Consider the following 61599-nt stretch of genomic DNA (forward strand, 5'->3'; position numbering starts at 1 on the left):
GAGGCGGATGTTTCTGATTAAACAGCTTCTGGATTCCTGCCTTCACGACTTTTTGCCTTTCTTAAGAAAAAAATACACTTAGAAATACGTTAGGAAATGAATAAATGCATACAGAAGAAGACAAGTAAACGAAATAGATATAAAAATATCTTAATTGACATAGTCCCCCTCCCCTTCGCCCCATAAATCTACTTTTTTCCTATTTGCTATATTTTCCACGTACAGCTGAGCATACCTACACATTGTATGCCTATAAATCACATTTGCTTAACTTCTAGTGTCTAATGTATTTGTTTAAGTAATTTGTTGCATTATTTTTATGTTTTTGCTCAATTTTCACATCTCTGAATTGTCTAAATGTTCATTACCATATTTAAACTTGCAGCCCCCCCCCCCCCTGCCTCATACAGCTGCACAGAAATCCTTTTTATTTATTATTCTTTTTTTATCTGACATTTTGATTATTTATACAGAGAAAAAAACTAACACAACGGATACAGCACAAATACAGTTAACAGTAACAAATCAATAGGCATGTACATGCTTTATAGCAAATACTTTTCCGAGGCAAACTGGTTATGTATATATGTATGCAGATACACATATACCCACAAAAATAGGTACATACTCAAAGTCAACAGTCATTCCAGTTCACATTATTGACCTTTTAATTTTAAGATGGTATAAAACTGTTCCCCATTTTTTTTTTTTAAAAAAGCCTGTGATTTCCCACTAAGGCAATATCTTAATATTTCTACAACTGCAACCCCAGAAATTCAACCAACCCACCTTAAGTATGGAAATCCTCATTTTATCATGAATAAAGGAACACAACTCGATTGCATTCATACAACTTCTTGTTTGGTTGAAATTGGGGCCCGGCGATATTTGTTTAAAAAAAACAATCTCCCATCTTGACCAATACCAAATCCGATTAACTGATTTTTTTTTTCTTCACCATTTCTGTTCATAAAAACAATTTACTGAAATATTTGTAAAAGCTTTGTTTTATTTCAATCGTCTCACCGGGGAGTTGACCTGCATTCAAAGTGCAACTAAATACCAGCTGTGAAACAGGCCTGTAAAACAAAATGGCAGGCCCTGCCAACGCAAACAAGGAAAATATAACAAAACGTTTGCTGCTAGTGGTTTTACACAATTAGCTAGTTTCGAGTATGCATCTAAGAACAGGCTTCACTTCACTTGCGTAACTTGAAACTAACTTAAAAAAAAGGGCCTTATCTTAGGGTGAAAAAGTTGTCTGTTTAGAGTATTTTGACAATACATTTCCTCAAACATATTGAACATTGCATACTCATCCAAAAAAGTAATCCTCATCAATTTCTAATTAAAATAAATTGCTAAAAATCAATTTATCTCCCACCCCTCATTGAAACAAAAAAAGTGATTTCTGCAAATACGAAATTGCTATTACATAGCTTAATTGTGTTGGACTCCTTGGCCCTGTTATTAGAAATGTTGCAATACAAGCATAGCTCTACTGATTAAACACAAGCTACGTTGACATGGACAAAAGTAATCGGAATAAAGGTCCGATCCGAATAAAACAGCGTCATGTAAACAAGCCGCTTGGAATATGATGATCCGATTGAGCTCAATAGGAATAAAATTGGAATCCCAATGAAAGGGGTGGTTTATGCCGACTTGGAAATCCGATAAACGTGCAAATAAACGCTTGTCAGGCTCAAGTTATTCCGAATGTGGCAAACTGACCCGAGTGCGCATGTGCGGCCGACGTAAACGTGACGAATTTCTGCGTCGGTTAGTGGCAGAAATATGTCAGGAAGCAAAACTGTCGTGGCTCCCGATAACAACCTTTCTGTTCGGAAAAATAAAAGAGCTCAAACCAAAAAAAATAAAAAAACAAAGCAACTGGACATATTTTCAACTACGGAAAACAAGTCCAGTTGCTTTGTTTTTTTTACTTTTTTTGGAATGACCATGACCTGGATGACTGAGAATCTTTACCAGCAAAAGAGCTCAAAATTGTTGCTTACTCAGTAACAATTTAACCGTAATTAGAACATCTTGCAAGTCCAGCCTGGGCACTCGGAGGACAAACAAACTTGTGTAATACTGCTATGTTTTACGATTTTTTGCTGTTTAGAAAAGACTGAAGTACTTTTCTTCTTTTTTTTTTAGGAGAATTTGATAACTGCGCATGTCAGAGTGGTTCTATTCTGAATAAACCCAGGTGCATATACACGCAAGTTATGATCGGATTGATTGTGTGCCCATATAAACGGCGCAATCCGCTTATTTAATCCGATTACATTTTAACCCGATCGTGAAATTTTGTGCATGTAAACATAGCTAGTGATACTGCCACCTGTTATTAAACCTTTATAAGGAGTGTTGGTGTTACTTGAGGGGATAAAAAGTACATTACTAAGTAAAGGAAACAGAAACACTAAACAAATTAAGAAATGAAAATCAAAAAGAAAAACATAGTAAAGTAGAAAAAGCAGCGAAGACAAAGCAAGATCTATTCAGAAAAATAGATTTACTGAGTTGTTGATCGCCTGTTTTTGTGTGTTTTGGCTCTTAGTCCACAAACTTTAAGTTTTCTGTACATCGCTGTATTATTTCTTATCGGTGCATAAAAAAAATGTTGTTTTTTTTTGTTTGTTTGTTTGTGGCGTGCAGCCGAGCCAGACTGTGCTCCGAATTTCCTGTGTGCATTAGTGGTTTCGAAGTGAGTCGTTTCGCTGCTCAAGAGGAAAGAAAGTGAGATTGTGTCAGATAGATAGAGCAGACAGCTCATATGCTCGCTCCAAATGTTAGATGTTGTTGACGATTTCCTCACTGTGATCCCAAGGTTTTGTCTGGAGTCGTACAAAGGCAGTGTGTTTTTATTTAAGTGTAAGGCGAAATGCATGGTGGCGTGACGTGACGTGGGAGAGCTGCAGCGCTCATCAAACTTGTGCGAAAGGTGAAAAATCTGTTCACATTTCAGGATGTCTACGATGAGTCAGAAACTCATCCCAACCGATGAGTCAGATGCAGAGAAATGTGACATTTAAACATTGCCTGGTAGTTACTTGGCAAACAACTTGTTTGTACTTATCCATTTTGCACCAGTCCTCTTTTTTGACGAACATGCATTTATTCACACTTACAAGAAAAATATTTCTATTTACTTTTTTTTGCGTATTGTACTTAAAATTGAGAGTAAAGTCGTGCGAAGCTACTCGGCACTTAAAAGGGATTCTGCTTTATCTGAAACGCCAGCATTGTACCTTGCTCTTATTCTGTGTGATTAAAATCTTACATAATGATATTTGAAAGCTGGCATTCTGCTTTTACCACAGTTAATTGTCCGCCAGAGCCATTATCGGTTATTTAGGACACCGGTTACAGGATAACACGTTATCCTTTTATAGTTGGAAGGCAGAGGGAGCAAACTAGCCGTAACGGAGTGGGAAGGAGGAGGAGGAGGAGGGGGGGAATATGGGGAAGTGTAGCTCCATTTCCCATAAGTCAAGTGAGCCAGCTCCTCCCCTGTTTGGCTGGCGGCCAGCATCAAACAAAGTAGAGAGCCGAGCAGCAGAGGCTGAGCTTTTGCGGCGTTGCTGAAAACCATGAAGGATAAGGAAGGCAGACGGCGAACACGGTGAATGTCTTTGAGGCGATTGAGAGCGGACGCCGGGGGAGAGGTAGCAGTTAGGACCAGAATCTGTCGGTACGTGTTTACAGCGCTCCGCCTCATGCATACAGAGGTGTTTTTATTGCTTCTTCTTTTTTCTTTTTTTTTTCTTTTTTGGATTTCCTTTCTGTGTAACCGGGGCGTGGCGGTGCAGAGATGTTATACGGAAGTAACATTTTAACCGCATTGTTCTCAGAGAAGTTGCCGTGCATGAAGTCGGCGGTGAAGGTAATATGCAAAGTCTAGTCACGCTTATTTAAAACTTCGGACACCGGTTTGGTTGTAGGTGCGTTTTGGTAGTTTAATGTGATAAAATAGAGTAGAGCTATGTGGGTGTTTCAAATTGTTCGAATCAAGATTTGAGTGTTAATCTTGGCGATCAGGGAATGCAGTGATGCAACAAGCTGCAACTGCCTCTCCTCATTTTCAACTCAGGTGAACTTTTGGTTCAAATCTATTTGTTGTACAAGTCCAGCTCGCCTCTCTTATGCAGGTCTCTGTTGGTAATTCAGTCCGTGTCTTACCTAATATAATTAATTTGACTGAAAAGAATAGTACTTGGTTTTAATTAGACCGCTGCAACCCTCACAACAAGGCCAGGGTTTAATTTCCTGTATCGCTGCAGACGTTCAGAGTTTAGCTTTAACTCGATATTCAAGTCTTTCTATTTGTTGTCGGGCGCTTGAATTGCATAACCTAATATGTTGACGTTAAATTGGGCTATAAAAAGCAAAGAAAGTGTTTGCCCAGTTGATGACGTGAAACACTTGCTGCAGTTTTCTGTTTAATCGGAGCTCCTCATTCACAATTTGCTAAATTTGTTAAATGCCCTTTAAAAACAAGAACACTTGTTGAATGGTTGAATTTAAAATGTATGTATTTGGTCATTCCTTTTTTTTTTTTGTATAAAACTATAAAAATAGTCTCTAAAAAAATGTGCTAACCCACTTCAAAGAAATTGGTATTCATTTAGGTATCACACTTTGCTGGAAGAGGCAACCATGTGAATGTATAGAAATGCTGCAAATCCATTATGACACAGAGTTCAGAAGTCACCTGTTATATGAAATACCATTGCCTGTTAAATTTCCAATAATCAAGGCATTGAGTTGGTCAAAATAGAAACTAGCTCTTTCTTGAAGGATTCCCTTCTTGAAATATACAAGACTTATTAAAAGGGGCTCTGTAAAATAATGAAAGTGCATCATGTTAACTTTAAATAGATTTTTGTTCACCTTAATTCATCTTGTGTGAAGATCTGGGCGATATAGCTTAAAAATATAAATCTCCAGTTTTATTATACCAAATCCAATTAACAGATTTTTGTTTCACAAAAACAGATTAAAGAAATTATTTTACAAACGTGCTTTTATGTCAAGCACTTCATCTGGACGTTAACCTCAATTCAAAGTGCAACTAAACACACGCCTGTAAAACAAGATGGCCGACCTGCCATTGTAAACAATGCAAATATAGCAAAACGTTATCTGGGCTAAGCGTATCGGCCGATACCGATCCGATACTACTGTTGAATGGATAAACTGTAAATCTTGCATTTGAGTGAAGTTATCAGGCTTAAAAAATAAACATTGTTAAAAAAAAAAGTTCTGCATGTTCTTTTAGCATGTTGCTTTTGGAGGTGCTTATTTAAGTTTGTGGTGTTGAATTTACCAGCCTTATCACCCCCTCGCCACTTATGCATTGCAGATGCTGCATGTTGCAGTCGGACTTGTTGGCGTATCAAGTTTGAAATGTTTCCGAATGGCAGACTTGGCTCGGTGTGGCACCGGCTCCATGGTGCGCTGTGTTTGCTCATCGCTAGCTGCTGTGTGTGCTCTGCGTTACCGCTGTTGCAAACATAGAATTGAAATGACTAGATCGTCGTAACTGTATCGCTGTATGGTATTAATAAAAAATGAAATGACTAGATATGGAATGCTGAATCGGCATCAATCATCCGATATCCGATCCAGCTAATTGGTCAATATCGGAGCCGATATACGATCCGGGTATCGTATCGGTGCATCTCTAGCTAGTGAGCTAAGAACAGGCTTCACTTCGCTTCTGTAACTTTAAACTAACTAAAAAAAATAAGTAAATTAAAGTGTCATGTATTATGGTAAAAAGTTTCCTCTTTACAACATTTTGAGATAGAACATATAGTTAACATTGCATGCTATTCTCTTCATGGAAGCCCAATGAGTGCATTAGCAAAATAAAATCCATATTTTTCCAACAATTAAATTGTAAATTAGAATTATTCAATGTATCGCCCAGTCCTGCTTGTGTGCAAGGTCGGTGTCTTCTACTTGTTATTGCCGTTGTCACATTTCCCCATTGTGGGACAGTAAAGGCACTTCTGTGTAACTGACCTTTTGGCTTTCACTTATCGGTACAACTTAAAAAGCGTTTGACTTGAGGTTCTCTCTTTTCCAGATCGATAAGATAAAATGGCGGTGAGGCAGAGGCTTTTCAATTCAACCGCTCCGTTCTCCGGTTCTCCCAAAACCGAGCTGAAGGGGTCCTATCCGCCCAGCTCCAGCAAGGAGCAGGAGACGGAGGAGGAGGAAGATGAAGGGAAGGACAGCAAACTGGGCAACGTCCAGGAAGCAGAGTGGATTCAGACGCCACTGATAAATAAACTCCTGACACGTGGAACTGCAGAGCAAGTTGGAGAAATGCCAATAAAGACTTCTACCATCATTGCTCAGGCTGAATGTAAATATATTTTCATAATTTTGAGGATACAATGTTTCTACCGAGTGTGCCTGGACACTAACATCAACATTTTTATTAGGTGAAACTCAGGACTCCCAGGAATTCAGTCCCTCCTGCTCTGAAAGATTCGTCGCCTTCCCAAATTGTTTTACCAGGTACGTCCGTGTGTGTCTCAGAGCTCGTTACGGTTTTCCTCACTCATCTATGTGATAAAATGAATGAAAATAACCCGAATTTGTGCTGCTTAGCATTTCCTCAGACCACAACCATGTGGCGTGCCCAATTCCAGCCTCTTCTCAAGAGGCTCATCCAACGCTGGATAGGAAGAGCCAAAGAAAGCAAAAGAGCAAAGGAAAGAGAAAAAAGCAGGGGAAGGGAAAGGAGAAGCAGCGGCGGAGACATCGGATTCCCTCCGGTGTCCCTGAACAAGAGAGTGGCCTGATCCAGGTGAGAACAGTTTCTTTTTTCTATTTCTACTCAAACACTTATTGGCATAGCGGCAACTTGATGGTAACTGAATTTAGCTCATATTAGAGTAAGACACTGCTATGTAATCAGCAGTCTCTGATTACCTTAACCATGAATTATGTCATATTTAGGGTAAGCACTGATTGGATTAAGTGTAACCTAGCACTGATTGCATTACGTGGACGTGGAAAGATCTTGATTGCTTGGTTTCTGCCCAGCATCTGCCAGCATTTTGCTGCTTCAGACTTCCTGCCTTCACTAGGAACATTCCTGTTAAATCATCTATTAAATCCCAGCTTATCCATTAGAACATTTACTTGTTTTTAAACACTGGGTTGATTCTATGCTGTGATATTTATATTGGAAGGGATTTTAAAGGATGTGCAATGCCACATTTTCTGGAAGTCTGATGCTCAGCCTCTCAACATCCCCTTGGCTAAAGATGCGGAAGTGAAACGCTGAACGTCGTGTCCGTTGAATTTTCAGCTTCTAAGCATGAAAACGTTAAAATTTGACTTTTTTTTTTTTTTTTGCTTATCTGCTGTAGGAGGAGTTCTCCATTGGAGGAATTAGCAGCTTCAGCTCATCCCGCTGTAGCAGCGTTGAAAGCTTGGTGGAGCAGGAGTCTGGCAACCCTCTCTACAACAGACAGCTCTACCCGACCGGCTCAAGCTGCTCTCCCCTGAACTGGCCTGACCCCGTCTATCCCCGGCTCCCCAAGTTCCAGTCGTACGAGCAGGACATCAGCTCGGACTCCTTCAGCAGTGAGGGAGACTGCTCCCTCGCCCTCGCAGGCCTCAGAGGCGTTGTGAGCGAGGCAGATCCTTGCTACGCGGGGCCATTTTTCAAAGAAGTGGAGAGTGAGGCTAGGGAGGAGGAAGAGGAGCTTTTTGCAGCTGATTCTGAGTGCAATGAAGGGATTATCTTCTACCATGATGTATGTCATTATCTTTCTCTTCATTTTTTTTCCAAAAGTTGTTTACATGAAATTAAAATTGTCCTTTTCCTAAAAGAAATTCCACCTCGTGGAGTATGAATACAAGGAGGGAAGCGAGTATACTCTCTCACGTTTTATCAAAGAAGGCTCCTACGGCGAGGTCCACAGTGCTCAGGATGTCAACACCGGATTCAGATTTGCAGCCAAAAAGGTAAACTTGCTTATATTGCCAACCTTTTTCGTTTCCCTTTCCAGTGTCTGATTTAAAAGGGTAACATGTAGAATTTGTTCTGTATCTCCGTTTTTTTTTTTTTTTTCTTTTAAACACAGATTGCTCTGAAGAGATTCAGCAGTGAGGAGGTGGGTGCGTGGAGTGCCCTCAGATCTCCTCGTATCACTGAGCTCTTTGGAGTGATCAGAGATGGACCAAATGTTGTCCTTTTAATGGAAGAAAAATCGGGTAACCAAAGCCTCGCTTTTTCCTGTTTAACAAAAATCACATTTCGTTGAGAGTATCACAGCTACGTGCAGCTGGTGCTCAGATGTACTGAAACGAGGATAGAATTTGTATAAGTGGATAATTCTGCAATGCAAGAAATTACTATTAATATTCCTTTAATTTCTGCAGTTCAGACTACTACATTTTTACAATAATACATGGACCTTTTCAAACTTTATCATAAAGCTTTTCACAAGACTGTGGCTGTTTCTGTTGTGTCCAGGCTCCCTGGGTCAGCTGATTATGGCGCGTGGCCGACTGCCAGAGGACTTAAGTCTTCACTACCACTCCCAGGTTTTAACTGCCCTGGAATACCTAGCACAGAAGAAAGTGGCACATTTAGACATTAAAGGTGTGTATTTTTAAAAAGCCTGAGCTGAGTTATCCTAAAGCTACAAATGTGATCGACGCGAGGGAGAAAACCGATTGATCTCTTGACATAAACAGAAAAAAGGAAATTCGATTAATCTTTAAGTTTTAATAGACTAATGTGACGACAAAAGGTAAAGGTATTTGCTTTCTTCCACTTAAAGCGTGACAAACAGGCATATTTTTGTTATTGTTGTTAACTTTATGACTGAATCATCACTTTTAAATATCAGGAAGAAACTCCAAAGATTGGTATAACTCTACAAACCCCTTAAATATATGAACTCTCTCACTTCTCATAGTATCGACTGGAAAATATGCAGAGAAAGTAAGAAAAGTTTTTACTTAGTATTCCTCTGAATAATTTGTGTCTTTGTTTAGTTGTTGTGTGGAATAGAAGTGTCATAGCTACAGATTTGATCTTAAAGCACCTGTGTGCTGCTGACGGGCTGGGAATTTCCCACAGCGTGAGTCACGGCCACTCTTCGGCAAGGCGCATGTGCACTCGATCAGGACGGCAAGAAAGCAAAGGGGGGGGTGGGTTATGGGGGATGGGTAGAGGAGCAGGAAGCACTCAGCCAGACGAGTAGAGCGAAGAAAAGAAAACGAGTACAGAAAGCGAGACAAATGCAGAAGAAAGGGTTCAAGTAGAAAAAGAGGGGGAAGGACAAAAGGAGGAAACAGAAAACCGAAAGAGAAGTCTAAAGGAGGAAGTGCAACAGATGAAACAAAGCAGAACAGCAGACAAGCACGATGCTTTGTTTTAAAAGCTGAGGCGCCACCTGGTGGTCAGGACACTACAATAAAAACAAGAGTAACAGCAGTCTCACCCCTCCGTTCAGAGCTGATCATAGGCTGTCTAAGGTCGCTCCGGCGGCCTTATTTCTGATTATTTCAGCTAAAACGAGGCATGCGCGAGGCCGCTGAGCTGCGCAAAGGTTAATGGCTCTGCTTGCTTCTCACAGCTGACAACGTGTTGCTGTCAGAAGACGGGAGAGACACCTTCCTGTGCGACTTTGGACACGCAGAGAAACTCGACAAGCAGGGCCAGAGCCTCAGCGGTTCCCGAGGTAAACATTGTGCAGCTTTAGCCAGTCAGCTGTCTGGTGTGGAATGTATCCAGTCCTGCCTGAATGTACCGTTTTCCCGTCTTCTGAACAGACCTGAAGGGCACGGAGACCCACATGGCCCCTGAGATTGTGAAAGGAGAGCCCCGTGGAGCCAAAGCAGATGTGTGGAGCAGCTGCTGCATGTTGCTCCACATGCTGAATGGCTGTCAGCCGTGGACCAGATACTACACCTGTAGACTCTACCTGAAGGTGCTTCTCACGCTCACCCAGTTGATCTGCTCCTCTGGTCGTTCGTATCAAACCTTAACTAAAGTGTCTTTTGTGTACATAGATCGCAAACGAGCCTCCGCCAGTCGGAGAGATCCCACCTGACTGCAGCCCTCTCACGGCTGAAGTTTTAAAAGCTGGACTCCAGAAGGATCCAGTCAAGAGGCCATCGGCATCTCAGCTCAAGGAAAAAACTGACAGAGCTCTAAAAGAAGGTAAAGATAAGCTTTGGTGTACTTTCTTTCGTTTTGGCTGTTTTCACGCTATTTAGGACACATGCAAGAGTGAAGCTTTGCTCCTGGGGGTCAAACACTCTACTGGTAGAGATCCAATAACCTTACGGTCTATCAGGTCCCTGTGATTGCAAAGAAAGTAAATTAGATCTTAAATCATAGATTTTACAAAGCTGTACAGGATTTCCGCTACAAAATAATTGTTTTCAAATGCATGGTAAAGCATATGAGTCCCAAGTCCATGAACCATGACAAATGACATGTCTACGGACTCAGGGGGACACCCCGAGCACGGGGAACCAACTTCCTAGTCAAAGTTATAACAATTTTTAATTTTCTTTTGTCACGCGTTGGGTGTCTGAGGATCTGGCTTGAAGAGAGGAGTACAATGAACCAAGTTCGAAAGAGCTGTGACCTTCCTACGAGGACTTATGACCATTTTTGGGTCAAATTTAGACAATTTTTGCTTAACTCAAGAACTGTAAGTCCCAGAGAGATGGGGACACTTCAGGCAAGTTAGGAGACCCCCAAAAGGGGGAGGCGGAGCTTACTTCCATCCCTCTATCTCCCTTACTTTTTTGTCAAAATTCATGTTTTGTTGTCAAGACTAGGGCTGAACGATTTTGGAAAATAATCTAATTGCGATTTCTTTTCTTAATATTGCGATTTAATGCAAGTTTTCCCCCTAGTTTAATTTATCATGTCTTTTTAAACATATACAAACAACAAATCAATTTGTTTCCTCGCTGTGCAGATTAGTTGCTAAAAGACCCACAGCATCTAAACTCAGAGCAGAAATGATTGCGTTCTACCTACGATATAATTCAACCAAAATTGCAATTTTGACTTTTCTCCGCATTAACCACAAGCAACAAAAATGCCCTCTAAATAAAGATGTTTGTAAACCAAAACTATTTAAAATAAGAACTTTTAATGTTTCTATTAATCAGAATATTGTTCAAGAGAAGAGCTTTTAGTTGATTTGGACATCAATACTTGTTGAACATAAAGTGCAACCAACAAGCAAGTCTATGTATTAAACTGATTGACCTGTACTTAATGCTATGCATGATTATATAAACTCTAAAACAAGTAATAAAATTAGATTATCTCACTGCTGCAACTGTCTTCCCTTCCATGTGGAGGCAAACCCACTTTACCAACACCTAATGGACGTGTCTAATTCCCTAATTCTTACAGAGCCAAAAATTGCAGACTCTGCGATTTGGAAATTGCGTTTTTTTAAATCGCGATTATATTGAAAATGCGATTAATTGTTCAGCCTAGTCAAGACGTGGTTTTTATCCTATAACCCTAACTGAGTTGTCAGTAAGAACAGTTACCATATTTTGTGTATAGCCTATATTTATGAACTTCTACTAACCTTAATTTGAGTTGGAAATTAATTTAAATATAATTTACGTTAAAATATACTTTATTTTTTAAAAACCAACAGCTCCCGCTTCTTCCTGCCTGGCTGCAAAGTTGGCTCTTGAATACTTTGTTCCACGGCTCTCAGGAGGGAAGGAAAACTAGCGACGACAGTCCTATGTTTTCCTATTTAGCGTCCTTGTAGCTACATTTAGCGACCGACCCCTCTAGAAATTTTCTTTCAAAAAGCAACAAGCGACTTTTAGTGACGTTTTTCTTTTAATGGTGACTTTACCGATAGCACCAGTCGTTCTGGAGTCACTGTAGTGAGACCTGCCATGAGAGTTCCCACTTCCCTCAGCGCTGTCTCACAGGCACACCACAGCGGCTCCTGCCTCGTCAATTAAATGTAGTTTCTGTTTTTGAAACTGTTGCACTAAAATTATTCCCTGAATTTGGTTCACACTCAGCTTCAGTCACTTATTCACCTTGTTCACTTTGTGTGTCTCTGTCTTGTTTTCTAAGTAGTGTTATGTAGTGTGGATTCAGGCAGTGTATTAAAATTCATTAATTATTTTGTAAAGGCAATTTTTTTAGTTCCAAACACACTTAATAACTATGTTATTAACTTTTTTGTCATGGCAAAAGCTCACCCACAGTCTTGGTAACAAATGTAAGAACAAATACATTTGTTACCCACACACACAAACACACCACCACAGTTTATAAAAATCCTAAAGGAAACCTTGCTGTACTACTCAAGTCTTCAGGAGCTGCTTATCCCTCGACTTCTAGATTTATCCCTCATCCAACACACCTATATTAATTTAATGGCTGATAACTATGCCTCTGCAGAGCTGAAAGACACGGGTGAGGCATTTGAGTCCTTTGATTCAGGTTTGTTAAAGAAGGGATGTGTCCAAAAGTTGCAGGACAGAGAATCTTTCAGGACTGGAATTGGGCACCCATTGAATAAAAGCTTTCATCAACCCTGATTCGTCTGTACATATATTGCCGTTCTTAATCATCTCAAAAATGTAGTCCAGTGGGTTTGTAATTTAGCAGAAGAAAACCAGGACACTGGGTTGGTTTATTGTACTTTTCCAGCAAGTTTGAAAGGTGTTAGGACCGTATCTGATCTGTGAGATGGTGAATGAAGAGTGTAACTCAAGTGTATATGTTGTTTTTTTTTTTTACTGCAGTTGGAGGATTAAGCAGCTCAGTCCAGGGACCCTACACAGAGCCCCTCTATGTTCCAAACAAACCGCCTGATGACCTGCACCCCATCAACAGCAGTAGTGATTTTGAGGAACACATGAAGTCTGCTGACAAAGTCATAACAGGCCTAAGAACAAAAGACAAAATGGTTCAGAACGACGTGGAGACCAGCCCCAGTGACCCAAAACGAGAGTCATGCAACACTTCACAGATGTTCATCCCCGAGCCAAACATCAAGAGAAACAAGGTCTCCACTGTGCCTGAGCTTGAGCTCCGCAAACTGGAGCGAGGTGAATTGTTTAATATCCAGTGATGTGGTCATCGTCGTATGTTTGATTTGATGCTAAAACTCGGCTCACGCTCTTCTGTTGCTTGTTTTCAGACTTCTACCTGAGCAGTCTGTCCCAGCTTCCTTCTGCTGAGATGCAGGAGCAGCTCCTGTCTTGTATTAATAGTGACCATCATTCCAACTGGGAACTACGCGATAAAAAGGTACCTCAAATAGTTCAAAAAGTTAACATTTGAGTTGTCAGTAAATGACTTACCATGTGGGCTGAGACTAAGATATAATGACTTGTGTGCACTTTTAAAATCCCTTAATAGTCATGAAAAAGCTCTGATTTAATATATAGCGATGCCTGATAGAATAGGTGTAATAAAGCCATTAAAGACACAGAAAAGAAAAAAACTATTTTGTAGAACTGTTTTATAATTTACCACAAATCTGTTTAACTGGCTGAATTTTATTCCTCAAAGGACTCTGGACGCTGGTCCCTCAGCCCTGGGGATGATTACAGCTCCGGTTTCTGCTCCTATAACAGTCAACCAGATGTGCAGGTCTTCAGTTTAGATCTGCTTGGTCAGACACCGCCCTGCTGCTTTGAAGGTGAGATAAAACCCAGAAACATCTGTCCTTCCTCCAAACCGTCCAATATAGTCCAAAACCCACACACGCCGGTGTCTTTGCTTTCTGTACAGGGGTGGACGTCTGCATCAGAGACTTCAGCAGGAAAAGAATTCAGATCAGAGAGAAACGGCGGGTGAAGGTCGGCCACATCGCCACTGGCATCAGTGATCAGGTTGGCGTCGGCAGCTTTCACACACCTTCACGCGTCAAAGCGATTTATCACAGGACGGCGTGTTAAAGGGTGGTTTCTGTTCTAGATTTCAGAGCGGGTGTTCACCCTGGAGACGCAGCACGGCCAGCAGATCGGTCACGATGAGGAGGTGCTGGAATCTGGTCTGGAGCTCCGCTGTGTTCCTGCCCCAGACTTCAGCTCAGCGTGGAGGTGGAGGGTCAGGGATGGAGCGTTGGAGACGAGCAAGACTCCTCATCCTCACCCGCCGCTGGCTAAAGAGCCACAGATTTACTCCGTTCTGAACTGATTCAAAAGCCAGTGCTGTTTTAAACTGTGCTTTAAAAGTAGTAACAGCTTCAACAAAAATATCTTATAATGGTTAATTTTGTAGCGTTTTTGTCTTGTGATGTTTACATTTGACTTTTTGTTACTTACCTTTTTGAGGCAATAAATTTGCTGAATTATGCTGAATTTGTGAACAGCTGTTTTCATCTGTTAAAGCCATGTTGTGACTCAATGCTGTATTTAGTCCATTCAGTTTTATTATGTTTACAATGAATAATGTGTTTTGTAGAGAGCCACGTGAAAGTTTGGGCAAACAAATTACTGTGAAACAGTTAACATGACTCTTTTATATTTCTGGTTTTACAAACAAATTGGTACTGTCAGGGTTGTTTTGCCTTTTTAATTGTGAATTACTGCTCTCAGATGCAAAGGGACATGTCAAACTTGGAATATTGTGAAAAGGTTCCAATTTTTTTTGTCACTCATTTCATAAAGTGGAACTTCGTACGGATTCAAGTATTGGAAGTATTTCATGCCTTTATTTCCTGTTCCAAAATTCAGTGTTTCAGGAAATGTGAATATTACATAAATCAATAAAATGTTTTAAACACAAATATCAGGCGTCTAAAAACTGCTCATTTTTCGGCAGTCAGTATTTTCCATGGATTACTGAATCAATGTGGTGTGGCATGAGGCGATCAGCCTCTGGTTCTGAGGGATTCAGGAAGCTCAGGTTGCATTGACCTTCGGGTCATCTGTGTTGGTTCTGGTGTGCCACCTTGACAATGATCCATTGATTTCTCTATGGCGTTCAGGTTAGGTGAGTTTGCTGGCCAATCAAGCAGTAACACCGTGGTCTTTGAACCAGATTTTGGTACCTTTGGCAGTGTGGCCAGATTCCAGGTCCTACTAGAAAATTAAATCAGAATCTTCAAGTGGCTTGTCAGTACCAGGAGGTATTGAAGTGCTATAAAATATCCTGGTAGATTGCTGCATTGACTGTGGACTGACAGCAGATGACATGGTAACCCAAATCATCATTGACAGCGGAAACGTCTCACTGAACCTCAACCGACATGTTTTTTTTCCCCCTCTGGAAGCTTATTTTTCAAATGATGCCAAGTAGTGGTGGGTCGATGAGGCGTCATGAAGCGTTTCGACACGTTTCCAAACTGTATTGTATCGATACTGTGTCACTGAATACCTGCTGGACCTTAAAAATCCCTACAGGCAACCTAGTCGACTGGCTTAACTGACACTGATTTGATGACCTAATATACACAATAATACAATTTAAGTCATTGTATGTTGCATGTATTATTTTATAATTTCATTATTTTAATTTTTATCAAATTTCATAAAATTTATAATATCTTAGATTTTTTTGATACAAGCAATAAGTAATGTGAACCTGTATCATAACGAAATAACCTCTAAGTAAACATGTTGTGAATGAGGATGCTTGAGGACTGGCATTTTTTTTTTTTTTTTTTTTTACAAATTTTTATTAAAAAAATAAGTTATTTCAACATTTTGATATTGAGTCTGTTACACTTTTTAGATATAACTTCTCCAGCTGTAGAAAACACCCGCTCACACGGCACTGATGATGCTATATATATATATATATATATATATATATATATATATATATATATATATATATATATATGTGTGTGTGTGTGTGTGTACATATCAGAATTAATTGGGAAAATCTAAAAATTGCTCTAAAACCGTTTGAACCTTTAAAGATCCGGTATAGACACGGATCAACAATAGACTTTTTGGGGGAGTATTAAAGAGATAAAATTACTAATGTGAGAAAGAAAAGTCATAGGAGAATAAAATAAATAAATAAATAAAAGACAAAAGTGGTAATATTATGGGAAAAACGTCATATTATGACAGTTATGGGGGGGGGGGGGGACATTTCCAGAATAGTCACATTTTGTAGAACTATCTTAGTCCTGGAATAATAGAGCCACGTTAAATTCTTATAATTATTTGTATTTTTTACGAGAATAAAGTCAGGAGAATAAAGCCAAAGGGAAACGAAAATAAACTCGTAATATTAGAAAAATAAAAAAATCTTACGAATATAAAGTATTTTCTGAACTTAAACTCCCTCTGATACTGTTTAAGTGACTAACTGCAGATTTGCCACATTCAACATGGCGGACGCTCTGACGCGTCCGCAGCATAGGCAGAACCCGTCCAACGAGGCATTTACGTTTATGATGTCTATGGGACCACAGACATCATATACTCTTATTATGTATGGGACCCATAATTTCCTTACTTTGCTCTGTCAACCGCTACAACAGGATTTGAAACTACCCGCTTTGATTCTTCTAACAAGATTTCTCCATTTTTGTTCAAAAAATGTAAATCCGTAGAAACTTGTTGTTTTGAGATTTTTTTTAATTTAGTCTTGAGTCAAGTGTTACGGTGTATGTTTTTTGTTGTTGTTTATTTTTTATCAAACAGCTCTCATGTAAATGAGATCCTGGATCATAGTGAGAAATAAAACCTATAAAAGGTTCAATAAAAAAAGACACTTCTGACATCTGTGGTTCAGAATACACTTTACACAATGAATGCAACATTTATAACTTGTGTAGGAGTTGCCTCTTCGCAGTGATGTGCTGCCCCCAGCCTCCGCCTGAATGAGCATCGCTCAACAATCCTCTCAAGGCAGTGGTTATCTGTGTTGCTGGTGCTTTTTATTTTCTACCACACTTTTTTCTTCTGCTCAACCTACTATGAATCTGCTATTAAATACCATTTATAAAAATTATTTTTTTAAGTTGCTGTCAGTGAATATGAGACAGTAAATGTTTTTAATTATCTTTGATTACTTTATAATTTTATTACAGCCCTTTGAATCGTCTGTAAGCCATAAGCATGATTTGTTGTATGAAACTTAACTAACACTGCTGCGCACTCTAGTGCGCATGTCCATTTAGGGTTGCGCGCATTTTTTTTTCTTCGGTTTGAGTGCATTTACCACTCAAGGTACAGTCAAGTATACGTCACGTATGGTTTCGGTGCTTTCACGGAACGTTGGCTCGAACGTTGGTTTCGGTAAGTGCAAAGCTTTTGTTTTTAATTTTATCACTCTTCGATCGCTCTTTTTGTTAGCATGTTAGCCAGTGTATGTCTGACCGCGGGTTCACAGAGGAGACCTTAGAAGCACAAGTAATTTAAATAAAAGTGCTTTGACTTGGCCTGGAGCCCCATTGTGCTAATTTGTAATATTTCTCCTGCTGCACAAACGATAGTTTGTGCTGCTGTCGTTTCGGAGATATTATAAATTTCAATTTCAGCCGATGACGTCACCGTCCCTCGCAGGTGCAAAAGAGCGGTTTAAAAAAAAAATGCCCGCTACCGTTTGTACTGAGCTTAATCCCAAATAAACAAAATGGTCTGTTTTCTTAGTGCTTCATTTGTCCAGGTATAGAAAAATGTAATTTGTAACATTTCTCCGCTGCTATAGTTCCGTTGTATATGAGTTAACGTGTTATCTTAAGGAGGCGGGGGCGCTCAGTGTCGGCCGCGCGCCTTGGTGTCCGTTATGCTACGTTAAAGCTCCGTTACCAAGTAATGTAGCTTTATCAGCTGCTTGTAACCGACACCACATCCAGGTCAAAAACTTAGGTAAATAGCCTGAATGGTAAGTGCCTCGTTTGTGCAGGTTTGTACTGTTAAAATTATCGTTTGTGCTGCTGTCGTTTCGGAGATATTATAAGTTTCAATTTCAGCCGATGACGTCACCGTCACTCGCAGGTGCAAAAGAGCGTTTTTTTTAAAAAAAACAAAAATTGCCCGCTACCGTTTGTACTGAGCTTGATCCCAAATAAACCAAAATGGTCTGTTTTTTTAGTGCTTCATTTGTGCAGGTATATAAAATGATTGTTTGTGCTGCTTTCATTTCGGAGATATTTAAGGAAAAGTCCAGCCAGAATCAGAATTCAAATTGCTGAAAGTACTTTAAATATAAATGTATTACATACTGTTCATTAAATGATAGGTTTTTTTTAAATTAAGAGTCATTTTTGTTTGAATGTACTTTTGTGGAGGTTTCCATAGCTGTGTCTCAATTCGCAGGCTTCGTCCTTCGAAGGACCAGCCTATACAGCCTTAGGAGGACCCAGCCATCCGAGGATGCTCCGGAGGATCCTCAGCCGTTGGTAAATGGGACCATAGACATCATATATACGTAGACGCGTCATAGGGCGCAGGTTCGCACGTCAACGTCACCGCCATATTGTATGTGGCAGAAAAAAGTTGAGTTCTGCTTGTGAACGTGGATCAGAAGAAGATGCCACATTCTTGTGCTGCAATAAATACACACACACACACACACACACACACACATCACATATAGATATATATATTATATATATATAGATATATATATATATATATATATATATATATATAGATATATAGATATAGATATATATATCTAGATATTCTTTATATATCTCTATCTCTATCTATCTAGATCTCTCTTCTCTCTATCTCTATATATCTATCTATCTCTCTCTCTCTCTATATTTTTTTTTTTTTTTTTTTTTTCTTTCTCTATCTCTCTCTCTCTCTCTATCTCTCTCTCTCTCTATCTCTCTCTCTCTATCCTCGTGTGTGTGTATTATGAATATAAGGATCAATTTGTTAAATCTAAACATTGTGGTCTTCATTATTTCATACCCCCGTGTCACATGTGAACCTTTAGGAACAGACTTTTTGGGTGAGTATTAAAGAGGTAAAATTAATAATATGAGGAAAAAAGTCCTAGGTCAATAAAGTAAAAATAATCAAACAAACACAAAAGTGATAATGTTATGATAAAAACATCATATTATGAGAATTAAGGGGGAACATTTCCAGAATAATCACAGTTTGTAGAATTATTTCACTCCTGGAGTAATAGGACCAGGTTAGATTATTTTAAATATTTTTATTCTTTAGGAGAATAAATTCAGGAGAATGAAGCTAAAGGGATACGAAAATAAACTTCTATTACAAAAAAATACTATGAATACAAAGTATATTCAGAGATTAAAGTCCCTCTGATACTGTTTAAGTGACTGAGTAACTGCAGATTTGCCACATTTAAGATGGCGGACGCTCTGACGCATCGCAGCATAGGCAGAACCCGCCCAATGACGCGTCTACTCTTATATTATGTCTATGAATGGGACCACACATGAATACGTAGACGCCGTGTCCTCGGTTGAGAGGCGTGCCGACAGAGCGGCCATCTTAGGTCAGACCAAGCTGCAGTGAGACATAATACAAGTCAATTCAGGAAAATGTACTTTATGTTTTCAGACACTCTGAATCCGGTGAATTCTCACCCGATTTCCAGATAAATCAACTGACTGAAAACGTCACCCCTTTAGGGGCTACATGGGACCAATTGTAGACTGGACCACAATCCTTTCTAGACGGTATTGTCACTTTTAGTAAATATTACTTCATGTTTATTATTTTCTTATGCACCATTGCAAAATTATTACATAAAAAATGTAAGAAAATGATGATAAATGTGACATGTGTATTTGATAGTCTCTTATCAAATATAGACAACTGTTTACTATAATACATTTAATACCTTTTCATATCAATGGAATTATATCTAAAATATCATGACAAATGATAACAATGATAAATAATAAGCAACATCTCTAAGAGCGGGTTTGTAATTACAAATACTTATAGCAACTAACACAGCATTAGACATTATGATAGGTGGTCACTGTGGCTTTTAGTCTAAATCAGGGGTTTTCAAAGTCATCCAATGCAAGCCTCCCCTTGGGATATGTAAAGACAGCCAACCCCCCCCCCCCCCCCCCCCCCCCCCCCCCCGCCAACCACAAACCCACCCCACACACGTCCCTGCAGTAAATGCATCTTTCTTTTGTGTTCCTTAAATGCTGTGTTTCAAAAACAACTGATAGCCCATGTCATGGCCCAGTTTTTGGCCCGCCTGATTTTGGACATTTTTTCGGGACCTTCCTCCTCCCATATACTCCAGTCTCCACTCCAGATCTCTGGCACCTGTCGCTTCTGATTAATGAAAACTGAGTCCACCTGTCCAACAGCTACTTATGCTCTCCTCAGTCAGCTCATCCTTGCCGGTTTGTCTTTCGACTTCCCTCGTCTCTTGACTCACTTCTGCTTACCTGTTGGGACCAGACTACGTCCTCGAACCCTCATCGTCTTCTTTACCGCCTCCTCCGCCTAAAGCCTGCTGAACTCGCGCTGCTGCGCTGAGACACTCCCTCGACCCTTTGCTGCAGGAGTGGGCTTCCTTTGTGAAATCTTCCACTGTTCAGAATTCAATCTGAGATCAATTATTCATCATGGCATATTATGGCATACCACATGCCTTCGCTATATGAAGAGCAGCTCGATAAGATGCCTCAGTTGCCTTGACATTACTGGTGCCAAACGAGCGCATTATTGATTTTTGTGACTGCAATTCATCCTGTTTCCTCTCAAAACATTCCAGTGGCTTGTTGACTAAATTGGTGTGCTTTGTTTCCATATGACGGCGCAGTTTGCATGGCCGCATACTGTCATTTGCTAACAACTCTTTGCACACTACACATTGTGGCAGAGGTGCGCTCTCAGAACTGGTCCATGAAAAACCTAATAATCATGATTGTATATCCTAAGTTTTTTGGCAGACTCCTCCCTTTCTGCTGACTTCTGTTGTGGTATAAGAAAACAATGCATTTCGTTAGGCCTACTTATTCACTCAGACAAGCACAAACAATTAGCCTACTGCAGATGTTTACAAAAAACGTTATATTTCTTTGCGTCCCCTCTGCGACTCTTTGGCGCCCCCCAGGGGAGGCGCGCCTCACTTATTGAAAACCCCTGGTCTAAATTATTGTTTTCCTGTATTTTTTCCAGTGTGTACTAGAAGAGGGATGCAGTGGACTTGTAAGTTCTGTACTTTTGTCATTCTAAAAAGAGGCCAGCTATTAAAGCATTTTAGATTAATGCATAATGGCTTCACAAGAACCTCCCCTATACCATGTCTTTATCAGCAGTGCATTTGCACATTCAAATCCTTGAATGCCCTAAAGGTTATTTTATCCAGATTTTACTCAAAGTTGACCAAGGAAAAAGATTATGTGCAAACCTTTGTCAAGTGTGTGAGTTTAACGAAATTTACAGTGAAATTTAATTTTTAATTTTTATTTTTTTTTAATGTGTTTGCGGTTTTAATGGCACGTGTTTTATTGACAGTGAGCTGACAGGAAGAGGGTGCAAGATGCGGGAAGACAGGCGGCAAAGCGCCACGGGTCGGAGTCGATCCCGGGCAGACCATGTCGAGGACTAAAGGCCTCCTAACATGGTTCGCGCTAACTGCTCCGCCACAGGCACCTCCACGCGAAATTTAATTTTCAACTCATTTACGGAAGCATCTGAAGTTGATGCAAAAAGTGCAGTGCCCCTATCTGGACTGTGACTTTGAGACAAACGTCTACTCTTAACACACACAAAAATAGGAATCCTGACCAGAAGTATTGCACATCCAGTCTTCAGTTTAAACCAGGAATAGTTGTGCAGCTCTATGGCACCGAGGCGATCACCCCTGTCCCAGCTGTAGATGTCACTGGTTTAAAAGAAGAGGATTGGACAGATGTTGGTGTTGATGTCAATGACCTAGACTCTCAGCTTGAGCATAACTTGGCCTCACTTTTCCTGAAAATGCAGACAATACCGAACATATCTAAGTGCTCTCCGAGAAATCATCCAGGAAATAGGACAGGTATTTCAACTTTCAGAACATCTGATGTTGTCTGTGGTTGAGGAGGTACTCAGACGTCATTATCCTGACATTGATATGCTGTTGTTAAGGAGGTAGTCTGTGCAGTAACTGACACAAATGTATTGGACACACAACTATTGGAGGCTCGCTTTCAACCTCCAATAAGAGTGCAAGTTACATAGCGAAAGAATTTCCTGGCGTGGAACTGGTTGAGTTTGTCACTGAGAAACATGGTCAAAATATAGTTTACATTCCACAGAATAAAATTCTTCAGACACTGTTGAGCAAACATGTTTTAGATAAGGCTCTTACCATCTACGGCTCTAAAGGAATTGGATACAGTAACTGTAAGGATGGTTCTCACTTTAGTAATAATGCCCTATTATCAGAAGACGAATTCAGAATTACCCTCGGGTTGTATATTGATGACTTTGAAGTTGCGAACCCACTCGGAACATCTAAGAAGAAGCATAAGCTGTGTGCAGTATATTGGGTTGTTGCCAATCTACACCCAAAATACTGCGCATCCCTTCATACCATACAGATGGTCATTTTATGCAAGGTAAACACTGTTAGAGAGAAGGAATAGCGTGAAGTCCTACGCCCACTTATTGAAGACCTAGCAACGTTTGAGGAGAATGGAGTTTATCTTGAAAAGTTGGGAGCAAGCATTAAGGGGACTGTGCTGTATGTTTCAGCAGATAACTTGGCTGCCCATGCGTTGGCGGGATTTCAAGAGAGCTTTGTTGTGGAGAGAATGTGCAGGTTTTGTATTGCCACACGAGAAGAAATCTAGACAAAAAATGTCAGCTCAGGTTGTTACATGCTGAGAACCAAGGATGCCCATGACAGACAGGTTCAGGAAGTCAAGCAGGACGCATCTAAAGTAGCACATTGTGGAGTCAAAGATGGATGTGTGCTTGGAGAAAACTTGAAGTATTTTCATGCTGTAGATGGATTTCCTCCAGATATTCTTCATGACTTTTTGGGAGTGGTTCCATTTGGATTGCATCTGTGCATTCAAGATCTGATAAAAAAGAAATACATCTCTATTGAGACACTAAATCAGGCCATCAAAGAATTCCCATATTCCTTTTCTGACAAAACAGACAAACCTCAACCGGTTCCACAGACATTTGCCTCAATAAAGACAATAGGAGGGAATGGTCATGAAAACTGGTGTCTAATCAGATTGCTTCCCCTAATGATTGGGCATCTTGTTCCTAAGGGAGATGAGAAATGGGAGGTGATCATGGTTTTAAAAGATGTGCTTGAATTTGTTGTATCTCTGAGATTCACAGATGAATCTTTGTTTTATTTTGAGTCTAAAATATCAGAGCACAGGGAGTTTCTACTGAATGCTTTTCAAGCTTGCAGACTCAGTCCAAAGCATCGCTATATCGAGCATTATCGAGCACCCACTTGACAAAAGTGTTTAGACCTCTCATAGACATGTGGACAATGAGATTCGAAGGTAAGCACAAGTTCTTCAAAAAAGTCATTCATGAAACTCAGAACATCAAAAATATTCCCCTAACTTTGGCAAGGCGACATCAAAAGATGATGGCGTACCATTTGGACTGTGCTTTATTTTTCAAACCACACTCCAAACAAACAAAGAGCATAATGAGTTCTTCCCTCCCAGGGAACATTTAAAAAACATTTGCACCAAAGATGTGGTGTCCAAAATACAGTCCTGTCAATTGTGTCTATAAATATTGATGGGATCAACTATGCTTCAGGATATGGTGGTTTCTTAATTCATACAGATTAAGCAAATACTATTAATCAGTAATCGTTTTCTTGTGCAAACCAATGATTGTATGGCATCATGAACATCTTTGTGCTTATGAATTGACACAAAGCACAGGCTTGGTTGTCTCTCAGTTGACTGACTTTAATGATGTTTTCCCATTGTCGCCATACAGAGTCAGAGGTGCTTTGTTTGTTTCTTTGAATCATATATTATGCTAGCCTCACTCACTTTATGGTTATCTTCTTTGTTGGACTATGGAACAGAAGTGGCCAATCAGAGTCTTTGTCACTGATTGTGACATTAGAAAAATCAACCTTGATCAGAAACCAGGCAACCTTGAGTCCCTTTAGGAACACTTAAAAGTTAAACTGGCTCTACCATATGATTTCAAACTACAGTTTGAAGACCCACTTTTTAACAATGCACTCTGCAATCTGACAGATGTCTTAGAACTGCCAGATCGAGCCACACTGAAAATTATGTCTTGAATCTCTCTCTTCAGTCTCTGGCATACTGTCCTCACCAAGCACATCTGATAATGGGATACCCTGTACAAGTGAAGAAAAATCTCAGTTGATGAGATTTAGAATGGCCAATGTCCAGGTGAATGGCAACAAGAGGACTAGGGATTTTCCTGAAGGAGCGCCATCAGGTAGTAACATAAAAAGGCCAAAAAGAAGTAAGACGAATTTCTTGCCAAATTTTCCTGATGGTGAAAATCCAGATACTCTTGAGTCTGTTAGACGACAGCTTGAAAGTGAAGCATAGAAAACGATTCCAGACTCAGCCGATGTGAAGAAAATGATAGACCAGACATTTTCTTTGCGACGTAAAGAAATCGTGGGAGAACAGCCTCCAGTTAAAGTAATGATGGAACCAGTGGTTGCAGACCCCTGATCTTTTCTCAATATGGTGGGAGCTTAATGTGAAACAGCCTAATTTTTTAATTATTGTTTTTTTTTGTATATTTTTTTTTTTTATTATTTTGTTATTTTATTATTGGGTAAAACCATAAATGTAAAAAATACAACTGATCCTGCACTGTAAACAGAAAGTCAGGGATGACGCATTGACACTGCACTATACTGAATCATGACGCAAGTAATCATTTGTTTCTCTGTTTTGTTAGATTGTTTGAATGATTTATCAGCAAATAAATCTGGTCAATACTTGGGGTCCCTTGGATGTGTTTCTTTTGTTTCTTTAAGGTGTTTGCCAAGTTCTACAGAGTCGCCAGTAAGAACCTCAAGAAGGACTTCTATGAAGCTCTGGACCACCATACCACTCGTCTCATTGACCTCTTCAAATCCAAAAAAGGAGTTGTTGGTGACTCACTTGATCACCTCGTCCAGCCAATGAATTTACAAGTAAGTTTTTTTTCAAGTTCTTCATAATTACACCTTATGGTAGTGTGCTTGAGAGCTTCAACAAACTTAGAGCTGCTACTACAGTGCAAGTAATTCTTTTGTAATTTAACGGTGGAGCAGACATACATCCACAGACATTTTTCCCCCCAAATAAGTGTGCTTTCATATGGTCTTCTGCTTATTGTTTTTTTTTTTTTTGTAATTTTTTTCCCATTAGACTAATGACATCACCACAACACGCACTGCCATTCTTCAATGCCTGCCCTTGGAGATAATTTCGGCGAATTCTTCATCAGCTGCCCAGTAAGTACATTTATAATGATAATTATAAAAATTAGTTATATTCACAAGAATTTGGACTCACAGCTTTCAGTTTTACATTCACCTAACAACGATACTAACCCACAATTTTTCTTACACACATGTAACAGCAGAATTTTGCATTTGAATTTTGTCAAATAAATGTATTCATATAAAAATATGAATATTAATGTTTTTAATCATACAAACATATTTTTGACAGCTCCCTTATTCCATAGACGACCAGGTCATTGATGCGTTATTGCCACCTGCTGTTCCGGAGTATGAGTCAAACCACTACACAGCAGCTAATCCATGCATTTATCTTTAGTGGAACTGATCACTGAACCGAGCCAGACACAACCGGACTGCGTTAAATGCCGACCAGTTCCATGTGTGAGTTCTGCCCGGTTTTTCAGTAGCCCGGTTCTCTAATAACAAAGGGCGCATGAGCAGACCGCGTCATCTCCTTACAGCCAGCTGACATTTCAGACATTCATAAAAATACTAGCTTCCCTACCGTGACACGATTTCCAGTGATGATTCTGCTTAGCAGTGTGATGAACCTCAGTGTCTGTCGTTGTTTCCTGCATCTGTAAATCCTTATTAGGCTCCGTACTAGGCTACCAACTTCCGGTTCGACTTCCTGTTTATACACAGACAGATATGGCTCTCTTTTATAGTGGTTGTCTTCAGGACTTACCTCGTCTGACGGTAAATGATGTAGATCGACTCATAAAAAAATCATGTGCTGCTCCCAACAGCAAGTGGGAAAAGGGATTTAAAATGTACATAGGCAGCTATATCGACAACTATGAGGGTAAGTAGCTAACGTACTTACTATATTAAACACCTCAGGTGGTGTTTGGGTCATTTCGACCCGGGTCATTTCGATTCTTTAAGAAGAATTTAGGATGAGGACAAAGATGGCATTGTCATCTTTAAAAGACTCAGATCTCAATTGCTGTTATGAATGAAGAAAAAGCATGCCGCATTTCCCACTCTCTTTCTGCAAAGACAAAAACCAGGAATTGGCCTTTGGTTGAGACTCATCTATCTACTAGGGCTGTCAAACGATTACAAATTTTAATCGCGATTAATCGCATAATGTTGATAGTTAACTCGAGATTAATCGCAAATTAATCGCATATTTATCCTTTTATTTCTGAAAGTGTAATAGCCTGTTTTGGCATTTTAATATGCAATTTTGCAATAAATGACACTAATAAAATCCATGCGTGTACAAAAAATATTTGTATTTTGTTATTTTTCAAGCACTTTCAGAATTGGAATGAAAACATCCTAGTGCCAAATGTTAAACTCTGGACTATAATGGCTAAATGACTAATCATGATACCCTGATGTTTACACCATGTGTAAACAAATGTGTAAATAAATACCTGTTTTCATGCCGATATATTTTTTTGCCTATTAAATAAAGATAGACATGCTATTACGCATAAACATACAAATTAATAAAAATTGTACATTTCAAAAAGTCATAAGTTAATTTTTTTCACTCTCTCACACACATCTAATTCTGAGCTTTCACACCAACAACAATCATTTCTTTGAATATTTTTGCTTGCTGTTTATATCCATATTCATAGAGTTTAAGCCTGGAAAAAGGTTTTAAATTTCCAGCTCATTCCAGTCTTACACTTTGCTTGCAACTGGGCAGGAGCTTAATACCCTTGAAAGACACTGTTTAGCAACTGTTTAGTAACTCCAGGTCCTTCGTTTGGCAACGTAATTCAGCCTTAGTTTGTCAAATACAGAGAAAACTAATTAATAAACATTAAAGTGTGGTTTATGGGTTGGGGTTTCTGCAATGTTATCAACGTGCAAAAACTTATCTTCAGAACCAATCTCTGCTCAAAATGGTGATCTGCACAAAGTAATTTACTTTTAGCAGTTGTCACCGGTTATTGCACCGTAAACTGCAGAAAATACGTGCATAGTCTGTCTGCCTTTACTACCGTCGGCTCCTATGGCGGAGGGATATTTTAGCTGGATACCCTCAAGGTGTCTAGTGCAGGCAGGTCTCATAATAACCCCTGTTTCGTTACTTATTTTAGAGCCCAAATAAGCGATTTCAGTATCAGAAACCTGCCCAAAAAAAACGCAACCCGTGACTCATGAAATTTAGAAGCTCTTTTAGAAAAAAGAAGCCCAAAGTCGCATGAAATCAACGGTATTTGGCAACAGTGAGCGCTGGTCTGTTCTGCTACAGTTCTCTAGCACTCTTGAAACTACGGAGAGCGCCGAGGGTAAAAGAAACACAGTCGGGAGAGCGCGGCGGGGGGAAAACATTAGAGAACGGTGTGTGTGTTTTTACGGGCGATTAACGGCGACAAAAAAAATTGTCGGCGTTATGGTCTAACAAAGTTACCTCGTTAATAACGCGTTTAAACTGACAGCTCTACTATCTACTATTCAAGTTGTTGACAAATGTCCTTAGTTTTAGCAAATTCAATTGCATTCTGACTTTCACACCAGCAAAAGGCTCTAAAATGACTAAACGCTACAGTCTACATGTCTATCAGACAGAAATAAAGTTAGAATAAATAAAACTGTTCATTGTTTAAAGGCCTGAGAGTAGAAATGAGATTTAGAGATTTAGTGATGGCTGCCTGATCTGCAAAAGCCCTTTTCACCCCAGGCACACAACATTTATAAAAAAACTTTACATCTCCTTATTTAGAGCTAATCAATAATTATTTTGTACAGCTAGAGGGAACCAGAGGTGGCTGATTGTCGTGGTCAAAATTTAAGGTATCAGAATTTTCATTAAAATAAATGTTACGTATCTTAATAATGATCCCTTAAAAGGCTTAAAAATCTGTTACCGAGACTTTGATTAAATATACCCTCAGCCCCTTACACAGAGGCAATAGTCTTAACAGTGTTCAGGCCAAAATGTGTCCCTTCATATTTCAATAATATTTTTAAGGATGCTGGAGAGACATTCCTCTTTTTTTAAATAAATAATTTCCTTAGAACATGTGTATGAATACAATAAAAATATATTAACAATAAAACGTTTTGTATGCAACATATCTAAAAAGGAAAACATCTTAAATGACTTTGTTATTTTGTTAAAACACCTTTCTACACCGGATCACAATCAACATTCATAGTCAAAACAAAATCCACAAGTAGCTACAGGAAGAGTTTAAAAGTTTTATTTTTCTCATCACAACATAAGTCACTGCAATAAGATTTCCAGGGATCCCCGGGACAATTTTCGCCCATACAAGTGCCTAGCGCAGGGGTTTTCAAAATATGAAAGGGTGAGCCCTCCCTCCAAGGAGCACAATGCCTGGAGCGCAAAGGAGCGGAAATCCGGTTAATGCGGGGTTGCACTGTGGAGAGGTATAACCGCAGATCATCTTCAACCAGCAGCCTTGACCGGTATTTGCTTTTTATCATTGCGAGTGCGGGAAACCCACATTCGCAGAGATAGGTTGAAGTGCAGGGGTTAGGGTTCCACGAAGGCACGTTCACTGCCTTCGTGGAGAGCTGTGGAAATTCAGTCCCTACTGACAGCCAAAAGTGCGCAAGTGACACGTCACTCATCCTCTGTTTCAAGTCCATGTCACAGCTCAGCTCAGCCAGAGCCTCTTCCTCTCCTGCTGAAAGTCCATCTTTGAGTGTCACGGGGAAGGAAAATGGGTTTCTCACCCACTGGTTTGCCATTGTCTCCTCTCCATCCCCTTCTTTTCCGGTTTATTTTTTCCCCTCGCACCGCACCTCCCCTAAAGTGCTCACACTTTGAAAACCGCCGGCCTAGCGAGATAGTCAATTGTCCATTTTATTATGTTACTGATCAAGTGACACATTTTTTTTTCATGTGCCTAGCGAGATGTGTAGAAAAAAGTCAAACAGAACTTTCATTTAATTTAATACACTTTTGCTCTGACTGATAATGCATGTTCGAATAAATAAATAAATAAATAAATAATATATTGCCAAAATTAGTTTATTGGGAACATTTTTAATATTATATAACATTTTTAAATTTGCAAGTAAACCTTAAAAGTGGAAAAAGAATAAATACTTTTAAAGGGGGTTGGTCTTGTACTATCACTGTACGAACTTCTACACCAGTAGCTCACTCTGGCTGCATACAAAAAATTTTTTGATTAAATTATCACGCCCCGTTGGCCTAATATATTTCTTTTGCGTTTTTAACACTTGTTTTTTCCTCGATTTGTTAGTAGACAAAGTGCTTTTGGGTGTGTTCACCTCAACAAGACCACATGACAAAGTATGAAATTGCACTGGCACGCAATGAGTGAACAAGGAGATGCAGTGAAGCCGGGCGAGTCAGCCACGCCCAGCGGAGGTGCAAAAAGAAAGAGGAAGACACCGAGGTCAAGCTTTACAGCGAGGCATTGCAGGACGTCCTGCTGGCATTTACAGTATGGCAGCTGCATCAGTTGTCGCCATCTTATTTTCTGATAGTTATGTTCAATGTTTATGTCAGCTGATCACGCCTGGTGCAAAGTTAATAAACACTATCAGGACAAAAGCTTGGCTTTGCGATTGCGAGGACGACTTTCATGAATGCCTCTTTAGATGGAACGAACGATGGGTCATTCAATATCCTAGTGGAAAAACATCAATATTTGGTTATGGCAAATATAATTCTTTTAAAAATTGTAATATTTGTGTTTGAGTTGGAGCTACAGCCCGACAGGAAGGGAGCTTCACCTTTGTAGCTCTACATTTCCTGCTACTACCCGTCTTGACAGAGTCTCTACTCAGAGACTTCTTCCTGACGTGAGCTATGGAGTTCCACTGGACCCATCTCTTCCCGGATCCTGAGGGCAATCACGGATTCCGTTCCAGCCTCCTCCAGATGAAACTACAGGGTGATGGGGGTGGGTTTGTAGATCATGCAAACAGAACGAGACATATTGTGGGCTAAAAATCATTTTGGAAAGGCAGTTTCAAAACAGCGGCTTGCGCATTGGATAACTGATGCAATTTGTTTGGCATATAGCTCAAAAGGACGTCAGCCTCCAGAGGGCCTGCGTGCCCACTCTACTAGGGGCTTAAGCTCTTCATGGGCTCTACTCAAAGGAGTACCCCTGCAGGAGATTTGTGCTGCCACAAGCTGGGCATCATCTCACACGTTTACTCGGTTTTACAAACTTGATGTCACAGCTCCATCACATGCTCATTCAGTTCTAAGTGTGACACCAAGCACTAAGTAAAAAAAAAAAAAAAGCTATAATTGAGACAGCAGGCACTACCTGCTACCATGATAGCCTATATGCTGTCATGGTAGCAGGCGCTACTTTATTAACATGTCGGCCACCAAAATACTCTTACCTTGACTTGATGTCGCTGGAATTGGGTCAGGACGTTCTTCGGTTGTGCCCTTTCCTCCGACAAAATGCTTGCTACATATGTACTTGAATTTGGTAACTTTTTCCGGGTTGAACTGTTGTGTAGGCCGACCGCCCCGGTCCAAGCGTACACATTTCTCCTTGGCAGTCTTGAAGAAAACATCCTTCATATGCGGCCGATCAGCGTAACTCGAGTCGCTGTTGCACGTTCCATAGCAACAATGTTTAAAAACCATGGTCTTAGATTTGGAAAAAGCATTTGTTTACCGAGTAAAACCAAGGGTAACGCACGTCTCTTTTACAGCGGCGGACTATGCAAGCATGCCCTACTGCGTACCACGTGATGTGACGTCATCGTGACGTTGTGTTTCTAAAAATAGCTCGCGCGCGGTACCGCATTGAGACAGCAGGCACGTAATGTGGGATCTGCTGAGCAATACGGGAGTTAAGAAATTTTTCGTTCCCAATGTGAGACACTCACTCATGCTACTCAGAGAACCGGGGTTACAAAAGTAACCTAAAGTTCTCCTTACACAAGTTCTCCAAGCTTAACTTTTTGACTTGCTCTTGTCGACCCTCTGATCATCTTCCTTTTGTTCCTGTTACCTCAGTCGTAGTTCCTCCCATCTTTCTCCTCCCTGCTTCTCCAACGGCCCTCACATCTTGCGTATGACTATAACGGTGGTAAGAACACCAGCCAGGAAAACCCCTAAGGTCTGCAATGTGGACGACCCGAAGTAGGAACGAATACCCTCCTAAAAGAGAAGAGAAAAATTATGGAGAGGCATAACTAACGGTTGTCTGACATAAAGGTGAGGAAAATCTTTTAACCACCTCGGTTTGCAACGTAAATAGCTTAATTAGAGTCAGACATGATAAATAGCTCTTTAATATAGTAGATTTCTTAAATCTTCAGAGTTTGGAGAACTACTTAAATTGTTTAGACTACAACAAAGTCTGGTTTCTTGGGCGCAGAACATAAAGAATTGAGAGAAAAAAACTAGGACTGGGCGATAAAAGGAATAACTCAAATTTATAATTTTTTATAATTTTTTTTTTTCTTAAACCAATGCATTCATTGGGCTTCCATGGAGAGAACAGCATGCTATACTGAATATATGGTTAGGAAAATATGTTGTCAAAAGGGAAATTTTTTTTCCATGACACTTTACACATTTACATTTTTTTTTTAGGTTGGTTTGGAGTTGCACAAGTAAAGTCTGTTCTTAACTCTTTCTGTAACACCACTCGCAACAAAACATTTGTTAGATTTTCATTGCTTACAACGGCAGGGCCGCCATCTTATTTTACGAACAAGTTTCACAGCTTGTATTTGGTTTCATTTTGAATTCAGGTCAACTGTCAGACGAAATGCTTGACATGAAAGCAAGTTTTTAAAACAATTTCTATTATCTTTTTGTGAAAAAAAAATTGATTAATCAGATTTGGTATAACAAAATCTGAGATTTTTACTAAACCATATCACCCAGCCCTACTTAAAACTTTTGCACAGTGTGGTTTGTGATGATGAACAAATGTAATAAATGATGCGCTCCAGCTGTATTTTGTTTTTAGCTGGGTCCTTACCCAGCCGCCTTGCTCCCTTATCCAGTTGATCAAATTATTCCGGAGGTAGTCTATAGTCCAGTGGATAATTGTTCTGATGATTTCAGGGATTTCAGTTAAGGATTTCAGTTAGGAAGTATAAGGAAAACTTGGTTTATTATTAAGTAATAACTCCACAAAGCACAAGAAGAGGTATAACAGAGGAGCTTGACTTACTTTTATGACAAGACGACAGGCAAAGTAAAATAGAGCAACCACTCGACCCCAGTTGAATCTACCGTCAGAAAAGATCTGACAGGCGACTTTGAAGAACACGTCTTTTGTTGGGATGAGGGCAGAGTCATTGATCATCCTGAGGAATACATTATAGATGAGTTTATTTGGGACTGGAGGTTTGTAAGTGTACAGTAAGAATAAGCATTTGGACTTTTTGTGTTCGAATGTGGAGAGCGAGTCTACCTTTGTAGCTCAAGGTTTCCATCCAGTTCATCTCCGATCTGCTGAAGACACTGAGCGAGCTTCTTATGGTTTGGGTCACACAGCTCCTTTGCGCCCAGCTGTTCCCTGGTCACGACAGCGTCGCCATCTACATGCCGTTGAATCCGCTCGTAGATGAAACTAAAGGGCAGAACACAGTAAAATGGTTGATTTGCAATGCTGAAGATTTTGCAGATAAAAAAATAAACAAAAAAAGAAAAGCCAGTTTTCCAGATGTAAAATAACATCAAAACTGAAAGAGTATCTCTTTCTTTATCTCCTATAATCTTAAAAACACAAATGAAAAAATAGAAAGAAGTGTTTGTTCATTTACCCTGACTAACTTAACAAAAAAAAGAAAAAAAGAAATCCAATATGAAACTAAATACCTGTTCCCAAAGTGAAATTACAATACATTAAATGCCATTTTAAGCGTCTACTGGCAGTTACTTGTTGTCTGGAAGTTTATTTTACTGCATGGGAATTGTCTCTCGTTTGGCTTTCTAATACAAAAATATTGATTCAAAACTTTTGCATCTGGATTATTTAATCGCAGTTAGCAATATAAATACAGCAGGTTTGTTAAAATGTGCTAAAAGCGTTATTAATATTACTCTGCTACCACAAAAGCCAGCAGCATAAATGCTATTAGCTATTAATGCTATTAAGTAATAACTCCACAAAGCACAAAAAGTATAACATAGGAGCTTGACTTACTTTTATGACAAGACGACATGCAAATTAAAATAGAGCAACCACTCGACCCCAGTTGAATCTACCGTCAGAAAAGATCTGACAGGCTACTTTTAAAGAACACGTCTTTTGTTGGGATGAGGGCAGAGTCATTGATCATCCTGAGGAATAATTTATGGATGACTTAATTTGAGAGTGGAGGTTTGTAAGTGTACAGTAAGAATAAGCATTTGGACTTTTTGTGTATGACTGTGGAAAGTGAGTCTACCTTTGTAGCTCAAGGTTCTGTTGAGGAAAATATCTTAGTTGTTACATTAATCAGGCAGTTGTATGGAGAATAATTAAACAAACTCCCCAGGCCTTAGGTATGTGTCCCCCCTTGGGGGCAGGGTTGTTAGGTCATTTGGCTTGACCCCTTACAGAGTAGAACAGCCTCTTTGTTTTAAGAACACATTGGCAGGCAAGGCAGATAACAGATAGTTCCCAGATCACCCCTTCTTAAGCAGGGGAGGGAGTTGGTCCTTTAAAAGATGTGTACAGTGTAGGAAAGGTCAGACAGAAATCTTTTACATCACCATGAGCCAGGATGTCAGAGCTTGTACTGAATACAACAAAATGGTAATATAAACTGTCTCCATTGGGAATTCCTATGGAATTAAAGATGCATATTTTAAATGTTTTGCTTCTGATCAATTGTTTTTCCTCTACTGCCAAATCTTAAGCCGGGGTAAGACGGCCCTTCAGTTTATAACCAGGAGTATTGAGGTAATTGAAATAATTGAGAAAAGAAAAAAAAGGGGAAGATATCTTTTGTAAGAGCATCTATTGCTCTTACAATAAAAAAAAACTTTTAATCAGTGTCATCTATTGCAAAATAGCATATTAAAATGCCTAAATGAGCTTTTGCACTTTCAGCAATAATATATATATAATATACACCAGACTTAAATCTGGCTGGTCAAAAGAAAGCAGGAAACAGCCTACTAACAGCTTCTGCTCATTGTAGGTCTGGGAATAACAAGTGAACAGAACTAAAAGGTAAAATAGAGCCTAATCGTGTTTGGCAAAAGGACAATGCTGCTGATTTGAAAGATTTTGGTGATGCACATACACATCATTTTCCCTTATCCACTTCAGCAGAACTTCCTAAGTTTGAATGGGATGCACAACAGCAGTATTGTATGGTAACGAAGTAAAAATACTTCATTACTGTACTTAAGTATATTTTGGAGTACTTTATACTTTTCTCGAATATAATTTTTTGATGATTACTTTACTATATTTCTGAACCTAATTGCATACTATTACTCATATCATTTTGAATGTTTGTTCTAGTTACTCTAGCACAGGGGTTAAAGTTCTCCGTCACTGGGACGGATTTCCGTCATTTGGAAAATGAGTGCAAAAAGTTCGAAGCTCTCGATTTACCGGTCGATCTACGTTCCTACCCTCATCTATGGTCACGAGCTTTGGGTCGTGACCGAAAGAACGAGATCCCGGATACAAGCGGCTGAAATGAGTTTTCTCCGTAGTGTGTCTGGGCTCTCCCTTAGAGATAGGGTGAGGAGCTCAGTCATCCGGGGAGGACTCAGAGTAGAGCCGCTGCTCCTCCACGTCGAGAGGAGCCAGTTGAGGTGGCTCGGGCATCTGGTCAGGATGCCTCCTGGACGCCTCCCTGGAGAGGTGTTCCGGGCACGTCCCACCGGGAGGAGGCCCAGAGGAAGACCCAGGACACGCTGGAGGGACTATGTCTCTCTGCTGGCCTGGGAACGCCTTGGGATTCCTCCTGAGGAGCTGGCCCAAGTGGCTGGGGAGAGGGACGTCTGGGCCTCCCTACTGAAGCTGCTACCCCCGCGACCCGACCCCGGATAAGCGGAAGACAACGGACGGACGGAAAATGAGTGCAAAAAGTTCCGTCTAGACTTTTTATTTTAAAGACTTTTTTAAAGATTTTAAACAGAAACTGCTCTCAACCAATGAAACCTGGCAGGGCCGGAGCATTAGCCAATCAAAAGGAGAGTCTTTGCAAAGCGGGCTCTACCAGTCTGAGGTTTATCAGTGTTCATCATTTTAACTTTTATAAGAGCATCTCAAACTGACTACAGATGGTATGAATCAAAGTAGTGATGGTCAAAGGCTTCTTTGGATTTATGAACCAGCAAGTCAGAAAGTTCAGCGGATTGAACAGCTAACAACAACTTCCTTGGTAAGCGTGTCTCTCTGCTCTTTAAGTTAATTAATTAATTATTTCCACCTGTGGCCACGTCGCCTGTCAGTGTTTATTCCTTGGCTTTCAGTAACATGGCTGGTAAACACGGTGACCAACCAGGGATCTCTTCATGATTCGCTTTTATGTTTTATTTAAAACTTGAGGAAAAGTAATGCGCTAGATCAGCTAATTTAGCATGACGCCCTTTTTTTTTTTTAAGGGTTGGAATGTGAAACAATGTACCACATTTTACTGGGTCTGATTCAGAAAAAGTAAAGTAAAATAAAATATTCAGCACGTGCTTTTCTGAAACAAAGAAGGCAGAGCTGCAATCAGAGGGGCTGTCGGCATACCGCAGCATCTCACCTGATGAGATGCTGAACCAGGACACTCGTTAAATAAAATGACAAGGATTTGATGCATACAGATTATTAAGGAAATTACGTCAATAAATAAAATACATGCAGCTACAACATGGACTGGAGAACGGGTTCTAACTGGGTGAGGTCAGACAAAGGTGATTCTCAGAGAGCTTTTTATGAAGTTATTTTTCATTTTTACACGGAGAGGCAGTCAATGGGCGAGGACCCGAGTACACCCTGGACAGGTCTCCAGCCACTGGGCTAAAATATGACTGTTTAATTAAACTTCAAAAGCTGATTATTGTGATGTGCGATCTGTGTTAAATTAAAATGTACGACATTATCATATAGTGTTGGTTACATGTCCTTCATTGTCCAAGATTGTGGGTGGCCTTGTATGATCATAGGATTGGTTTATATTTAATGTGACAGGGAGCCAGTGGAGTTAATGTTCAGATGATACGTAGATGATGTACAGGAATTGTCAATGGATATTTTAAAAGTACCAGATTTGAATAAAGTTGACTTTGCACTATAAGCAAATGAAGTAATTAATGTGGCATGACGTCCACGGCCCGGGAAATATATGGGCTCGCTGACTTGAAATTTATTTTCAGTCAAACTGATTATTTTTGCTTTAACCCATGCTTTAGCACAAGTGCATAGTACTGACCTTACTTGAAGAAGGAAAATTGAAGGCTTACAAAAAGGTTGTATGTTCTGTCTAAACTTGGTCTAAATTTCTCCTGCACTTGGCTGTTTATATTATATCAAGTGAATTTGACTTTCAAAGTTTACCAAAATCTAAAAAATGTCATTCAAACTGCATTTGCTTTGTTTTACTTTTTACTTATACTTTTGATTACATTAACTGAGTACATCTCTTTTTATAGTAATTTTCATACTTAAGTACAAGACATTTCAGATACTTTAAGACTTTAACTCAAGTAACATTTCAGTCAGTGACTTGGACTCATATTCTATAGAGGTGCCTATACTTTTACTTCCAAAAAAAGTAAAAAAACAACAACAAAGCAACAAGTCCAGTTGCTTTGTTTTTTACAAATTGTTTTACAAACAAATGACCATGACCTGGATGACTGAGAATATTCTCCAGTATACTTTTACTTGACTCTGAGATTTTAGTACTTTATACAACACTGCACAACAGCAACCGAAGAAATACATAAATCAGGCCGCAGAAGAATGGATCAAACACACAGGTGTGGATCCTAAAACAAATCGGTCCAATTTGGGTGAATTATTTAGAAAAGTAGTGTTAAAAGGTGTACCCTTCTTCAGTATCTCGGCTGATTAACTTAAATCCTGATATGAATGGTTGTGAATACGCTCGCTGGGAAAAACATTTGGTACACTATTTGCATGTGGCTCAAAGGGAGGAGAGGAAGACAAAGCAAGAGGTAGAGGAATTATAAGTTAAATGACTAAAATTACAGCTACTGGAAGCAAAACGGAAAGTGAGTAAGAGAAAGAAAACTATTGAATATATGAATGTATCAGCAGTTACTTTTAATGGTGCTCCAACCCTGACGGTCCTACCTCAGTCTAATTTAATTCAAGGAGGGGGGCTGCCTCCTCCTGTTTTTTATCTTTCATTTAATTACAGGTCTGTCGGTCCTGCACATGGAGGTAGATGGCAGTGTGGTGGTCAGTGCCGATTCGAGTTTGGAGCAAAACACTGAGCATTTAGAGCTGATATGGTGAATCTGTTAGAGCACCCATCGACATCTGCCACAACTGTGGTTGTCCTGAACATTGGCCGTGTGATTGTGGGCTGTTACACCCCACCAGCAGGTCAGCCTGGCATGGAGTCACCAATTCCTAACATGACCTCACCTCCAAAAGGTCAGTACCCCAGCAAGGGGATAACGCTCCCCATGAACAATGTTTACACGCCCTGAGAAGGATGGCCAAGGCAGGATAAACGGCGCAGATCCCAAGCTGTCAAGGGAAATGACTGCATGAACTTTCAGCACACATTGGAGCCACATATTTCATCAGATTCTGAGTTGTGGACTGAGACTTTGTCACTGCGGTGCTTCTCAGAGACATTACAGCATCAGCCGTTGCAACACGTGGGAGAAGGGATGCTGACATCTATTGCGACTGTGAACAGAGTCCAAGGATCTGGTGTTCTTTCAGAGTTCCACACATGGAAGCTTTGAATGCGAAGTCTAAGCTCCTATCTCCTTTTTGCCTGATCTGCCGCATGTCAATCTGATCTATGACAGGAACCACACAGACTGGTAACAAGAATCTTTAAGGTAAAACACAGATAGTTATGTCTAGGAATATATATGTGGCAACCGAGGGCTGCTGCTGAACAACTTTAATGGGTTGGATGTGATCTGGATGGCATGTTTCCTCATGTTTTTCTTTCTCTCCATGTTTTGAGCACCAGGCAAAAGGATCAGGGAAATGGTTAAATGTTTCCTTCAGGCAACCGATTGAGCACCTACCAGCGCACAGGTTGCTGTTTTGAAAATATACTAATGTAACTTTTCTGTTATGTAACTGATATGCAGTGTTGTATAAAGTACTGAAATCTCGGAGTCAAGTAAAAGTATAGGTACCTCTATAAAATATGACTTTGGTAAAGGTCCAAGTCACTGATTGAAATGTTACTTGAGTTAAAGTCTTAAAGTATCTGAAATGTCTTGTACTTAAGTATGAAAATTACTATAAAAAGAAATGTACTCAAGTAATGTAATAAAAAGTATAAGTAAAAAGTAAAACAAAGCAAATGCAGTTTGAATGACATTTTTTAGATTTTGGTAAACTTTAAAAGTCAAATTTACTTCAAATAATATAAACAGCCAAGTGCAGGAGAAAATTAGACAAAGTTTAGACAGAAAATACAACCTTTTTGTAAGCTTTCAGTTTTCCTTGTTCAAGTAAGGTCAGTAACCTGACACCGCCAGATAGATTTGCTTCGCATATCCATCTGGAAACCTTCCGTTGAAGTAATTTTGGGAAGGGGCGAAAATACTGGTTAGCTGATTGGCCTATGTTGGAGATAGACAAGCCAAATAAACCAATCAGATCAACGAAGCATATGACGTACTGGTCAACATGCTTCGTCGTCGCTCATAACAGAGCGACGACGAAAACACAACCACAAGCCAAGCTACTCTTGCTGCTGCAGGTAAAGGCTCGTTAGCTCAGCAAAGAAATACTCTGTAATTCCGATAAAACTTGCTCGATAGCCACGCTAACGCTAGTTTCGTCGGCTGAAGCTGCCATGTTCTTTAGACTGAACTGTCGCGATTCTCGTTGCGTCACACCTCAACCCGCCTCAAAGCCAACGCTGATTGGACGTTCGTTTGGTGAACGGCTCCAAATTTTCTTTAACGGAGAGTAGCCAGACTGATCTGCGAGTGAAACCTTGAAAGGTCGCGAGATCAGGATGGTGTCACGAGGCTATAAGGTCAGTGCTATGCACTTTAAAATTTCACACATCCAAGTGCAGGCAAAATTTAGACCAGTGGGTGTATACTACGAACATGGTTAAGTGATAAACCAGGTCTAGTCAACCTACAGGAAGTGGTAAACCTGCTAATAGATACACCTGCAGGTTGTCATTTAGTTAAGAAAATTAGGACTCTCTGCTATTAGATGCTTTAACTATACCACAAGGTTAATTTAACCTGCCCTACCACTGAACCAGCCTCTTATCCTGTTGGTGGTGATAAACAAGCCCAGGCAAGTCCCAACTTTGTTGCAGTCAATCAGTAGGTGGGGTCAAAACACTTGCGTGCGTGAGTCTCTAAACCAACGAGTAACTAAACCAAAACATTGAAAATGTATTGGAGTAAAAGTATGCAATTAAGATCAGAAATATAGTGAAGTAAAAGTTATCAAAAAAATTTATACTCGAGAAAAGTATAAAGTACCCCAAAATATACTTAAGTACAGTAGTGAAGCATTTTTACTTCATTACTATACAACAATGGTGATATGTTCTTTTTAAACATGAGTTTTAATTCTATTATGGCCAGGACCGTATTGATCATAATTAAACAGCAGAAGGTGTACTTTACCATCACCATCATGAGCAGAAAATCCACTGGGGTGGGAATACTTTAACGTGCTACACTTACATTTAAGGTTACTGTAAATTGTCTCTCTGGGTTAACTAGTGCAGTCATAAATCTAGTGCAGGGGGGTTACTATCAGTGTGTCTTCCAGTTTTACGACGTGGGGCCTCTCTCTGGAATTCACAGATGTGCTCTGTTTTTAAACAAAATACTATAATTTTTGAGTTCAATCCATAAGTGAATAGTTGCACTTTGGAGTTTTCATTACCAGGGGTACAAATGTATAGACTGGACAAACATTAAGATTTTTCTATTTTACATATAACAGTTGCCAGCTACGATATACCAGACGGCCACCAGGATTTGTTATATTACCAGGTATTTTTAATCAGGTTATAAAAGATGTTTTACATGTCCTTGGCCCAGAAACACCATCCTGATTCAGTCTGGTTTTACGGTCTATACAAATAAATTGTAAATTGCCAGAAAATGTGTTTTTTCCTGGGCTGTGTTATTTTTGCAGGAATATCTAGTATTTACCCTGGTCACAAATAGAGCATCCTCACAAAGTCGAACTGCTGCGCGTGACACAGCCTATCAGGCTGCAGTTGTCATAGCACTCTGCTGTTATTAATTTTACGCAACCTTTGAGGGACCTCGTGAAGATATCAGGTATGATGAACTTGAATAATATTTTGATTTGGATTCAGGATACAAGGAAGTGTTTATCCTACCTCAACAAAGATAAGCATTCGCAGTTCAATTGACTCCCCTTGACGACTTTATACTGTTCTCTGTTGATGTTTTTGTAACAAAATTTGTTTTGTTTCAAAAGGAAGATGGAGAGAGAATAGTGATATTGTAGCATATCAGTAAATGTTGGATAAAATAGAAAAACAGAGGGCAACATAATGCAGATAAGTTTGATTCTATCCGTGCGAGCAGCTGGTGTCTAGGATGGAAAAGGTAAGACCAGAATTGAAAGTTAGTTCTGTGGAAGGCCCTCAGGTAAGAAAGTAATTTTAAGGACTAACTGGAATAGGATTTGTAACAAGTTGATAGAAGTTGATAGAAAGATAAGTGAATGTGTATATGGATCCAGTATGTGTTGGAAAAACAGTGCATGTCAAATGATGTTAAAGGGGGATTGCAGGATTTTTGACATGAGGATGGTATTTATATTAATTGAACAGGAACTGAGAGAGGAATTGATTACAAGAAGAGTGAAGGTGGAGCAGAGCAGCTTCAGAGGTTCGTTGAAGTAGAATGGGTGCTGTAAAAGGACCTGATGGTGTTTCCTCTAGGATTAAAACAGGATTGTTTTCTGAATCACACAGAGTAGGAACTCTGAGGTTGAGTAGAGGTTAATGAATTTAATAGAGTGGTGAAATACAGTTAGATCCGCCGTGCTGAAAGGTTTTGTGTGAAATGGTGCGATGTGTGGTAATTTTTAATCCAAAGAAGATTCGGACATTGTTACAGGAAAAAAATTATTTTGATTTCAAACCAAAAATTAACTAATTTTTGATTCCACAGACATAGTGATCCCCATCAGAGGTTTAAAGTATTTGTGTGTGTGTGTGCGTGGATTCTTTTACAGGACAACCAGAGGCCTGTGAAAGGAGAGGACAGAGAAACTATGATAAAATGTCTCATTTAACTATTACATTTCTAGACGTAGGTTTCCTGACAGGATGAAGTTGGACAATGGAAGGTGGTAAGGATTAATTTGAATCAGAAAAAAGTATTGGCTAAAATGTGTGCACAGACTAAATTAACATGGGTTAAAGCTTTGATGTTTGTTTCTTACTGGGGTGTCAAATCGAAGTGTTCAGTTACTTCCGCTACAGGATACATTCTCTATGACTGGAAGGAGTTTTCGGGGGAACGACATTAAACTCCAGGATTCACAGATGACACGAAATTTGATGTATAAAGATTGTCTTGTAGTTTCAGATTGTATAGGGGAAATAAACCAGGATATCGGAAGATCCCAAGGACTGTGAGGGAGGAGTACCATCCCCCCCGACATCGACTGAGTGTGCTCTAAAGGTCATCAAAAGAAATATGTTGGAGCCATGATTTAGGGTGCTTGACCAGATTGCGGAGCCGTGCGTGCCAGCCACAGAGGGTTCAAGGAAACTTCACCAGAGCAGCTTTCGGGTCAGACTCCCTGACTAAGAGGGGCTTTCACCTACCGCCCACCCGTGCCATCTGGCAACGGGGCAGCTCGATGCGCCGATTGCCACTCGGAAGAGGCAGCAGGATTCTTATTTTGTTTTCGTGATAGATTAACATACGGCTGTGTGGAGATCGCGGTTCGGACAAATTAATATAACCCATTATTTTTAAGGGCAAGAAGAAGACATCTAAGAGACACAAGACGACATCAATGATAACAAATGAATACATTGTGTAAAAAAAAGAATTTTGTAATCACCGAATTTGTCTTATGAGTTCAATATTCCTAAGATGTTAAATACTAGTACTGTTAGGATCTTGGTTTTGCATTGCATGATAATTTGGTCTTTATTCTGTGGTTTGATTGGATTGTAGTACTTTCATAGGTGATATTAATTTCTAAAAAGACATCTTTGTTAATCTAGTTTAAGACTCCTAGAGTCATTTTCAGTCATTATAATGGTAGAGCGTACATTTAATAGGAAATCTTTCAGTGCGGAAAATAAGACCTCCTCCTCAGTTATGAGATTAACAGTTTCTTGGTAGCTGCAAATATATAATGGGATAAAACCTCACGGATAAAGGTGCTTTTTATTTATTGGTTCTAGTATGTTTTAGGATTTAGATAAGCTCAGTGGCTTTTCAGTTTATAAATTGGGATATTTCACTTTTAGGGGAAAATTAGAACTTAATTTGGTTTCAAAATAGGTATAGTATTTCATTTGGGTTGTAGGTTTCTGTTCTGTATAGTTTTACTAGTCGTCTGCAGAGGGGAAAGTGGATTAAGAAATTACATCTTATCATTTACACTTTTTTTGGGGTTTCCAAGACCTTAAATTAGTTCTAGCTCAGTTATTGATTTGATCTGTTGGATCAAAACAGAGGGAATTGTTGAGGAAAATCTCAGTTGTTATATTAATCAGGCAGTTGTATGGAGAATAATTAAACAAACTCCCCAGGCCTCAGGTATGTGTCCCCCCTTGGAGGCAGGGTTGTTAGGTCATTTGGCTCGACCCCTTACAGAGTAGAACAGCCTCTTTGTTTTAAGAACACACTGGCAGACAAGGCAGATAACAGATAGCTCCCAGATCACCCCTTCCCAAGCAGGGGAGGGAGTTGGTCCTTTAAAAGGTGTGTACAGAGTAGGAAAAGTCAGACAGAAATCTTTTACATGAGCCAGGATGTCAGAGCTTGTACTGAATACAATGAAATTGTAATGTAAACTCTGTCTCCATTGGGAATTCCTAATGAATTAAATATGCATATTTTAATTCTTTTTCCTCTACTGCCAAATTTTAAGCCGGGGTAAGACGGGCCTTCAGTTTATAGCCAGGAGCAGGCCAGTTTTAATATCCACAGTTTCCATGCAGTTCGTCTCCAATCTGCTGAAGACACTGAGCGAGCTTCTTATAGTTTGGGTCACACAGCTCCTTTGCACCCAGCTGTTCCCTGGTCACGACAGCGTCGCTATTTACGTGTTGTTGAATCCGCTCATACTATAAAGGTTTGCTGCAGGTTCTGCTGTCTTTTACCAAAGTAGAAACTTGTTGAACTGTTTTTATGTTATCTTGGGCGTCCAATGCTCATAGTCAAAAACACCTGAGAAGTAGCAGACAGTCCTTTAAAACAGACAAACTGAATGAAATGCCTTCATTGCTTCATTAAAAAAAAAAAAACACAAACCAGCTCGATCCAACACGTAGAGGTCTTCAGGAGAGATTTTTTTTAAACTGAGCGTTTCAGACACTGTTCAATGTACTTGTTATGGCTAATACAGTTTTCTGGCACTAGTGGAGGTAGAGAGAGAAGAGAAAGATGTGCAGCTGCATATTGCGATGAGAACCTACTGATTGGCATTGACCCCCATTTTTATTATTCTTCTCTTCGCTACGGGCATCAAGGGCAGTAAATGAGCATGGCTGCATTGCATTTGAAATGTAAAGACTTAATGTGAAATCAGAAATGTCTACGTGTAAATGTCCTTTTCCTTCATTTTTTTTAATAACTGTCAGAATTTAATGCTTCCTTGTATCTTTTGTGAGCTGCAGAGTAGAACAATTGTTAGCATTGTTAGAATTGTTTAAGATCCGGTATAGACACGGATTAGCAACAGACTTTTTGGAGGAGTATTAAAGAGATAAAATTACTAATGTGAAAAAAAATGTCATAGGAGAATAAAATAAAAGACAAAAGTGGTAATATTGTGGGGAAAAACGTCATATGACAATTAAGGGGGTACATTTTCAGAATAGTCACATTTTGCAGAACTATCTTAGTCCTGAAATAATAGGGCCACGTTAAATTCTTATCAATTATTTTTATTCTTTACGAGAATAAAGTCAGGATGAAGTCAAAGGGATATGAAAATAAACTTGTAATATTACAAAAATAAAAATTTTACGAATATAAAGTATATTCTGAAATTAAAGTCCCTCTGATACTGTTTAAGTGACTGAGTCTAACTGCAGATTTGCCACATTCAACATGGCGGACGCTGTGACGCATCCGCAGCATAGGCAGAACCCCACAGACATTATATATGTAGATGCATCGTTGGGCGCAGGTTCGCACGTCAACGCCACCGCCATATTGTATATGGCAGAAAAAAGTTATGTTCTGTTGTAGTGAACGTGGATCAGAGAAGATTCCTCATTCCTGTGCTGCATGGAAATGTATTCGGGCTGATTCACTACTTGTATCTGCCTTCTATAAACTAAGGCTGCACCATGTTGCAAAACTGGATACACTACAGCTGCAGAGTTACAACACTAGGAAAAAGCTGTGCAAGACCATTCTTTTTCAAGGTTTTTAGCTTGCATACAGTACAGACTATTGTATTTAGACATAGATGTGCATATATAGATTTTCAAGTATTAGAAATAAGCCAAATAAATAGCTGTGTGATTTTATATATATATAGAGAGAGAGAGATATAGATATCTCTCTCTCTCTCTCTATATATATATATATATATATATATATATATATATAAATATGTATGTATGTATGTAAGTATATGTGTATGTGTTATGAATATAAGGATCAATTCGTTAAATCTAAACATTGTGGTCTTCATTATTTCATAAGACCGTGTCACATGTGAAACTTTAGCAATGGACTTTTTGGTGAGTATTAAAGAGGTAAAATTACTAATATGAGAAAAAAAGACATAAAAGTGGTACTGTTATGAGAAAAACGTCGTATTATGAGAATTAAGAGGGAACATTTCCAGAATGTTCACAGTTTGCAGAATTATTTCACTCCTGGAGTAATAGGGCCAGGTTAGATTATTTTAATTATTTTTATTTTTTACAAGAATAAATTCAGGAGAATGAAGCTAAAGGGATACGAAAATAAACTTGTAATATTGCAAAAATAAAAATATTACGAATACAAAGTATATTCTGAGATTAATGTCCCTCTGATACTGTTTAAGTGACTGAGTAACGGCAGATTTGCCACATTTAACATGGCGGAGGCTCTGACGCATACGCAGCATAGGCAGAACCCGCCCAACGACGCCTCTACGTTGATGTCTATGGGACCCATAACTATTGCCAAGTAATGGTCCGTGAACACTGATGTCAGTCAGTATGTCCAGTACATCAGTGGGTGTGGGGGGGCATTTCCTTACTTTGCTCTGTCAACCACTACAACATGATCTGAAACTACCTGCTTTGATTCTTCTAACACGATTTCTCCATTTTTGTTCAAATAAATGTAAATCCTTAGAAAACCTTGTTTTGAGATTTTTTTTTTATTCAGTCTTGAGTCGAGTGTTACTGTGTATGTTTTTTGTTGTTGTTTGTTTTTATCAAACAACAAACAAAAAATGAGATCCTGGATCATAGTGAGAAATAAAAAGGCAAATATAAAGGCATTTGAATACTGATGAATAAAACATTTGATCACTGATGTCAGACACTTCTGGCATCTGTGGTTCAGAATACACTTTACACAATGAATGCAACATTTATAACTTGTGTAGGAGTTGCCTCTTCGCAGTGATGTGCTGCCCCCAGCCTCAGCCTGAATGAGCATCGCTCAACAATCCTCTCAAGGCAGTGGTTATCTGTTGCTCAGTGACGTGCGGTAGGGTTCATAGCTGGTGAGGCACTGACGTCATCAGTCAGATTTACAAATATATACTCTACAGAGTAGACTCATTACAAAGTGCTGAAGGAGACTAATTGAGCCAAATCAATTCACAAAGATATACGGAAAAACATTGATTCTTTGATGAAAAAAAAATAAAACTAAATTATTTGTAATTTCATTGGTAACAGTTTATTTCATTGGTAACAGTTTATGAGTTATGACGGATTTCTGCATTTGTAACACATTTAAAAACTATAACCCACATTACGCACATTTTATTACAAAAACAAATCATGAATAATATCGCTGTCTTACCTCTACTTATAAATGAAGGCCCTGCGGCGCTCTTTCTGAACAAAAATATTGGTCATTTTCTGGTAAAAGTTCTCTTAATCTTCTTCAGATTTAAAAGTCTCTCAGTCTCAGTGGAGCTCACTGCCAGGGAGGAAAGCCTTAATTGACCAGGCCTGTTCCAGCTGTATGTTTATAGTCTTTTTAGTGCTTTACTTGTTTAGCATAACTCGCTAATAAAACATCCATAACTTCCTGTGACTCTGCAGTTTTAGGATCACAAGCATTGCCCTTGAGCGCCCCCTGCCTAGAGGCCAAAGAACTGCAGGCATCACCTACTGTACAACCCGTTCTTTGCACTGAGCTACACTGGAGTGCTAATCACCGTCTGTTTGAACGAGTCGCTTTGAAGCCACCAGCCGCCATATTGGTACTCCCTATTTCCCCCCAGTAACTAGGGAACATGTGCGGTACAGCATCGAATAACGAGGATTTTCTCATGTTCAGGGGGGGCTTAAAACTTTTAAAATGTCAAATGCCATATACTTTTATGTTATGTTCTAAAAATATCAAGTACTGAGAAAGTCATGTGCTGAAATATTTTGCATTTTATTCATTTAAATAATATGTTTAACATTTATAAATATATAAATAACAATGTACAAAAACATATATTTACATATGTGTATACATATATACATATACACATACTTATATATACATATATATATATATTTAATATGAATAACATGTAAAATATTTCAGCACCTAATTTCCTAGTAGTTACTAGTGTTAGTACATCCACTGACTGTAGAATTACCTGTGAAATATTTTCACTCAGCCAGAAAACTGCTTGTTGTTGCAACCAAATCCTGTGGGATTCTGTGAGAGTAGGGAGTAGCAAGATGGCGGCCAGTGACTTCAGTTTTTCGGCAAAATCAGCACTCCAGTGTATTATATAGCTCAGTGGTTCTTTGCCGTTTATGATCGCCCAGCAGCACGAAAACCTGTTACCTGCGCACAGTTTGATGACCAAAACACAATTCGTAATCTACATACATTAAATTGTGGAAAATCAGTTCATAACTGTTTGAACAATTTAATTTATGATCTAAAGACAGGAAGATGCATTCACAGAATGGAAGCCAGCGCAGTTAACATGGGATTGCGCAATCCCAGGGGAGACCAAGCTCTCTGCGGCCTTATCTGCTTCGCTATCAAGCGCCACCAAGGATTTACATCAAAAATCGCGAAAAGTCTGCGATTTTAAAGAGTATGATCAAAAATGAGGAAATTAGATAAAAAAAATGCTTATTACAAATGACTAAGTGAATCAAAATGTATATTATGTTATTATATATTTTCTTTCTTTCCATGATAACAAGTGAGGCCTGGTCTCACTTGCCTCCCCTGACTGCACGTCTCTGGTGTTGCTGGAGCTTTTTATTTTCTACCACACTTTTTTCTTCCGCTCAACCTTCTATGAATCTGCTCGGATACAGCACTATGTCAACATCCAGCTTCTTCAGCACTGACCTTTTGTGGCTTACCCTCCTTGGGCAGTGTAGCAAACTGTCTTCAGGACATCTGTCATCTTCCCCAAGGATGTATAGGCCATAATATAGCTATTAAATACCATTTATAAAAACTTTTACAAAAATGTTTTTTATTATCTTTGATTACTTTATTTTATTACAGCTCTTTAAATCGTCTGTAAGCCATAATCATCATAATCATGAAAATAAATAAAGACAGGAAAGAGTTCCCTCTGTTAATTTAATGTATGCATTAATTTAGTTTTACTTTCTGAAATGACCGAAAAAAAATAAAACTTTTTCACAATATAATTTTTTTTAAAGATGTGCACACAGACATGCTTATTGGCCAATTGAAAAGTATAGAAGTTCTTCTCGTTTTCCATTTCCAAAAATGTTTCTATTTGTCTCTTTAGTCAGCTGTTTTATTAATCATGTTTAATGTCTGTGCGCCTCCGCTTCTAAGGCCTTGAATTAAAATTTTAATCTGAGGAGTCTCAGTCTCCTCTGACGGAAGAAGTCTCTTTGTAAATGAGATGAAACCTTTTAACAAAGAACCTGTCCCAAAGACCAACTCCGTTTTTTTTTCATTGTTACATTTTTGCCTTGTGTTCAACGCGATCATGGGTAAAATTGCTGACTTGACATCCTCCAAAGCCACATTAGTTCATTGCTACCAAACGTGGCTGTTCAGATTCCTGTATCCAAGCATATTAATGGAAAGTTAATTGAAAGGATAACATGTGTTAGAAAATATGTTTATAGGCCAGCAAAAGCAGCTGAATCCTAAAGAATGTTGTTGATGCAAAGCCCACATTAAGAGTTTGGGGTAGCATCACAAGGCACACACTCTGACTGGAATAGTCTACCCACACAGAGTGGTCCAGGACATGGACCACAACTGCTGCAGCGCTGATCTTAAGCCATTCCTAAACCAGAGACATCAGAAGTGTCTTTTCAGCACTGACTGGTCTAAATATATCTCAGTCGCAGGTATGAATCATCTAGACTCCTTAGGTCACCATAGACCTCTTCATGTTATGTTCCCAGACTAGAAACAAGGAGAGACTACACTGACTTTAACTGCTACTAAGCTGTGGAACCAACTCCCTAAAAAAGGCTCTAAAATGACTAAACGCTACAGCCTACATGTCTATCAGAAATAAATAAAGTTAGAATAAATAAAATTGTTCATTGTTTAAAAGGCCTGAGAGTAGAAATGAGATTTTGAGATTTAATGGTGGCTGTCTGATCTGCAAAAGCCCTTTCACCCCAGGCACTGACCTGGAACCAACTTTTATAAAAAAGCTTTACTTCTCCTTATTTGGAGCTAATTAATCATTATTTTGTGCAGCTAGAGGGAACTAGAGGTGGCTGACTGTCATGGTCAAAATTTAAGGTATCAGAATTTTCATTAAAATATATGCAACTTATCTTAATAATGACCCCTTAAAGGGCTTAAAAATAAAATAATGACCCCTTAAAGGGCTTAAAAATCTGTTACCAAGACTTTGATAAAATATACCCTCAGCTCCTTACACATGGGGCAATAGTCTTAGCAGTGTTCAGGCCAAAATGTGTCCCTTCATATTTCAATAATATGTTCAAGGATGCTGGAGAGACATTCCTCTTTTTTTTAAATAAATCATTTCCTTAAAACACGTGTAGGAATACAATAAAAAAAACATTAAAAATAAAATGTATTGTATGCAACATAACTAAAAAATGAAAACATCTTAAAAGTTATTTTGTTAAAACACTTTTCTATGCCGGATCACAATCAACATTCATGGTCTAAACAACATCCACAAATAGCTACAGGAAGAGTTTAAAAGTTTTATTTTTCTCATCACAACATAAGTCACTGCAAAAAGATTTCCAGGGATCCCCGGGACAATTCTCGCCCATACAAGTAAGATAGAAAAAGTGAAAACTCAGAAATATCAAAGTGGTTTCATTGTAAAAAAGAAAAAAAATGCAAACACCAAGGCACTGACGAACAAGGAAAATGTATAAAAAGCCTTTTGCTGCGTGATGGCGCAGCAGTTTGAATAACTGTTGTAAAAATACAGTACTCTGAACATGACAAAAGTGAGGTAAACCACCCATTGCTTTCTGTTTGCAGTAGGGTTGTCTAAATATTTCGATATAATCGATACCAAGAAAATTGATTATTCAAATAAACATGTGTCAAAGTCATACACTGATCAATTCCCGTTTAGCTAACAAAAACATTGTTTGGAGGTATTTCCCTATGAGGCAAATGGGGAGGGGGGGGGGGGGGGGGGGTGGGGGGTGGAGTAAAAAAAAAAAAAATACCCAAAAATGCCACATGCTAGCTAACCCTAACAACAAGCTACCGCAACAATGTTGATGTTTGAGAGCAACTTTAAAGGGTTAGTAAAGCTCCTGTATCTGCAACAGCGAACTATTAAACCTCCCAGATGGCTTAAGCTAATGCTGACGCTTAAATATTAGCTTCACGGACAGACCAATGACAGGGCCCTGTTACTCTGAGCTCCCCATCGAAATGAGCTTCCACTTGGTTCTACTGTGTTATGAACTAATTAATTAACAAACGAAAATGTTAATCAGCTGACAGCTTGTTTTCTTTTTACATGGTGAAAAAATGTGTGTGTTTAGTTGTAGAGCCACTAGTGGCTAATAATACAGGTTATGGTAGAGCCACACTGAAATTAGACCAGGGGAGAAAAAAAAGTAGGAACCACCACCAACCCACCCTGCTGCTATAGTTGATTGCTAAAGAAAAATATTCACCAAAATTACAAATTGTACAGGGTTGTTGATCAATATATTTGCATGGACCAGATCTTTGTTTAAACTGTAAAAATATGTTTTACATGCACCAGAGGAGGCGCTCGGACACTGCTCACATCAAAAGTACTAGGGAAAGAAAAAAAGTCTAACTAAACATAAATTAAAAACGAATTGTCAAATCTGTCGTGTAATAAAATGTTTTTTTTTTATTTGACAGCATTCCCATTAAATTTTTTTAGTCTAGGCATCCTAATTTTATGTTTCAACACCAAGGGGTGCTGGACAAATGAGCGAGTGTCTGTGCAAGCTTTAGGCATTCATGTGACATCATGCTGGTCACTAATTGGGTACTTAAATATTCTCCTAGGAGAACAGCCATTTGCATCTGTGGCCAATCAGCACATTTTGTGTCACTCTTGATCCAATCAGATCAATTCATCAATCCTGTCAATCAAAGTCACCTCTCCTACAATTTAGATGTGCAAGCATGAATGTCCCTCACATGATGCAAACAAGAGTCGGACTACGACGACAAGGCAGGAGAAAATGGCGAAGTGAAACAAAATTCGGTCATTTATTCATAACATAATTTCGCAAATGCCCAATGGAATAAACAAAACAAAACAAAAAAAAAAAAAAAAACAGGTAAAGGAGTCTAGACTATTTAAAATCCAGCAATTGGCAAGTGAACGTAGAAGGATTATTGGTCAAGTAGAGTTTATTGTGGTAATCCCCAAGTCTCCAGTACCCCCACTCCATATACACATATATATACATACATATATATATATATATATGAGAGAGATAGATATATACATATACATATACATACATATATATATATATATATATATATATATATATATATATATATATATATATATATATATATATATATATATATATATATATATATATATATAAACAAATCTCCAGCCACGACTGTATCAGATATTTGTTTTGAAACACAAATACATCTTAGTTTAGAATTATGCTTTATTTGTCCCTCAGTAGTAAATTGTATTTGTATCAACAGCAATTAGGAAAATGGAAGCACACAGTTGTACACTAAAGATAAGCCCTTATAATAAATCAAAATAATTGGATGACTAAATCAAAGCTAGACAGTTCCATAAAAGATATCAACACTTTTACTCAGGGTTGTTTACCGTTTTGCCAATCGCACAAGTAACCTTTTTAAATTCTATATTTTTCTAAATAAGGGCAGACTTGTGCCCTTCTTCTTGGTGTTGCCCCAGCTACAAAAGTAAAAGATTGTCATATTTTAATCTTTTTCTTAGCTAGAAAGAACCCTGTGCTTTTAAAATGATTTACTGCGGTATCGATAATGGTATCAAGTATTTTTCTCTAGTATCAGTATCGAGTTTAAAATTTTATTATCGTGACAACCCTAGTATGCAGCACAACTTCTTTCATGGGCCAAAGCAACTGTTGGATCATGACACATGGCTCGATGTGCAAATACAAAAAAAAAAAAGTTATTTTTTCAATAGGAGTCACATTAAGGTCGTAATGGCTTTTTAAACCACCCAAAACAGCAAAGGTTTTGGGTGGTTTCATCCAGGCATTTTCAGTGGGTCTAATAGCTCAGTGAGGCTGTGTTTCTTTCAAACAGGAGGATTAATTTGAAACGTAAACAAAACGTGAACATAGCTCATTGATTAGGCACTTTTTGTTATTCCCTGACATAATAAGAGGCCATGGATTTATGGTAGGTCAGGGAGACAAATTGACTGTTTTAATCTAATGGTTATAACCGGTGGAGTTGCGACTCTAACCTAATAATTGTTTGTAGAAACACCATGTGAGCTCGACTTGATGTGATCATCATCCAATATGTCCGTAGGTGGCAGTTTGTTGAAGATTTTCCATTAGGTACTACTCATACATACATATGAATGAAGCCTGGCTCGCATACAGATATGATGATGATGATGATGATGATAATGATGAAAACAAAAAAAACGAAAGAAAGAGCACTACAACTAAAATAACAGAGAGAACCCTCTTCATCCAGCTGAACTTTGCTTTTAGGGTAAGAAACAGAGTGCAGTGACTTTGTACCAAGCAAAAAATAAATTATTTCAATTTCCTTCTTTGTTAAAGTCTAAAGTCCTCCCCATCCTTCTGCTTTTGTGCATCATGCACAGCTCTCCTCCTCAGTGGCACATCGATCACAGGTACAACAGCGCTTTCAGTCCAACTCCCACTTTCACAGGGATTGTGGTTCTCCTTACACAAGTTCTTCAAGCTCAACTTTTTGACTTGCTCCTGTCGACCCTCTGATCATCTTCCTTTTGTTCCTGTTACCTCAGTCGTAGTTCCTCCCATCTTTCTCCTCCCTGCTTCTCCAACGGCCCTCACATCTTGCGTATGACTATAACGGTGGTAAGAACACCAGCCAGGAAAACCCCTAAGGTCTGCAATGTGGACGACCCGAAGTAGGAACGAATACCCTCCTAAAAGAGAAGAGAAAAATTATGGAGAGGCATAACTAACGGTTGTCTGACATAAAGGTGAGGAAAATCTTTTAACCACCTCGGTTTACAACGTAAAAAGCTTAATTAGAGTCAGACCTAATAAATATCCCTTTAAGATAGTGGAAGATTTAAATCTTCAGAGTTTGGAGAACTAATTAAATTGTTCAGACTACAACAAAGTCTGGTTTCTTGGGCGCAGAACATAAAGAATTGAGGATAACCTTAAAACTAGGGCTGGGCAACAAATGGATTAACTTGAATTTATAATTTTTTACATATTTTTTTAAGACAATGCATTCATTGGGCTTCCATGGAGAGAACAGCATGCTATACTGAATATATGGTTAGGAAAATATGTTGTCAAAAGGGATTTTTTTTTTCCATAAGACACTTTACACATTTACTTTTTTTTTTAGGTTGGTTTAGAGTTGCACAAGTAAAGTCTGTTCTTAACTCTTTCTGTAACACCACTCGCAGCAAAACATTTGTTAGATTTTCATTGCTTACAACGGCAGGGCTGCCATCTTATTTTACAAACAAGTTTCACTGCTTGTATTTGGTTTCATTTTAAATTCAGGTCAACTGTCAGACGAAATGCTTGACATGAAAGCAAGTTTTTAAAACAAATATCTTTTTGTGAGAAAAAAAAAATTATTAATAAGATTTGGTATAACAAAATCTGAGATTTTTATTAAACCATATCGCCCAGCCCTACTTAAGACTTTTGCACAGTGTGGTTTGTGATGATGAACAAATGTAATTAATGATGCGCTCCAGCTGTATTTTTTTAGCTGGGTCCTTACCCAGCCGCCTTGCTCCCTTATCCAGTTGATCAAATTATTCCGGAGGTAGTCTATAGTCCAGTTGATAATTGTTCTGATGATTTCAGGGATTTCAGTTATAAGGGCCTAGGAAGTATAAGGAAAACTTGGTTTATTATTAAGTAATAACTCCACAAAGCACAAGAAGAGGTATAACAGAGGAGCTTGACTTACTTTTATGACAAGACGACAGGCAAAGTAAAATAGAGCAACCACTCGACCCCAGTTGAATCTACCGTCAGAAAAGATCTGACAGGCGACTTTAAAGAACACGTCTTTTGTTGGGATGAGGGCAGAGTCATTGATCATCCTGAGGAATACATTATAGATGAGTTTATTTGGGACTGGAGGTTTGTAAGTGTACAGTAAGAATAAGCATTTGGACTTTTGGTGTTCGAATGTGGAGAGCGAGTCTACCTTTGTAGCTCAAGGTTTCCATCCAGTTCATCTCCGATCTGCTGAAGACACTGAGCGAGCTTCTTATGGTTTGGGTCACACAGCTCCTTTGCGCCCAGCTGTTCCCTGGTCACGACAGCGTCGCCATCTACATGCCGTTGAATCCGCTCGTAGATGAAACTAAAGGGCAGAACACAGTAAAATGGTTGCTCTGCAATGCTGAAGATTTTGCAGATAGAAAATAAACAAAAAACCAAGGAAAGCCAGTTTTCCAGATGTAAAATAAGATCAAAACTGAAAGAGTATCTCTTTCTTTATCTCCTATAATCTCAAAAACACAAATGAAAAAATAGAAAGAAGTGTTTGTTCATTTACCCTGACTAACTTAACAAAAAAAAGAAAAAAAGAAATCCAATATGAAACTAAATTCCTTCTCTCAAAGGGAAATTACAATACAATAAAATGCCATTTTAAGCGTCTACTGACAGTTACTTGTTGTCTGGAGGTTTGTTTTACAGCATGGGAATTGTCTCTTGTTAGGCTAATACAAAAATATTGATTCAAAACTTTTGCATCTGGATTATTTAATCGCGGTTAGCAATATTAATACAGCAGGTTTGTTAAAATGTACTAAAAGCGTTATTAATATTACTCTGCTACCACAAAAGCCAGCAGCATAAATGCTATTAGCAACACTACTGTTTTTTTTTTTATGAGGTAAGAAGCAGCTGTAGCCGCTTAAATAAGCCTTAAAATGTGTTTTGGGGTGTTATAATGCAATACAACATACGCTTTAGGCTCATATTGTAAAGGTTTGCTGCAGGTTCTGCTGTCTTTTACCAAAGTAGAAACTTGTTGAACCGTTTTTAGGCAAACAGTCTCATGTTATCTTGGGCGTCCAATGCTTAATAGTCCAAAACACCTGAGAAGTAACAGACAGACCTTTAAAAACAGACAAACTCAACGAAATGCCTTTATAGCTTCATAAAAAAAACACACAAACCAGCTCGATCCAACACGTAGAGGTCTTCTGAAGAGATTTTTTTTTTTTTAAACTGAGCGTTTCAGACACTGTGTCCAATGTACTTGTTATGAATAGTATTGTTTTCTGGCACTAGCGAATGTAGAAAGAGAAGAGAAAGATGTTCAGCAAACGGCCCAAGACCAAAAATCAAACTTAGGAGAGCTGCGCCGAGGAGCGTCGCCTCTGCACATGGCAGGACTGCTCCTGTCCTTACTGAGCCATTCTGGGCATGGTTTTAATTGGTGATTTCAATTTAAAAACAGCAGTACTATTAAAAGTATCACTCCTGCACTTCTTTGGTGTGAAGAGCTTTCCACAGTTTGTCCATCTACTCATTTTCTGTGGTGCCAGATAACAAAAAACAATAAAATGGCATGCACCTGCCTTTTTTTGAAAGCTGATCACCTGATCGCCAACGTGCTACTCATCTTATTGCATGCCGTGGACAGTGACGCTTGAACAGTGGTTCTTCAGCACAATCGCATGCATCATTACATCTTTTCCTAAAGATTAGCGTTGGACAATGTTAGGAAAAACATGCGGATGTAAAAATGTTTGTTGAATATTGCGATGAGAACCTACTGATTGGGAATGACCCCCATTTTCATTATTCCTCTCTTTCCATTTTGTAATCAAGGTCGTGCCACTAAAACCACATGCTGGCTACGGGTATCATCAGCAGTAAATGAGCATGGCTGCATTGCATTTAAAATGCAATGACTTAATATGAAATCAGAAATGTCTACGTGTAAACGTCTTTTTCCTTCTTTTACATAACTGTCAGAATTTAATGCTTCCTTGTATCTTTTGTGAGCTGTAGAGTGGAACAATTATTAGCACTGTTGCTTTGCTGCTAGAAGGTGCTGGGTTTAAATCCCAGCCAGCACCTTTCTGCATACAGTTGCATGTTCTCCCCATGCATGTGTGGGTTGTCTCAGAGCCCTCCAGCTTCCACCCGCAGTTCAAAACATATGCATCTTATGTTATTTAGTCACTCTAATTACTAATAAAAATCATCCTTATTTGGCATTGCAACATTTTGTACATTCCAATGAAATGTGTCCTCTGCATTTTACCCATGCCTTAGGGAGCAGTGGGCTGCCACTGGGCAGCACCCAGGGAACATTCTGTATCTAAGGATACATGGACCAAGAGTGGCAGTCTGCGGGATTTAAACCAGGGAATGTGCTGCCTTCCCAGGATGCTCTGCTCTAGCTACTAGGCCACCACTCCCACATAAACTGACGTGAAGCCGCCTGTCAATCAATCTTGGAGGCTCATCAGTAGCTGACCAATCAGCGATTTGTCCCAGAGCCAAACAGCCCTTACCTGCAGAAGAAGCTCCCTCTTTCCCTCAGACAAGATCACAGATCGCATTGTGGTCAGAAAAATTTAGTTAAAAAAAAAAACGTTAGGGATAATTGTACATTTCCTACTATCAGTTAGAGGGTGTTTATTTTGCCGAAGTCTAAAAGGAGTCTAGTAAAACGTAGAAGACATGCGGCCGATCGACCTCTTAAACAGCTGAACCCAACAGTGTTCGACAAGGAATTACCGCATGTTCGTTGGTATAAATCTAACTAAATTTTTGTTCATAAACGTACGGTTAATGGTTAAATTAAGGGGTAATGCTTAACTCTGGTTCTGCTGTGTTTCGGATATCTGTATGTTGCAACTTCTGGTTCCCTGAGTTTTTTGTTGTCAGCTATGATCAGCTACCAGCACCCTGATTTGGCACAAAGCTTTAAATATGTAAAGTAAAATTTGCATTCCTAATACAGAATTTCACTGTAAATTATTTTCGTGGAAGATGATGACAGCATGAAAACATCCACTGCAGTAAGCATTTTAAGTTGGGTATAAGTTTGCTATTTTAACAAGAGCTTTAACATCAATTTGTCCATGGTTACCTTGAAATAAGTTAAATGACATGATTCATAACTCTTTTGGAAATTTGTTTCCCATGTTTGTTTGTTTTTTTTTGCTTTAATCTTGATAGATAAGGCAAAAATACCTGTTTTAACCCCGTCAGATTCACCATCAGCTCACATTGCACAGTTTGCATTATGGCCTATTCTGATCAGTTCTTGAAAGCCGGCCAGCAATGCAGTCGCTACAACTTTTGATCATGGATCCGCGGATTCATTAACCTTTCCTGCAAGATGAATTCTTGTGGTATTTGTGCGTTCATCATTAATCCATCTTGTACCGCTCCTGCTTATACCGTTTGTGTCAGAACTAAAAACGCTTCGGGTCAACCACGTTGCAATACCGAGGTTTAAGGCGGGATACTAGTGCAACGAAAGCAAGTGCGGCTGAGCCCACAGCCTACCCAAAACAAACATGGCAGCGCAGGAGGACGCACGCGTAGCTGCTGCTATCACATCTGTTTGGTCAGAATCCACAATTTCTTCTTTGAAAGAAGAATAGGACGAAATGCCTTGACTAGCTTACCTTGTGGTTTTTTCATGATGACTGCTGCTTTATTTTTTAATTTGATACTGCGATTGGCTAAAGCCGACCTTTGGTAGGCGGGCACTAGGAGTCGCTTCGCCCAATCAGCTCAAAGTTCTGCTGAAATTCCCTCTTTTCCCCAAACTGAATCAAATGGAGCAGTCCCAGATGGATAATGAGCATAACTAGAGCGCATTGTCACATTATCGATCTGGCTGGCCAGGTTACGGATGCGACAGTTCGACTCATTCCTAGCTCTATGACACGAGAGAGAGAGACACTTTCTGAACCGTCTGTGTGCAAAATTAAAACCAAAATTAGTTAAAAACTTCTCTGTGGGAATTTAATGGCAGTTTGTATTTGAAATAGGGCTGGACAATTAATCACATTTGCAATACAATCGCAATAAAAAAAAACAGCATGCAATTTTTAGCTATTTAACAATTAATGGATAAGACACATCCTTTAGGCTTCGCTAATATATTTAAAGTGGATTTGCCTCACATGGAAGGAAAGAGAGTTGCAGCAGTGAGATAATCTAATTTGCCCGTCAAACTGTTCAATACCTAGACGTGTTTCTTGGTTTCACTTCGCACTTTATGTTCAACTACACAAGCTATTCTCTTGAATAAGAATATTCTGATTACTAAAAAAATATATATGTTTTTTTTTATTGTCTTCATTTACAAACATCTTTATCTACAGGGCAATTTTGTTGCTTGCGGCTAATGCAGAGAAGTCAAAATTAAAATCGCAATTATGATTGAAATAAATTGCAATTCAGATTTTTGGCATAAAACATAATGAAAACAAATTTATAACATCGCACAGCCCTAATGAAAATCGCAATTATGGTTGAAATAAATTGCAATTCAGATTTTTGGCAAAAAAATTATGAAAAAAAAATTCATAAAATCGCACAGCCTTAATTTGAAAGTGACAAAATGTTCTAAAACCCTTGTGAAATTAAGGTGACATTGATATTAAAATAACGACACTGAAACTTAGGGCTGGACGATATAGAAAAAAAAGCATATAGATAAAATAGACATGAGATTGATCCATATGGATAATTATCAACAAATTCAAAACATATATTTTAAGTGCAGCCCTGGCCATTTTATGCCGTTGTTTAGCGACTTATTTTTCGATAAAGAACACACAAAGACTGAACTCAAACTCAACCCAGTATTCAACCAACTACTAACCAAAACAGCAAGTTTAAAAAAAAAAAAAAAAGTTCAAGCGGCATTTGTTATTGTTTGGGAGGATGTAATGACTGTAGTATTAACCTACATGGCTAGAATGCAAAAGCAAGGAAAATTGTTCTTATATTGAACTTTTTATTGACCCTTTTATGTCTGTCATCGATATCTGTCTATCAATCGATATATATTGTTATTGAATTATCGTCCAGCACTACTGAAAATAGACCTAATCCTGACAGATATCCAATCTAAAACTGCTCAGAGAAGGAAAACCAAGACAGCAACACAATGAACCAGATTATATGATTATACAACCAGATGGACTTCTAAACTGAAACAGACCATGTTTAATGTTTATGACCTCCCCGTCCAGTTCAACTGCTCTAAGGTGAAAACAAAGGCCAGACGCGAAGCGAACTTACTCCTTTAACAGCACGGCTCCTACTTCCACAATGGGATCCGGCGGTGTATTTCCTGAGAAACAAACAAAAGGTCAGGATGAGTCACATCATGTAAATGCTGAAGCACCAGCACCAAAGCGAAACTCCCTTTTCAATTTCCAATAAAAAATCGTGACAAAGCGTCTAAGCCCTCACGGAACGTCGCTTGTTGTTTTGTTACCGTCGAGGTTTAAAAAAACAACAACAACAACAACACACAAACACTTCAGGAGAAATTAGCGGTTCCACGTGAAAGCCATTGAGTCAGTTTTAGCTATTATTCAACAATCTCCCCCTCTCCTTCTTAACGCCGGTAACTTGTAGCCAACTGGCGGACGTTTTTTTTTTGTTTTTTTTTTGGCGTGAAGAGGAGAATAGTAATGATTTTTTTCTGTATTATATCTCTAAAGGGAGACAAAAAAAACAAACCTTCAGCATCAACGCTATCACTTAGCGGTTTTGCTAAGCTAGCCCCAGGCAACGTTTTCTTTTTTTCTTTTTTTTTTCTCTTCCGTCCGTCGGATTAACCAAAAACTAAAACCTCCGACGCGAACCGCTGACCTGAACGCATCCCTACACCTACCAGACAATTGTGGACACTGTCACGGCGTAAATGAATAAAACAATATAAGGAATGATAGCCAGTACCTTGGTCACCTCCACCTCCTTCTGCCATTTTGCTTCTCTGCCTAACTACTTCCGCAAAGTCATGTGACCCCCCGCCCCCCCCGGTCCCTCACCGGCTCCTCCTCGGTGCTGCTGATGGTGAAGCGAGGCGCAGACCTGAAGGGCTGTTAGTCACCGCCGCTGCACACCCAGACACTGCGGAACGAATCATCTGTCATTCGCATGAGGAAATGACTCCTGAAAGGCAAGTAAAAATAGAAAACCAAATATGGCTTTGATCTCAAATAGAGATAAAACGCGGCTGCATTTTCGGTCAACAACAATAGCATTGAAAAGTAAAACTGAAAAAAAAAAAGAAAAAACAACACAAAAGATGATTTATGTTTTTTATAGATATAAACGTTCGTATTAAAATGCATTGTTTTGTAATGTATATAAAAGAAATAGCTGACCCAGACAATCACCAAATTTGGCCACTTTAATTCTGTTGGAGGGAAGCGTTGTTTTTTTTTAAATAAAATAAATAAAATAAAGTCGCAGTGTAACACCCTTATAACTTTTGTTAACCACATTTTTGCCTCAGTTGCAGATTTGATCTTCTTGGGTAGGACACCTGCCCATCCCATTGGCAAAAAGTTGTTTATGCAAATGTACTACGCGTGAAGTATAGTTGCCTTCAATTTATACTTGAGCTAGCCTATACCTAATAAATTAACATCAAGTATACTAGTTTTTGCTAAGGGATTATAGTACACCGGATTGACCCAGAAATAACCTCAGCTATTCTGATAGCTCAATTCAATTCAATTCAATTCAATTTTATTTATATAGCGCCAAATCATGAAACATGTCATCTCAAGGCACTTTACAAAATCAAGTTCAATCATATTATACAGATTGGGTCAGATTATACAGATTGGTCAAAAATGTCCTATATAAGGAACCAGTTGATTGCATCAAGTCCCGACAAGCAGCATTCACTCCTGGGGAACCCGTAGAGCCACAGGGAGAGTCGTCTGCATTGTACATGGCTTTGCTGCAATCCCTCATACTGAGCAAGCATGAAGCGACAGTGGGAAGAAAACTCCCCATTAATGGGAAGGAAACCTCCAGCAGAACCGGGCTCA

At 39.0% G+C, this 61599-nt stretch overlaps 3 protein-coding genes and 1 long non-coding RNA gene across 5 annotated transcripts in view; 2 read left to right on the top strand and 2 right to left on the bottom strand.

The window, feature by feature from the left end:
• Window positions 1–14795, top strand: part of map3k14a (mitogen-activated protein kinase kinase kinase 14a) — a 15258-nt gene extending 463 nt beyond the window's left edge. Inside the window, exons 1-16 of one of the 2 annotated variants that reach the window (XM_012878999.3) lie at window positions 3567–3703; window positions 6104–6385; window positions 6465–6540; window positions 6634–6832; window positions 7401–7790; window positions 7867–8001; window positions 8121–8250; window positions 8513–8641; window positions 9624–9728; window positions 9820–9977; window positions 10060–10210; window positions 12802–13107; window positions 13200–13309; window positions 13574–13703; window positions 13796–13896; window positions 13982–14795. In XM_012878999.3, coding sequence (XP_012734453.2) covers window positions 6118–6385; window positions 6465–6540; window positions 6634–6832; window positions 7401–7790; window positions 7867–8001; window positions 8121–8250; window positions 8513–8641; window positions 9624–9728; window positions 9820–9977; window positions 10060–10210; window positions 12802–13107; window positions 13200–13309; window positions 13574–13703; window positions 13796–13896; window positions 13982–14203 — 2610 coding nt within the window. In that variant the 5' untranslated portion in view covers window positions 3567–3703; window positions 6104–6117 and the 3' untranslated portion in view covers window positions 14204–14795. Of the gene's footprint in view, window positions 1–3566; window positions 3704–6103; window positions 6386–6464; window positions 6541–6633; window positions 6833–7400; window positions 7791–7866; window positions 8002–8120; window positions 8251–8512; window positions 8642–9623; window positions 9729–9819; window positions 9978–10059; window positions 10211–12801; window positions 13108–13199; window positions 13310–13573; window positions 13704–13795; window positions 13897–13981 lie in introns of those variants that run through there. The other variant, XM_012878989.3, reaches the window with a different exon arrangement.
• Window positions 14796–19580: 4785 nt separating this feature from the next.
• Window positions 19581–25896, top strand: LOC110369530. Its single transcript, XR_004932923.1, has 4 exons — window positions 19581–19637; window positions 21109–21138; window positions 24938–25096; window positions 25314–25896. It is a non-coding gene; the product is annotated as an uncharacterized LOC110369530 (long non-coding RNA).
• Window positions 25897–31328: 5432 nt separating this feature from the next.
• LOC118566316 (apoptosis regulator BAX-like) lies at window positions 31329–45848 on the bottom strand. The gene is made up of 5 exons (XM_036148020.1): window positions 45792–45848; window positions 43832–43851; window positions 32779–32937; window positions 32536–32671; window positions 31329–31508 (listed from the first exon to the last, which is right to left on the bottom strand). Exons 1-5 carry the CDS (start codon window positions 45846–45848, stop codon window positions 31410–31412), a joined length of 471 nt encoding a protein of 156 aa, XP_036003913.1. The 3' UTR covers window positions 31329–31409.
• Window positions 45849–52583: 6735 nt separating this feature from the next.
• Window positions 52584–60559, bottom strand: LOC118556547 (apoptosis regulator BAX-like). Its single transcript, XM_036147845.1, has 6 exons — window positions 60494–60559; window positions 59828–59879; window positions 54741–54899; window positions 54498–54633; window positions 54306–54410; window positions 52584–53481 (listed from the first exon to the last, which is right to left on the bottom strand). The coding sequence occupies exons 1-6, from the start codon at window positions 60519–60521 to the stop codon at window positions 53383–53385; spliced, it is 579 nt and encodes a 192-aa protein (XP_036003738.1). The 5' UTR covers window positions 60522–60559; the 3' UTR covers window positions 52584–53382.
• Window positions 60560–61599: the final 1040 nt, after the last annotated feature.

Source organism: Fundulus heteroclitus, chromosome 16, assembly GCF_011125445.2.
Source record: "Fundulus heteroclitus isolate FHET01 chromosome 16, MU-UCD_Fhet_4.1, whole genome shotgun sequence".
NCBI classification, from domain to species: domain Eukaryota; kingdom Metazoa; phylum Chordata; class Actinopteri; order Cyprinodontiformes; family Fundulidae; genus Fundulus; species Fundulus heteroclitus.

Excerpts from the sequence above, each read along its gene's own strand:
- LOC118566316 (XM_036148020.1), bottom strand. The coding sequence starts at position 45,848 with ATGGGTCCCATAGACATCAACGTAGAGGCGTCGTTGGGCGGGTTCTGC. Across the intron at positions 43,852-45,791 it reads GCGGGTTCTGCCTATGCTGC|TTCAACAAGTTTCTACTTTG; the intron begins GTATGCGTCAGA and ends ACATAAAAACAG. Across the intron at positions 32,672-32,778 it reads GGAAACCTTGAGCTACAAAG|GATGATCAATGACTCTGCCC; the intron begins GTAGACTCGCTC and ends TGTATTCCTCAG.
- LOC118556547 (XM_036147845.1), bottom strand. The coding sequence starts at position 60,521 with ATGGCAGAAGGAGGTGGAGGTGACCAAG. Across the intron at positions 54,634-54,740 it reads GGAAACCTTGAGCTACAAAG|GATGATCAATGACTCTGCCC; the intron begins GTAGACTCGCTC and ends TGTATTCCTCAG. Across the intron at positions 53,482-54,305 it reads TAAGGGAGCAAGGCGGCTGG|GAGGGTATTCGTTCCTACTT; the intron begins GTAAGGACCCAG and ends CTTCTCTTTTAG.